Raw genomic sequence first — 72,089 nt, 5'->3', positions numbered from 1 at the left:
ATGGACAGGAGGAGAAGTTACGGGGGCAATTAGCTATAAAACACGATGGGGAGGAGACACCAATCAAAGGTAGAGATTGTAAGAAAAGGCCTCAAAAAGAGATAAGGGGTTATGCCATTTCTAGGATAGAAAATTTAATAGTGGTAAGGGAGGAGAGACCGGTAGGGAGAACCCATTTCATATCGACAATTGCCAAGAGGCAAGTCGATCGGTTGCAATGAAAATCTTAAGCTGGAATGTCCGTGGTTTGGGGCAACTACGGACTATTAGACATCTCAAGAACAAATTGAGACAAGTTCAACCCCAACTTTTATTTTTTGATTGAAACAAAAGTCAGTGTGAGACATATGGAGCAGATAAGAAGGAAATTTGGTTTTATACATGGTATAGATGTGGATGTTATAGGGTTGAGGGAGGTTATCTTTAAGGTGGGTGGAAGGTTTGACTATTTATTGAAGAAGTTTTCCAAGATCTCATATTAATGTGGAAGAGGAGAAGGGAGATGGAAGGGTGGTTTGGAGGTTCACGGGTTTCTATGGCTCCCCAATGGAACAAGCAAGGAAGGACTCATGGGATTTACTAAGACAATTGAAATGAGAGAGTAATCTATCGTGGTTGGTTTTTGGAGATTTTAATGAGGTTTGTTATTCTTTTAAAAAAAAGGGAGGACGCCTTCAGAAGGAGCGACAAATGATTATTTTAGGGGAAGTGTTGGAAAAATGTAAACTAAGTGACTTAAGTTTCTCTGGTTAATTGTTCACATGGGAAAGAGGATGATTGCCAGAACACAACATAAGCGAGCGATTGGATAGGGGGTAGCTGACCTAAGTTGGTGGGATGCTTTTTTATATTTTTCGATAAACCACTTTCAGTATAGTTTTTCAGATCATTACACTGTGGTTGTTGATACAGAGAGTGATAGGAGGGTTTGGCCTGTGATAAGTGGTTTATGTTTTTACTTAATTGTCGACGGGGTTTTGGAGGAGGGGTTCAAAGATCATCTAGAGAGGTGGTGGGAAAAAAATAATAACAAGTTTTCAGCAAAGCTTTGGGAGTTAGGGGCATAATTGAGCAGTTAAGGTAAAAAGATGCAAGTAAATGGGTATCATAGGAGAATGGGTTTGAGTGCTAGGCTTAATGAGCTAAATGTTGAAAATCTAGTGATGAGGTACTGGCTGAGATTACAAATGTGAAGTTAGCCTTGAACATGGAAGCTGATATAGAGTAATTATTTTGGGAGCAAAGGGCTATGGCTAATTGGATTTGGTTGGGTGACCGAAACACATCATTTTTCACAATTTTATCTCTAGCCGAAAGAAAAGGAACATGGTCAATGGATTGGAAAATGGGAGTAACAGTTGGGTAAGTGAGCATGATTAGATGGTTAATTTGGTAGCAAAAAATTTTAAAGATCTGTTTTCTTCAAAGCCAGTAAGAGATTGTGATCTATTACTTTTGGGAATTCCAGCGTGAGTTTCGAGAATTCAAAATGAGGAGTTGATGGCTAAGTTTAAGAAGGAGGAGGTGGTAGAGGTGATTAGAGCCATAGCTCCTTTGAAGGCATCAGGAAAATATGGCTTTCCTACGTTCTTTTATCAGAACTTGTCATGTGGTAGGGGATGAGGTTGAGAAATTTTATTTGGAAGTGTTGAATGGTCAACATGATGTTAAGGGTATTAATAGCACGAACATTGTACTTATCCTAAAGGTTGTATCGCCAAAGAATATGGATCAATTTAGGCCCATTAACCTATGTAATGTTATTTATTAGGTGATTTCGAAGGTGATTATTCATAGATTTCGCAAGGTCCTTAATGATTGCATAGATGAAACTCAACGGGCGTTACTGTCTAGAAGACAAATTACTGATAACATATTTCTGGCTTATGAGATTCTACACCCTTTTAAGAAGAAGAAATTGGCTTTTTTGCTCTGAATCTAGATGTAAGCAAAGCTTATGGCAAGGTTGGACAAAACTTTTTGGAAAGAGTGATGGGTGTCTCTAGGGTTCTGCAAAACATGGATCTCAATTGTTGTAACAACCCTTTTTCAGTGAAATTGAAATAGTGGTTTTGGGACCACAAATCCGAAGCCAGAAGAAAATTTATTTTAATATTATTTTATTTTCTACAATATGATAGGAAAATCGTATGAAAATTTTGTTAAGAAAATTTTACTAATTACATGTTTAATTTGATGAAAATGACCAAATTGCATAAAGTGCAAAAGTTAAAGTCTAGTAACTAAAGGTACCAAATAGCTATGGAATTCAAAATTTGAGGTCCTTATATGGCAAATAGTCCATTTAGAGGAGTTAGTAGATAAGGATGATTATTCATCATTGGAAAATTTAATAAAGTAAAGGGTTAAATTGGAAAGATGATAAAATAAAAGATGCTAAATGAATTAAATAATAAAATATCATCATTTTCATCATCTTTCCTAAAAATAAAACATGGAAACCCTAGCTATGGGAACTTGAAGTTACCAGGCTTATTTTGCTTAATTAGGTGAGTATTTGTGTCCGCTTTTCAATAATTTTTCTGTTCCCGAGATGGTAATAGCTTAATTTAGCTATCTCGGGGGTTAATTTGCAAAACTATTAAGTGTTAAGGTTTTGCCTTGGATGACTATAGTTGAATTATGAAGTTTTATGGTAGAAAATGAAAGGTTGTTGATAGATAAACAACTTTTGTAAAGAGAATTATGATTTAGAGACTAAATTGAAAATATGGAAAATTCAAACAAAAATTTTCAATTTTTTTAAATACATGGGCTGCTATTGTGACATATGAAAATCGGCTAGGCTTGCAATACAGATTAAATTGTATGAATTTCATTTTCCGAGCCTAGGGACAAAATCATAATTAATTAAAAGTATAGGGGCAAAATAGTGATTTTTTCAAAGAAGTGTATTGGACTTAATTGAATATGAATTGTATTAAATTGAGTTAAATTAATTCGTATAGATCCGGATAGACACAATACGGAGTTAGATCGAGGAAAAGAGAAAGTATCGAATCAGTAGCTTCTGTGTTTACGAACACTTGTCGAGGTAAGTTCGTTTAATTAAGTTGTATGTTTATATGTTTAAAATTGAATTTTATGTTGTGAAATATATAATTTCCACGTATAAGTATTGATCACATATCTGAAGATATCCAATAAGTATCAAATCTCGTTTGAACCTAAGAAATTCGATGGATACAAATGACATTGTCATTAAGGGTTCCTGGATTGGTTGTGGTCCTGCATGTGTTGCGGACACACCACGGCTTTAATGAGCTTCCCGATTAATGGTTTTCTAGACCTTCCCGATAATTGGCTCTAATGACCTTCCTGATAAATGGCTTTCCGGAGCTTACCAATTTTGGCTCACATAAGCTACCTAATTATGGCTCTTATGAGCTTCCCGATTAATGGCTCTCTAGAGCTTCTCGATAATTGGCTCTAATGAGCTTCCCGAGAAATGGCTCTTCGAAGCTTCTCGATAATTGGCTTGCAAGAGCTTTCCGTTATATGGCTCACTTGAGATTCCCGTTACATGGCTCGAAAAAACTTCCAGTTTACATGCTCATATGAGCATTCCTGAATATGAATTGACCAATTATAGTTTGTACACTTCATGTGTACTACCCGTGTATCCATCGACATTTTGAATGATTCAACAGGCAAAGTTCTTAGATGAGATAATATGAATTTGAGCCGAATTATTACAGGTATATACTTGAAATACATGGATATTAGTTGTACATGTTATATGAACACATGATATGGAAAGAATATGTACATGGAAATTTGATTATTGTTGAGCTCATACACGTTTATTGATATTCATATAAAATACATAACTAACATGGTTGATGAGGATACGTGTTAGCGCTTTTGGCCAATGTGATTTGAATATGCTTAGAATGCTTACCTTTAATGTGATTAAATGGTAAGTTAAATTCCATGTTATACGAACTTACTAAGCATTAAATGCTTACTTTGTTTCATTTTCCCTATTTTATAGTAACTCAGAAGCTCGTTAAGGTTGGAAGTTGGTCGAAGCCACATCACACTATCCATCATCCCATTTCGGTATATAAAGTAAATTATTTTGGTTATAATGGCACGTATAGTGTAAATTGGCCAATGTTAGCATATAAATATATTTTGTTAAGATTAGCCATTTGTTTGGCTTTTATATGATATGTTATGTTTAGGACATGATTATGGCTTGTTTTGATTGCTCTGTTGTGGCTTGTTGATGTGTTAAAGTGTTAATATAGGTAGAAGACAAATTGGGTGAGAAATGTGGCTAGAAAAATAGCCTATTTCGTCCACATGGGCAAAGATATGGGCGTGTGTATCAGCCATATGTAATACACAGCCAGGTAACACAGCCGTGTGTCCCTTGTATTTTAAAAACTTGAACAAGTCAGTATACTCAAAATTGTTCAACGACCTAGCACATGGGCATGTGGTTTGGCCGTGTGTCCCCTGCGTCTTTTAAATTTTGAAATAGAATACTCAAATTATTCACACGCTGTAGCACACAGGCATGTGGCTTGGCCATGTGAACCCTACACTTTATTAATGCAAGTCAATATGCTCGAATTATTCACACAGCCTAGCACATGGGCGTGTGGCTTGGCCGTGTGACACAAGTTAGAGAGCTCCCAAGTTTGGACACGAGCTAGGGCACGACTTTGTCTCTCTTGACCGTGTGAGACATGGGCGTGTCTCTTGACCGTGTGAGACACACGGCCTGGACACACGGGCGTGTGAGACACACGGCCTGGACACACGGGCGTGTGTCCCCTACACCTTTGAAAATTTTTGATATTTTCTGAAAATTTTTCTGAGTACTTGATTTAGTCCTGAATTATTACTAACATTTATTTTGAGCTTCAAGGGCTAACATAAGGGACATTATGATTGATTTCTGATATGAATGCTATATAAACTAAAATATCTGTTTATTTGATCTGTAAATTTTAAAAATACTTTGTAACCCTATTTTGACGACAGATATGGGTTAGGAGTGTTCATTTATTTGTATCAGAGCTACAGTTTAGTCGATTATCGGACTAACGTAGCATATACAAGTTTAGCTATACATGTCATTATATAATCTGTGATAGTGTGATATCTCCTGACCATTTTAAAATATGTTTTTATATAGCAATGTCATCCAACTGAGCTGATTCTGAGGAAGCTGAAAGTAATGCTCAAGCCTCTGTGCAAAGAGCAGCCTCGAGTAGTAGAAGGCCCGTATCTGAGGGCCAAGGAGGAGAGGCTAAAGAAGCCTTCTTCCAAATGATGAATGAATGGTTTACTAAATTTGTAAGAACAAATACGGCTATGCAACAACCTTCACCCCCTCGTGTTTCTCAACTAGTTCCCGTTATGCCTTAAAGTACAGAACCTGCTAGAGCCAGTAAGCCTCATGTTGATAGAATTCGTAAGTACGGTGCAGAAGAATTTTGAGCTATCACTGAATATGATCCTGAAAGAGCTGAGTTCTGGTTAGAAAATACTATCCGAGTTCTTGATAAACTATCTTGTACACCGGCTGAATGTCTTAAATGTGCGGTGTCTCTGTTAAAAGATTCAGCTTATCAATGGTCGAATATATTAATTTTTGTTGTGCTGAAAGAAAGGATCACTTGGGAATTTTTCCAAACTAAGTTCAGAAAGAAATACATTAGCCAGAGGTTTCTTAAACAGTAACGTAAAGAATTCTTAGAGCTTAAACAGGGTCACATGGCAGTATCTGAATATGAACGAGAATTTTTTCGACTGAGTAAATATGCCAGAGAATGTATCCCGACTGAAATCGCAATGTGTAAATGGTTTGAAGATGGTTTAAATGAAGACAAAATTATTATTCGGGATTCTTGAGTTGAAAAAATTTGTTGTACTGGTTGATCGGGCATATAAAGCTGAAGAACTTAGTAAAGAGAAAAGACAAGCTGAGATTAAAGCTAGAGTTCCAAGTAAAAGATTTACGGGAAAGTCACACCAGCTGGCATCAAAGAAATCAAAGAAATATTATGACCGTTCTACTACCTCTGCAGGATATTCAGGTAGAGACAGAGGTACTCGACGCTCTAGTCCAAGATCTCAGGCTACATTTGTAGCAAGTGCGGATAGTGTTAGAAACACCAAACCTAGGTGTAAGCACTGTAATAAGCTACATTTTGGTAAGTGTAGAATGAAGAGTGGAGCTTGTTTCAGATCTGGTTCCTTTGACCACTATCTTAGATATTGCCCGGAGAAACCTGAAAAAGATAGTATTCAACCTTTGAGGCTGAGCAACGTAGCTGCGAAAGGTAGACTGCCTCGTAATCTTGGAAATACAAGTGGTAGTCGTGGTGTGACAAAAGACTTAACTGTAAGATCTGAAGCACGAGCACCAGTTAGGACTTATGCTAGTTGTGCACGTGAAAATGCCTCTACGCCAGATGTTATTAATGGTACTTTCTCTCTTATTGATAATGGTGTAACTGCTTTAATTGATCCTGGTTCAACTCATTCATATATTTGCCTGAATCTAGTAAAAATTCACCTATCGAGTCTACTGAATTCGTGGTTAAAGTATCAAACCCCCTAGGCCAGTATGTGATGGTTGATAAATTTTGCAAGAATTGTCTGTTAATGATATGGGATTATTGTTTCCCAACTGATTTGATGCTATTACCGTTTGATGAATTTGATGTGATATTGAGTATGGATTGGTTAACCTTGCATTATGCCTTGGTGAATTGTAAACAAAACATATAGTATTGAAATGTCAGAATGGTGAAATGCTTTGTATTAAATCAAATAAATTGGACGGGTTTTCTAATGTGATATCAACTATGTCAGCACAGAAATATATAAGAAAGGTTGTAATGCTTATCTTGCTTATGTATTGGATATAAAGTGTCTGAATCAAAGATAAAATCAGTGCCAGTGGTTTGTGAGTATCCTGATGTGTTTCCAGATGAGTTACCTAGATTACCGCCAGTTAGAGGAGTTGAATTTGCTATAGATCTTGTACCGGGAACAACACCAATATTGATAGCATCGTACATGCTGAGCATTTGAGAATTGTTTAGCAAACTTTGCGAGATAAAAAATTTTATGCTAAAATTAGCAAATGTGAATTTTGGCTTCGAAAAGTTGGTTTTCTGGGACATATAGTGTCGGCTGAAGGCATTAGAGTGGATCTGAATAAAATTTCAGCAGTTGTTAACTGGAAACCACTAAAAAATATGTCTAAAGTCAGAAGTTTTCTGGGATTACCTGGTTATTATCGGAGATTTGTAAAAGGGTTTTCTATGATAGCTACTCCGATGACACGACTATTATAGAAAGATGTGAAATTTGAATGGTTTGATAAATGTCAGCAAAGTTTTGATCAGTTGAAAGCCCTGTTGACTGAAGCACCAATTCTAGTTCAGCCTGAATCGGGTATGTAACACCCCAATCCCGTATCCGTCGCCGGAATAGATAAAAGGGCATTACCAGTCTTGAAACTCATATCAGAACAGTAAATTTTTTTTTTGAACATTCCTTTAGATAAGTACTAAAGACAGTCAGTGATACAATTTAAACTTTTATAAGTACACATTCAAAAGATGCCATTTTCGCATGGCTTATATACATTAACCAAAATATCCTCTCACTACTAGTCTATTCTATACATGCCATAAGATAATCCAAAACGTAGCAGTACCAAACAGTGGATAGTGATAGTGTGACTAGTTGCTGATGATCCCCGAGCCTGTAGCTTCCAAATGAGATCTATAAAACAGAGGAAACAAAGTACACGGAGTAAGCATTATAATGCTTAGTAAGTTTTAAGCAGTGTCAACAGATAACAATCAAATTATAACATAGTTGTTCGTATTTTTATTTCACTCTTCCTTCGGGCATACCATCCCTTTACCGAATATGCACATCTCATCATATATAATAGGCAGATAAATTCTCACTTGATAGTGACCTCTTATGATCATAGGTACATTACATATTTTTTTTTTGACTTTCCACATTGACCAAATGCACAATAATCATAGAACAGTCTTATTGCTTTACTCACATGTGCATCACATAACGACCTTGTGATTTAGTCTAAATCAAACTTAAATATAATCTCAAAATACATACCTGACCAACTTAACGCGTTGAACGTATTTATTACCAATTGTTACTGTGAAGTTATATAATCTTACGCTTTACTTGAATCTTCAGCAAAACCTTTAGTTCGGGGCTTACCTGGACAAAATCTCCACACGTAGTCATCGGGTCTTTAGAGCTCGGATATAGTACGAGCACGAAGCCTACGGACATTAATCAGTGATAATATTCTCGCATAAAGCCTGCAGGGTTTTAACCCGGATATAGTACTGACACAAATGCCCTTCGGGACTTATCACATTTATACACTTTCACATCCATCACGTTGGCCACTCGGCCCTATCACATATATACACTTTCACATTCATCACATCGGCCATTAGGCCTTATCACATATATACACTTTCACATTCATCACATCGGCCATTAGGCCTTATCACATATATACACTTTCACATTCATCACATCGGCTATTAGGCCTTATCACATATATACAGTTTCACATTCATCACATCGGCCATTAGGCCTTAGCACATATATATACACTTTCACATTTATCACATTGGCCATTCGGCCTTATCACATATATACACTTTCACATTCATCACATCGGCCATTAGGTCTTATCACATATATACACTTTCACATTTATTCAAATATACTTCACATACCACATATACTATCATGTACAGACTTGGTCTTGGCCGAATCTACGTCCATCACTTTCCAATGAATAATTCAATTTTACGCCATACTATCATTTCATATTCGAATACTCATAAACTTACAATATCACGATTTAGAATTCAAGTATGGGTTTAATCAATAGCTTATGAGCAACTAAAACAAGTTTTATCCATGTTTACAACAAAATCACATATTCACTACGAGCTGTTTTCCTGAGCAATGGTCACTAAATTATTTATAACCGGAGCTACAAGACTCCAAATCACTTGCTGTTAATTTTCCCTGAATATAGACTCGTACATCTTTCATCCATAAATTTTTCAGAATTTTAGGTTTGGCCAATCAATACCAGATTTTTCTTAAAGTTTCCCCTGTTTCACTGTTTGACTAATCTGACCAGTCTTCACTACGAATCAAAATTCTCATTGCACAGAATTCAAAGTATGTTCTATTTGATTTCATTTGAAACTAGACTCATTAAGGAGTCTAAGCATATAAATTTTATCTTGTAACCATTTTTGTACAAATTATAGTGATTTTCTTAAAACAGAACAGGGGATTACGGAGTCATTCTGACACCGTCTCACACAACTTTAAATATCTCTTTATAGGAAATTCCTTTGCTTACACGGTCTCTTTTATAAGAAACTAGACTAATTAAGCTTTGATTGTATATTTTATTCAGCCTATAATTCCACACCAAACATTTATAGTGATTTTCTAAAATCACGTTACTGCGGCTGTCCTGAGCAAATTATTACAATTTGCTCTTAAATTTCCAAGTCCAAACACTTAGGAACTTACCATTTGAGTTTAAGACATATCATGGCCACATCATATCTTATTAAATCAACTCATTATATCCTATTATAGTTGAATTTACTCAACATTTAGTCACTTAAAACTTACCTCGGATGTGGTCGAACGATTTCGGCGGCTATTCGATCACTTTTTCCCTTCCCTTATCCAACTTTGGTCCTCTAAGCTCTTGAGCTAATTCAAACAAATTTAACTTATTAAAGTCTCATTATGCTAGCTTATGGCCGAATATGACAAGGAGTTTGATAGGTCATATGGCCACCTATAGCTCAAACACAAAATGGTCATACGCATTTTTAATCACATTGAGCAATTTAATACAATTAATCTAACATTTCCTCATGTGCACCTTTATGACCGAATACATGCAACACCAAGCTATCTATTCATTCATGTATGCATCTTATTTAAGCATGTATATCCACAATTGAATTCATCATATAAATATCTATGATTTCACTCAAATAATCTCATTACAACACACGGTGCTCCAACCATTATTTAAATTCAAAGCTCGGCTAGTACATAACACCATGATTTTGTCCTAATTTGGAGAGCCAATAATTTAAGTATTACAGCAGCATATTAATTAGCTAAGTACCATAAATTTGTCCTAATTTGGACAGCCAATAATTTACAGCATTACAGCAGCAAATTAATTAGTAATAAACTATCTTAAGTTCAATTTTAACTCCATCATGCAGCAACCAGACAGCATTCAAGTTAACTTCCAACATTCGGTCAAAGCATTTAAATAAAAGAATATGCATGCTAAATTTCCAGCATTTGGACAACATTTCAACTTGAAATTTTCCAGCCTTTCGCCTTCAATATTTCGAATATTCAAAAGCAAAAAAGAAGAGTACAACTAATCAATTAAAATTTTTGAACATAATTCAAGGTATATGTTCAACTAAATATTCATGTTAACTCATAATCAATAAGATATTAAGTAGAAAATAAAAACATTATTAGCATGCATGCTATCTACATACAACAACCATTCGACTTCCATCTATTATCAACCCTCAATACACAAAACATCGAAACCAACATCAAAGAAATATAAACATCCATGACCAAATGTCATCTTCATCCATTTACAAAAATTTTGCCATGAGCTGACTTCTATACTTGATGACCACTCCAAATATACAAGGATTTTCAATGAAAGAGCATTAAACATACCTTAATCTATACATTCACCATAGCCGAATGCCCTAGCTTCATTTCCATTTTCTTTTCTTTATGGTTTTCGGCAAAAATGCAAGAAAGGATGGATGTAACTTTGTTTTTATCACCATCTTCTATTATATTTCATTTTAATAAGCCAATTACTAAATTAATCTTTGTAATTTAATATCAAAACCTTTTAAATGGTGGTCCATTACCGTCCACTTACCTATGTAGTGGCCAAATATCATTTAATAATTATATTTCTTCTTTCTTTCTCAACATTTGGCAAGCACAAGGCAAGGATGTATGGCTTCCCCTTTTTTTATTTTAAAGTTTAAACCATTAACTATTATAATATAATATATAATGCATATATGGCTATTCAACCATCATCATGGCCGGCCACTTACATAAAAATGGGGAATTTGAAATGCAAATCCCCATATTTTAAGCCATGCAATATTTGACCACTACACTTCAACCTACCACAATTTTAATATTTTTCACATAAGTCCTTTTTAACTAAATTCACATAAAAATAATCAAATTAATGCATGAAACTTTCACACATGCATTTACTCACATTATAAACACGGAATATATCTTTTAATTTCTTATAGGACTCGGTTTCGTGGTCCCGAAACCACTTTCCGACTAGGGTCAGTTTAGGGCTGTCACAGGGTAAGGAATTTGTGATTTACAGTGATGCGTCATTGAATAGTTTAGGCTGTGTTTTGATGCAGGAAGGTAAAGTAATAGTCTATGGTTCTAGACAACTAAAACCACATGAAAATAATTACTTGATACATGACTTAGAATTGGCAGCTATTATTTTTACGTTGAAAATTTGGTGACACTATTTGTTCGGTGAAATGTGTCATATATTTACCGATCATAAAAGTTTAAAGTATCAGATGTCGCAGAAAGAATTGAATCTGAGATAGCGTAGATGGCTCGAACTATTGAAACACTATGACTTACTTATTGATTATCATCCGGGAAAGGAAAATGTAGTTGCAGATGCTTTGAGTAGAAACTCTCTATTTGCTTTGCGAGCAATGAATACCCGGTTGACATTGTCTGATGATAGCTCCATTTTAGCTAAGTTAAAAGCTAAATTGATGTTTTTACAACAGATCTACGAAGCTCAAAAAAGTGATAATGAGTTGCAAGTTAAATTGGTACAATGTGAGTCGACTTCTGATTCAGAATTTCAAGTAGGACCCGATGACTATCTATTATTCAAAGGTAGAGTTTTTGTACCAAAGAATTCAGAGCTTGTATAGAAAATTTTGCATGAAGCTCATAATGGTACTATGTCTGTTCATCCAGGGAGTAATAAAATGTACAATTATTTGAAACAGATGTATTGGTGGTCGGGAATGAAACGTGATATTTCTGACTTTGTATCTAGATGTTTGATATGTCAGCAAGTTAAAGCTGAACATCAGGTACCTTCAGGATTGTTCTAGCTAGTGACAATACCGAAATGGAAATGGGATAGAGTTACAATGGATTTTGTATTAAGGTTATCCCTATCTCCGAAAAAGAAAGATGTTATTTGGGTTATCGTCGATCGTTTGGTGAAGTCTACACATTTTATTCCGGTACATACGGATTTCTCTCTGGACAGATTAGCGGAATTGTATGTTTCAGAGTTTGTTAGGTTACATGGAATACCAGTCTCCATTATTTCAAATAGAGATCCACATTTCACATCCTGATTCTAGAACAAGTTATAAGAAGCTATGGGTGCACAATTACATTTTAGTACCGTATTTCATCCTCAGACGGATGGTCAATCTGAACGTGTGACTCAAATTCTTATAGATATGCTTCGGTGTTGTGTTTTAGAATTCAAAGGCAATTGGGAAAAATATCTATCGTTAGTCGAATTCGCATATAATACTAGTTATCAATCAAGCATAAATATGGCACCGTATGAGCTTTTGTATGGTCACAAATGTAGAACTCCGTTGTATTGGACTAAGCTCAGTGAGAAAAAGATACATGGAGTTGATTTGATTCGTGAAACTGAAGAAAAACAAAAAGTGATCCGAGACAGTTTAAAAGCAGCCTCAGATCGTTAGTAATCTTATGTGGATCTTAAATGAAAAGAGATAGAATTTCAAGTTGGTGACAAAGTATTTTTAAAAGTTTCACCTTGGAAGAAAGTTCTTCGGTGCGGCCATAAAGGAAAACTGAGTCCATGATTTATCGGGCCGTATGAAATTATAGAGAGAATCAAACCTGTTGCGTACCAATTAGCTTTACTGTCAAAATTAGAAAAGATTCACGATGTTTTTCATGTGTCTATGTTACAACGGTATCTGTCAAATCCTTCACATGTTATTTCCCCAACGAATGTTGAGATTCAGCCTGACATGACATACAGTGAGGAACCGATCATAATTCTGGCATGTGAAGTGAAAGAACTGAGAAATAAAAAGGTAACTTTAGTAAAAGTTCTCTAGAAATGACACGAAATAGAAGAAGCTACCTGGGAACCTAAAGAAACTATGAGAAAGCAATATCCGAACCTCTTTACTGGTAAGATTTTCAAGGACGAAAATTCTTTAGGGGGAGAGTTGTAACATCCCATTTTCAGTGAAATGAAAACAATGGTTTTGGTACCACAAATTCGAGGCCAGAAGAAAATTTATTTTAATATTATTTTATGGTCTACAGCATGATAGAAATATCGTATGAAATTTTTGTTAAGAAAATTTTATCGATTACTTGTTTAATTTGATGAAAAGGACAAAATTACATAAAGTGCAAAAGTTGAATTCTAGTACCTAAAGGTACCAAATAGCTATGGAATTCAAAATTTGAGGTCCTTATATGGCAAATAGACAATTTAGAGGAGTTAGTAGATAAGGATGATTATTCATCATTGAAAAATTTAATAGAGTAAAAGCTTAAATTGGAAATATGATAAAATAAAAGATGATAAATGAATTAAATAATAAAATATTATCATTTTATCATCTTTCCTAAAAATAAAACATGGAAACCCTAGCTATAGAAGCTTGAAGTTAGCAAGCTTATTTTGCTTAATGAGGTGAGTATTCTTGTCCCGTTTTTAATGATTTTTATGTTTCCGAGAACGTAAAGCTTAATTTAGCTATCTTGGGGATTAATTTACAAAACTATTAAAGTGTTAAGGTTTTTCCATGGATGAGTATAGTTGAATTATGAAGTTTTATGGTAGAAAATGAAAGGTTGTTGATAGATAAACAACTATTGTAAAGAGAATTTTGATGAAATTATGACTTAGGGACTAAATTGAAAAGATGGAAAATTCATAGAAAAATTTTCAATTTTATGAAATACATGGGCTTCTATTGACATATGAAAATCGGCTAGGCTTGGAATAAGGATTAAATTTTGATGAAATTATGATTTAGGGACTAAATTGAAAAGATGGAAAATTCATAGAAAAATTTTCAATTTTATGAAATACATGGGCTTCTATTGACATATGAAAATCGGCTAGGCTTGGAATAAGGATTAAATTGTATGAATTTCATTTTTCGAGCCTAGGGAGAAAAATCATAATTAATTAAAAGTATAGGAGCAAAATAGTAATTTTGCCAAAGATGTGTATTGGAAAGAATTGAATATGAATTGTATTAAATTGAGTTAAATTCATTCGTATAGATTCGGATAGACACAATATAGAGTTAGATCGAGGAAAAGAGAAAGTATCGGATAAGTAGCTTTTGAGTTTACGAACACTTGTCGAGGTAAGTTCGTGTAATTAAATTGTATGTTTATATGTTTAAAATTGAATGTTATGTTGTGAAATATATAATTGCTACATATAAGTATTGATCACATATCCGAAGATATCCAATAAGTATCAAGTCCCGTTTGAACCGAAAAAATTCAATGAATACAAATAACATTGTCATTAAGGGTTCTCGGATTGGTTATGGTTCTACATGTGTTGCGGACACACCACAACTGTGACAGCCCAAAATTGACCCTAGTCGGGAAGTGGTTTCGGGACCGCTAAACCGAATCACCGAAATGTTTGAATGTGATATTTATTGTCTAAAATATGTGAATATGAGTGTGTGAAAGTTTTAAGCTTCGATTTAGTCGATTGCATGTGAATTTAGTCAATAGGACTTATGTGAGAAAATTTTGAAATGTGATAGGTCAAAGCATAAGGGCCTATTAGTGCATGTTGAAAAAGGGGGGACTTGCATGTCAATTTCCCCCCCTATTAGTAGTGGCCGGCCATGACAAGCATGGTAGACCAAGTGTGATGGGCAAGACATGTCATAGACATGTTGGGTTGGTGCATCATGGGTGGAAAAAAATAAAATAATGAGCATGGAAATTAAATAATGAAAGGGAATATGATGAAAACAAAAAAAGTGTATGGTTGTTTCTCCCCCCCCATTTTGCCGAAACTAGAAAGAAAAACAAAAAAAAAGTGCTCATCCTTTGGTTCATCCTTGGCCAAAAATTTTAAGGAGGAAGGAAGAAGAAAGGTTGAAGAGGTTCGGCCATGCATGTAGCTAGGCTAAGGTATGTTTGATGATGTTCCATGAGATGCATGCATGTTTTAGTTGTTAGCTTGAGTTCTACCTAGCCCATGGTCTAAATCTTGCTATGTGATGGAAATGACACTCGGCCATGGATGCATCATTCTTGGTTGATGTTTGATGTTGTGGTGATGAGGCATGAAGATGAGTTAAGATTCGGCCTAGGTGGATTTAGTGTTAATGCCATTGCATGCTAAATATGAAGCTTGTTAATGATGCATGTGATGGTGGATTGATGATTCTTGAATCTCCTTTTTAGCATTTTTGAGTGAGCACATATGTGCATTGGTTGCTAGATGGGGAAGAATCGGCTAGCAAGTTGTGTGCTAAGGCCGAATATAACTTTTGTATGTTAATGAGCAATGCATGTGTTAAATTGATGGAAAGGGAGAGGATGCTTTACTAGTGTATATATGTGTGTATTAGCCAAGTTTTGAACTTGAAACAAGATGATAATTATAATCAATACAAGTAACCATACTTGTAGGAAGTATTAAGCATATAATCGGCCCCAACATAGACATGCATATTCGGCCATAGGAAGAAGATTTGGTGTTGCATGTATTCGGTTGGAGGCAAGCATATTGATGCTTTTGTCTTGGCTTAGAAAATTCGGCCAAGGGGGAAAATTAGCTAAAATGTTGAGTTTGATTCATGATTCCGTACATATGTGACTTTAATGTCTAATGTATAAATATGGGCTCAGTGCCTTGTGTTCCTCTTTTCGATGCTCAAATGATTAAATCAATTTATTTGTTTAATTAAGCTCAAGAGCAAAGGGGAACTAAATCCGATAAAGGGAAGGAAAAAGTGGTCGAATAGCCATCGGAATCGTTCGACAACATCCGAGGTAAGTTCTTGAGTAAGAGGGCTTAAATTAAGATTTGATTAGATCATGTTTTAAGCAAATCAAAATCATGCTCTTTGTGTGTGTGGCTATTGAGCCGAAATTACAAGAATGATAAGTGTCTTGTGTTTGAGTTTTGCTAACGAAAATGAAATACGAATGTGCCATGATTTATTGTTAAATGTACATGGTTATTTGAATGATGTCCGGGCTAAGTCCCGAAGGCTTTGTGCTAAGTGACCATATCCGGACTAAGATCCGAAGGCATTTGTGTGAGATACTAATTCCGGGCTAAGCCCGAAGGCATTTGTGCGAGTTACTAAATCCGGGTTAAGTCCCGAAGGCATTTGTGCGAGTTACTAAATCCGGGTTAAGTCCCGAAGGCATTTGTGCGAGTTACTATAACCGGGCTATGTCCCGAAGGCATTTGAACGAGGAGCTATATCCGGTTAAATTCCGAAGGTACGTGATTTGGGAATGAATGATCTTGCTGTAAAAATTTCAGTTAATACTCTAGAAACATCCCAACATTGAGGTATGTTTCGTATGTGCTTGAATTTAGTTGAGCCCTTACAAATAAGTATTCGCTCAGTTGATAAACGAGCTACCGACCTTTGGCTAAGTTGATCTTTTGTGTATGTACATAAGGGTTGGTAATGTGAAGCAAGTATGATATCGAAAATTTGTGCATATAAAATTATCCGTTTAGCTATATGAATGCTATACTTTTGTTGTGCTGGAATTCCTTGCTCAAAACTTACTAAGCATAAATTGCTTACTCCGTTTCATTGCTCCTCTATTTTATAGATTGGTTCTCCAGCTATCGGACTCGGGATCTTGAAGTCCAAGTCGCCCACACTATCAAAGCCCCCCTTTTGGTACAATTTTGGTTGAACTTCGAAATGGCATGTATAGGACTACCCGTTTGTTGTGGGTCGTGGACCCTTTGGACTTGTATAATTTTGGATAGCCATGCGAAAATGGCTTATATGTGTTTGAGTATAATGTTATAATCATTTGGTGTGGATATGCTTGACAAGGATTGGCCATGGGAATGGTTAATCACTATCATAAATTGTGCTATTTATGCAAAAAGGGCTAGTTGAATCATGGAAACTATGAAATAGGTAAAGTCTACCTTAAAGGCAGATGCTGACAGCAGCAGTGATGTAGATTTGGAAAATCACTAAAAATAGTAGGAATGGAATTAAATAGTGAATAAATTATGTAAACGAACCTTGATGAATCTATTTTCATGGGAAAGTAACGAAACAATCATATGGACAGTATGTTAAGAGATATTCAGGTTCTCGTGAGACAGGGCCAGAACGGTTTCTGGATTTCCTGTTCTGACTTTGGAAATTCATTACAAATTAACCAGAGACAATTAGGAGTCAAGCCATATATGTATAGATTCCACTTTGAGTCTAGTTTCTATATAAACAAACGGAATCAGTATTGAATCCCTGTACAGGGAGATAACCAAGTCGTAATGCGCAAAGGTCAGTGTAGTCGATCCCTGTAACATGGGAGACTTTGAATAATAAACTGTACTAATTGGCCCAACCAAAAATTCTAGAAAAAAATATGTAGATGGGCATATGAGTCTAGTTTCAGGGAAAATTTACGGAACTGGATTCCGAGTTTCTGAACTCAAGATATGATTTTTAAGGTGACAGTGACGCAGTTAGCCAACTGCCTGGAAATTTTTAAAATGGATTGTGCAAAGAAGTGAGATAAGTCTGCAAACCCCCTCGTGTCCGACTCCGGCGACGGACTCGGGTACGGGGTGTTACAACAACTCTAATGAGCTTCCCGATTAATGGCTCTCCAGAGCTTCTCGATAATTGGCTCTAATGTGCTTCCTGATAAATGGCTCTCCGAAGCTTCCCGATATTGGCTCCCATAAGCTTCCTAATTATAGCTCTTATGAGCTTCCCAATCAATGGCTCTCTAGAGCTTCCCAATTAATGGCTCTCTAGAGCTTCTCGATAATTGGCTCTAATGAGCTTCACAATAAATGACTCTCCAGAGCTTTTCGATAATTGGCTCTAATGAGCTTCCCGATAAATGGCTCTCCGAAGCTTCCCATTGCACGGCTCGAAAGAGCTTCCCATTTACATGCTCATACGAGCATTCCTGAATGTGAATTAACAGATTATTGTTTGTACACTTCGTGTTTACTACCCATGTATCCATCAATATTTTGAATAATTCAATGGGCAAATTTCTAACATGAGATAATATGAATTTGAGACGAATTATTACGAGTATATACTTGAAATACATGGATATGATTTGTACATGTTATATGAACATGTGATGTGGAAAGATATTATATGGAAATTTGATTATTGTTGAGCTCATACATGTTTATTGATATTCATATGAAATACATGACTAACATGGTTGATGAGGATATGTGTTAGGGCTTTTGGCCAATGTGATTTGAATATGCTTAGAATGCTTACCTTTAATGTGATTAAATGGTAAGTTAAATTCCATGTTATACGAACTTACTAAGCATTAAATGCTTACTTTGTTTCATTTTCCCTGTTTTATAGTAACTCGGAAGCTCGTTAAGGTTGGAAGTTGGTCGAAGCCACATCACACTATCCATCGTCCCATTTCGGTATATAAAGTAAATTATTTTGGTTATAATGGCATGTATAGTGTAAATTGGCCAATGTTGGCATATAAATATATTTTGTTAAGATTAGCCATTTGTTTGGATTTTATATGATAGGTTATGTTTAGGACATGATTATGGCTTGTTTTGATTGCTTTGTTGTGGCTTGTTGATGTGTTAAAGTGTTAATGTAGGTAGAAGACAAATTGGGCGAGAAATGTGGCTAGAAAAATAACCTATTTCATCCACATGGGTAGAGACACGGGCATGTGTCTCAGCCGTATGTGATACAAAGCCAAGTAAAACGGTCGTGTGTCCCTTGTATTTTAAAATTTTGAACAAGTCAGTATACTAAAAATTGTTCACACGTCCTAGCACACGGACGTCTGGTTTGGTCGTGTGTCCCTGCATCTTTTAAATTTCAAAATAGAATACTCAAATTATTCACATGGCCTAGCACATGGGCGTGTGGCTTGTTCGTGTGACCCTTGCACTTTGTTAATGCAAGTCAATATGCTTGAGTTATTGACACGACCTAGCACACTGGCGTGTGGCTTGGTCGCGTGACCCAAGTCAGAGAGCTCCCAAATTTGGACACGGGCTAGGCTACAGCCATCTGTCACTAATTCGAATGCCCACAGGGCCTGAGACACGAGTGTGTCTCTTGACCGTGTGAGACACACGGCCTGGCCACACGGGCGTATGTCCCTTACACTTTTGAAAACTTTTGATATTTTCTGAAAAATTGTCTGAGTACTTGATTTAGTCGCGAATTGTTTCTAATGTTTATTTTGAGCTTCGAGGACTCATATAAGGGTTATGATGATTGATTTTTGATATGAATGCTATATAATGCGAAATATCTGTTTATTTGATCTGTAATTCCAAAAATACTTTGTAACCTTGTTTCCATGACAGATACAGGTTAGGGGTGTTACACTTGTTATGAGGTGTGTCTCCAGTGTTTCGTAATTTGTAATTTTGAATGAGGTTCAAGGAGAGCAATTCCGACCTTCTAGAGGCTTAAGGCAAGGGGCTCCCTTTAGCCCTTATTTGTTTATAATTTGCGCCAAGGGATTTTCAAGGTTACTTCACATGGCTAGAGAGTAAAGAAGGCTTAATGGGGCGAGCATAGGACAAAGTAAGTTAGTTGTTAGTTATCTATTTTTTTCGATGATATCATCTTGTTCGGTGAAGCCCCGGTCGAAAGGGAAAATAACATGAAATCAGTGGTGTTCGAGTATGAAGGTGTATCGGGTCAGTTAGTTAATTTTGATCAATCTATTATTTTCTTTAATTGTAATGTGGATAATGTTGTGAGGGAACAAGTTGGAGGAATTTTGGGAGTGCGAATCTCAAACAATCCAAAGAGGTACCTTGGTTTACCAACTACAGTGGGTAGAAGGAAAAAACATGCTTTTGTGGACATAAAGGAGAAATTGACAAGGAAAATGAAAAGTTAGAGTGTGCGATATTTATTGATTGGGGGGAACAAGTGTTCATTAAGTCCATTTTGCAAGCCATCTCGATTTATGCTATCCAATATTTCATGTTTCCTGTTACTTTGTGCCGCAATTTAGAGAATGAGTGTAAATTTTGGTGGTGAAATTCGAAGTCTGGTAAGGGTATACATTGGTGTAGGTGGAGCGTTTTGTGCACTCTAAAAGCATAGGGTGGGTTAGGGTTTATAGATATTAATATGTTTAATATGGCCCTACTAGTGAAGCAGAGATGAAAGCTAATTACGCAACCTAATAGTTTGTTTGCTCGAGTAATGAAAGCTAAGGATTTCCCTAGGGGGACTTTATGAGTGCACGATTGGGAGCTTACTCTTCATATACCTGGCGGAGTATCTAGGGAGCCTGCAGACTAATTGAGGTAGGAACAAGAAGGAGGATTGGGAATGGGTTGGCTGTGAACATCTGGAATAATGTGTGGTTACTAGGTCTTGAAAATGGCAGACTTCAGTTTTAAAATATTGATATTAGGTACACTACTGTTTCAGATTTAATTAATGAGGACGTGTTTACCTAGAAGCATAATGATATTAGGGATTTGTTTGGTGATGATCAATTGCAAAAAATTCTTTTGATCCCACTAGTGAACCATGTACAAAGGGATGAAGTGATATAGAGAGGGATAAAACAGGGGAATATACAGCTAGAAGTGGCTACAAGTGGCTCATTATAGAGGAATGTTGTCACATCTCATATTTTTATTATTATTAGAACAAGTTTGAAAACAAGGAATGAAGTGGTCTAGTGGTTTAATACTCCTTAGCTATCCTAGTGGTCCAAGGTTCAGGTCCTATTGTTCACACCTTTTCAATTAAATTTATTTACAATTTTTCCCATGTGCTTAAGAAGTTGCCATCTACCCTATAGTCACCATATTTAGAAGGATTTCTTTCTTCCATTAAGAGTCAAACTTATCATAAGTTGAGGGTGCATGATCCCCTTTTCACTCCATGTCTCCCTCCCTTGCCAAAACTTCTCACCTTTACCATTAGTAGAGGTTCACTGAACCTAGTCCATGTTGACCAAACTGTATTCTCATTTATCACCCCTCCTTGTCGCCCCCTCCTCCCTCTTTCTCCAATTTCTTTCTTTTTCCTCTTCCTTTCTCATCTATTTTCTCTCTATTTACAAAAACCACCACCCTTTCTCTATTAACTTTTTCTCTTTTCCTCCACCGTGATTGAACCCTTTATTACCGTTCACCATGCCTCATGCCCACTGCACCTCCTCCCCTAATCTTTTTCTCCTCCCATCGCCACCGTGATCACCACCACGAGTCTTTTTTTCTCCTACATTTCTCCCTTGCCTTTTTATTTTCTTCTCCAACCTTATTGCACCAAAACTCATATAGTTCCTTTTCTTCAAGCATCGTCGGACCACCGCTCCCTCGTCACCAGACCGCCGCTGTCACCACTACCATTAGTGGTTGAATTTCTTCCTTTTTTTTCCTTCTTTATTTTGTTGTTCCATATATTGATTAAACTTATACTCATTTTGCTCTAACGGTTCTTTTAGATCGTTCAACTCACTGATCTTGTTTCTTTTTCAATTCATCGTCTATCTTTATTTAATCAAGTTTGTAAGTGTAGGTTATTTCGATCGTAGACTCCTCCTCTTGGCTAAATGGTATAGTGGCCATGGCATAATTATTTATTATTATTTATTTTTGTTGTAATACTGTTCCTTAGAATCTTTGAAGGAGCAAATGATAATCATAGGGGAGACCCCTAATTTTGCATTTGAAATCATCTTTTCGAGAGTCCAAAACCGTGGGGTAAGTGTTGGTAAGGCTATTAGTAACTGATCTATTAGTGATAAATTATTTTCAAATGGATCTAACCAATAATCATTATTCATGTGTTAGATATGTCTTTCGAGTTAGATCAAAGCGAAATCGATAATAAGGATTGTGGCTTTTAGGATCTTCGATAAAAGGTGTGGGATCGATTCTACTTATTGTATGTTATATAATTATTTTTTGTTATATTAATAACTTAAACATAATTAATTATGAGTACACTAAGTATTCAGAGAGGAGTTGAAAGATTTATTACAAAGGACCCAAGTAAGTGACTCTATTTGAAATACATTTTGTGAAACGCATGAGATATGTGATATGATGTGACTATTGTTATAAATAATGATGTATGTCTAGATCTCGTTCTCATGACATGTGTTGCTTGGCTTATGTGATATATTTGGTGATTCAAGTATGTGATATATATATGAGTATGTGAATATTGAGACTTATGATCTAATGTGACAAGCATGATTAAACATGTTAAAGTGAAGATTAGTGAAATGTGATTATGTGAGCATGTTCACATGCCTAAGTGTTAAAAGTGGCTTACATGTGTCTAAAAGTGAAATTGTCATGCCACATACATGGGGTGGGATTTTGTGAAAGGTCGAAGTAAGTGGCAATATATCTACATATCAGTGGTGGCTAGTCTACAAAGTGTTATAAGTGGTAGTACATTTGCATATCAGTGGTGGCTTGTCCTCAAAGTGTTATTAGTGGCAGTTTATCTGCAAATCAGTGGTGGCTTGTGCACAAATGGTAATTCGAATGGACAATTTTTAGGGAACTCGATAGTAGTGTGTATCGGAGATGGGTAAAAAATTTTATAAAGTGTGCATCGTTTTAAAATATGCATCGATATGCCCATGCAAAAATATCAGTGTTATAATTTATAAATATTTTGATGTTTGATATGTCGTGATTGATATATTTTGGTATGTATGTGAATATACTTATGTTGATCTCACAGTGGGCCTTTCAAAGCTCACCCATATTACTTATGTGTTTTCATATAATCCTCGTGGTTAATACTCAAATTTGGTCGTCAATGATGCTCTCGGAAATGTTTCTTTTACGATTATGAATTTTTCTTATGTTTTGAACTTTTCTTATGTTTTGAACTTTTATGGACTTTATGACCTCTTTTTTGGATTTTATTTTATGATAGACTATTGAACTGTGGCATGGGATTTTTAAACTATGAACGTTGGACAAATTGCATGAGTTTTTATTATGGATTAAATAATTTGGTATTTTTCCTAATAAAATTGTTTTCTGCAAACTCAATTTATCGAATTTGAATTTGAATTTGAAGTTGAAATAACTAATGTTTTTGTGCCAACGGTAGGGGTGCTAAAGTCACGTAAGCTTGTTGTGAATTCGCTTTGTCTAGTTTGTAAGGTGGAGGAGGAATCGGTGTCCCATTTGTTCCGTGATTGTGTTTTCTCGAAGCACGTCCTTGGGGGTTGGTGTGGTTCTCTCTACAATCAACATGCAACGTAGTTGGAAACAGTGGTTAGCAGAGGATTTTATGAAAAGCAGTTTAATGGTATGTAGAAAATTAGCCATCTCTTATTGGGGCATTTACCCGTGGGAGAACATTCTGGATCCGACCATGGCTGAGGCGCGACCATGTTTGAAGATGGTCTCTTTTGTAAAAGAGCTGGGTTTTCGATATGTGTGTGTCGAGGGGGATGCTTTAACAGTCATCCGGTAACTGAAATCTGCAAAAGAGGACAAATTTAGCATCAGTAATCTCATAAAAGATATTAAGGAAAGAGGGGCCAAGTTTAGGAGCCTCCAGTTTAGATTCGTACCTCGGGAGGCTAATGTGACGACACATGGGTTGGCGATGGAAGGCAGACAGTATGGTTACCCCATGTATTGGGTAGAGGAAGTCCCGAAGGAGGTCGAAAGGCTCGTTGACAAGGATAGGAGAGGGGTTGGGGTAATCGACCATCTGTAAAGGCTGAGTCTGGATTCGAAGATAGTGGATTGTCCAATGAACTCGAAGGCCTGATGAGAGGTTTTCTAGTTTTGTTGCAATCAGAACATGATGAGTTTTTCTGGTTACCTCGACGATTTACTGGTGCTAAGAAAAGCTTGAAAGTTGTCTGGAGAGGAAAGGTTTTAGATCCAGGGGCTTTCATTTCTTTTTCTGGTTTTTGTTTTGTTATCTTTATTTTGTTTAGCTGTTTTGGTTTTGCTACCTTTGTTTACTGTTGGCGCTTTTAATGCGGTTAGGCTGTTTCGAGGTCCCCTAGGCGCCATTTAGTTAAACAATGGTTGGGCCACACCTACGGTCATATTGTAACTGATTTTAGTGTGAGCAAAATTTTAATTCGAAAAAATTGAAAAAAATTTAAATTTTGAGTTAATTGAATTAAGTTATTCGAGTTATTCGAATTATTCAAGTCAACTCGAATAAGAAATTTCGAATTTTGAGTTGAGTTGAGTTGAATTTTTACAATTTGAATAACAGATTAGTATAAAATAGAGGTGATCATGGGTCGGGTTTGGGCTTGGCCCAGAAAAAATATTTTGGCCCGTGTACTAGGCCCAGACCCGGCCCAGCCTGAAATATGGGCCTAAAATTTTGTCCAGGCTCGACCCAGGAAAAAATTCCTAAGCCCGAGCCCGGCCCGACCCAGCTCATTTTTTAATAAACACCAAAAAATTATTTTAAAAATAAAAAAAATAAAAAAAGTATTTTAAAATATTTTAAATTAAAAAATTAAAAAATATATATTTATTATATATTTGGGCCGGGCCTGGGCCAAAAAAGTGATGCTCGAGGCCCGGCACGTTTTCTAAACGGGCCTCGTTTTTTGTCCAAACTCATATTTCGATCCTATATTTTTACATGAACCCTCCTATATTTTGGGCGGGCCGTCTGGCTGGGCCGGGCCGCCCCGCCCATGATCACCTCTTGTATAAAATGTCGTTTTGGCCCTGTCAATTTTGAAAATGAGCAAATTGATCTCTTAACAAAAATTGCAAAAATATCAAAGTAAATTTCAAAATTTGAAAATAATTTTTAAAATTCAAAATATTTATAAAAATTTTAAATTTTGTATTTTTAAAAAAAGTATAAATTTAAAAAAATCTAAAAATATATCAAAAAATTAATAAAATAATAATTATGGAATCTAAATAAGTGAGTAATGATTCAAGTTTATCATATTAAAATATCTTATTTTTTATTATTTTACTTTAAAAAAGTTTTCAAATATATATTGTTTCAAATTTATGTGTTCTAACATAGAAATAGTTATTGTACAATATTTTAATTTAATATTATTAATTTTTCTAATTTAACTCGAACGGTTTCACTTAATTTGATCGAATGCTCACCCCTAATTCGAGTTATCCGAAAATCTAAATAAGAAAAAGTAAAACTACGTCGTTTTGATAAATGTTTACCAGTTCTACAGTTAAAAGTAAAAAATATCAAGTCGCAAAACTAGATTGTTTTGATAAATATTTACCCATTAGTCTTACTTTCCTTCTCGAATTGCCTCACTCTCCTTTTTTCATTTATTCAAAACTAATCTAAAAGCTTGTACTTCATCTTCTAGTAAAACAATCATGTAAACGAAACATTGAGTATAAATAATAAGATTCGTTAATTCGACTCGACTTGACTTGAAAATTTTTGACTTGATTCGAAAAAAATTCAAATTGAATTCGATTGTTAAAATAGGATTCATCAACTTAACTAATTCAAAATTTTTTGATTTAATTTGACTCGACTTCATCGAATAGTCACCTCTAACTGATTTCTTCTCCAAGTTTAAATGGCATCTATTTGTTAAAGAAAAAAAACAAACCCTAGATAATGTAACAACTAACACGGAGAAAATATTAAATAATAATATGTACTGACATATTTCATTTCTATTTTCTCTTTTTTTTTATCATTTTTCTAGCCTTAATAATTTAGAGAAATGATTAGATTCATATTTAAGAATTTTATTAGAAAATTTACACTATTTTAAAATTCAAATCCATTCAACTTCCAAAATATTCAACCCTAATTTATTTCCAAAAACTTTATCTCTGATAATGGAAGAAATTATTATCAAAGAAAATAGAGATCCTAAAGATTCTATGTTATTTTACAAGCAGGTGCATTATGGAAACATTTAAAAGAAAAAAAAAAAAAAAGCTCTTCTCAACTTAAATGTGCTAGAAATTTATACAGTAGAATGACAATAATCTATGGAACCAAAAACAAAAAGAATAATAAATAATAATAATGGCAAGAGTCAAACATATTAATATTCAGAGTCGTTTGTCCGGCAAGAAGCTGAAAGATCTTCTCTCATGTTTATGGTTGATTGTTGAACTAATCGTACCAATGCCTGTACCACCTCAGCTATTGAAGATCTAAGATTAGGATCCAACTGAACAAAGAAAGCAGAAGGGAAAAAAAACAAAAGATTGTTAGAACTTGTTTAGGAAGATGATAAATTGAAAGGACAAAGCAACATTTTTGTCCCTAATCTTGACATTTTTTCTCAACTTAATCCCTAGACTTTTTTTTGGTCCACATTATTTTTGAAACTTGCAATTTTTCCCTATTTTGGACTATATGATAACATGGCACTTTGATATTGTGCAACGGAATAAAATGAAGCATACCATGCTAAACATTTACCCATATCAGATGCCCGAGTCCGAATACAATAGAGATATTTTGATGATTGAAATGTTGTTGCTCACCTGTATACAGAGGGCAACAATATCAGCAAATGGAGGGAGTGATTTGGGAGGATAGAGGCCCCTCAAGGCAGGATCAACCATTCCTGCCAGTGCATCATTGTCATGAAGCTGAGGTCTGGCCCATTTCACTAAGCACTGTTCTGATCTTGGTCTTTGACTGATAAAAAGAAGCAGCAATTCAACTATTAACTCAGACACTATAATTCATTTGGCTAAATGATAGGAGGACTGAGTGATTTAGGATTACTTATCCAAAGGCATCCGACCAGTCAATAGTTCTAACATTACCACCCCGAAACTGTAAACATCACTCTTTAGTGTGTATGCTGATGGTTGTGCACATTCTGGAGCATTGTAACCCATCCCGAGGTTCTGGCTTGTACGCTGAAATGAATTGTTTCGAAAAACTTTACACTTCTTTCATAGAAAATATGAAGGCAAGAAGTTGCAACTTTATTTTTCTAAGGTAATCTTCACGGTTGAAATACTAATGCAGAATGGCTTCCATACATTCCTAATATAAGAGATGATAAGCTTCTTTTATTAACATACCTTCATAATAGATTTGCATGCAGGACTAACAAAACATTTTTAAACATACTTAGAAAAGTTAAACCAGTTTTCAGGGTATATTTGAATTGATCAGAAATTCGTGCAACTCTATCAAAATTTTGAGCGGAGGACATATTTATTCTCTAACCAAATAAAAAAGGAATCTATTAGATTTCAGGATATGCTAACCAGATGAAAGCTTGCCATGCCGTAGTCAGATAGATGAGGATTGAGTTCAAGATCAAGCAAAATATTGGATGACTTGATGTTCTTATGAACTATAGATGGAGAACAAACGTCATGGAGATACCTGAACAAAGCAATTTCCACCACAGGGCTAAATTTTTAAGCAAAAGACCAGCAACATTTCTAAGATACTGTATCATCACTCAGTAGGAGGTGAAAGTTTTTGGCAAGACAATGCAATATCATGATGAGTTAAGAAAATGGCGTTATCTGAGCAAACTCATGGTCCAATTTAAACTCGAAAGTGGTGAGCGTAGCATATATGGATTAAGTATTCAAGTTAAAGTTTGAAACTGCTAGTTGAAGTACACACCAACACTATGTGTTAAATTTTGTAAACATTGTAGATTTTAAAATCTCGGAGTGATGCTATTGTTGTTTGATCTAACCAATACCGAAACAGAGGGAATAGAAGAAGACGCTGAATTATTGAAAACAAAAAAGAATGTATGGTGACTTACTCAATAGCCCTGGATACACCTAAAGCTATTCTAACTCTGGTATTCCAAGTTAGGGGTTTGCTGAAGTCATCTGATAAATGTAGGAACTCATGAAGTGAGCCATTCCTGAAATAGTCATGTATTAGCATGTTATGCCCTTGTTCTGAACAATAGCCAACAAGTTCAGCAATGTTAGGATGGTGAAGCTTAGAGATGTTTGTAACAAGTTTTGAGAATTCCTCAGGCTTCTGGCCTTGAAAATGTAAGGAATCTATCTTTTTCACTGCTAAAACCTGAGACCAAGATATATACATACAGGAGCAAATGAGATGGCACCTTAGATATATAGTTAAAAAGAAATGAAGAGAAGGGGAGAACAAAAAAAAAATGCTAACCTTTCCATCGGGATATTTTGCCCTATAAACACGACCAATGGAGCCCTCGCCCAGAAGTCGACCTGGTGCAAAATTATCAGTACTTTTCTGCAAATCTGCCAAAGAATAAGGTACAGCTTGAACAGAAGTGCTTCTTCTTCCTTTCAGACGGTTTGCAAACTCATTTTCACTGAAGGACACACGACCTGAAACCGAACGTCTAAGGCCCATTGATGGAGATTTTAGCAAAGACTTAATATCTCCATTACCTGGATCCATTGACTTAAAATCTGTCATCAACAGATAACTAATCAGTTAAATTGATCAATGGAAAACAATTATTAGTTAGTTAGCAAGCAATCAGAAGATGCCAAAAAGGCAAAAAATTATAGGAAGTAACCGGTCAAGATATATATAAAACATGTACCTATTCTGTGCAAAACTCTTAAGAGTGACAGTAACAAATATCTGCTTGAAAAGTTTGTCCAGCCTTTTTTGCAAATCCCAAAAATATGTGTATTTGTATAAATGTATATATTCACATAAAAGTATATTTTGATTGGCACCATGCATTGTAGGAAAAGAAGCATATACTGCACTTGAAACATGGATGCTTTCATGCTTATGCTAAATGAGCACAATTCAAACAGTTAGGGAGGCAACTCTACATGTGATTGCTACATGCAGAAACCACAAACAAAAGTATACCTTTGGGTTCTTTCAAAATGCCAACATATGATTCAGCGCCTAACTCTTGTGAATGAAGGGGAGTAAAACCTTTACGCCCACTCATCTTATCATCATCGAGGAAAAGCGAGGATGGGGGAGGTGACCTTCTTCTCCTTGTAAATGCAAACATAAGGAGAAGGAGAAGGAGAAGAGCAAGTCCACCTAAACATGAAAAAGCTATAATTAATCCATTCTGAAGAGATTTCTTTGGACCTTCACTTTTCTTCTCTTCTGTAGCGGGACGGCGACGGTGTTGTACACCAGGGGGTGGAGGAGGAGCTGGCCCAGTTGACCAAGAATTTCCTCCGGTTCTTCCAAAGTGATGATTACAAGTCAGGAAACAACTTTCAGGGAACTAAAAGAATTATAAAAGTGAAATATTGTACGATACTCACTTTAGATTGTCAATCCCCTTCAACTCATTAGGAATCCATCCAGTAAATTCGTTATTCTCAACATTCCTGCAAGAAACGAAAGTTACAGAGAGGTGTAAGGTCTCCCTGATTTTTCATCAGCATTAACGCCGGAAGAAAAAGGGAAAAAAAGAAAAGAACAGAAGACTATCATTTTCAACAAGTTTTATCCGCTAGTCACGTACAGATCATTGAGGGGAAGGTCAGTAAGGACATTTATTGAACCAGTGAATTGGTTGTTCTGTAGATGCCTGTATAAGTGAAAACAGAGTTAACAGTAAAGCACTTGTAAGAGTAAAGAGAAAAAATAAAATACGGAATAAGAAAATTTTGCCACTTACAAAGTGTTTAAATTTGTAAGATTTGCAAATGAATTTGGAAGCTTGTCAGATAGTTGATTGTTGGATACATCACTGTAAGTCAGTTCATAAGTTAGTGAAACTGAGCAGTAACGTTTGCAAAGAAGAAAAGGGTTTTTCTTCTTTTCACCAATAATTTGGATAAATCTCAAAAATATAGGTAAATTTTGTTTCAATATTCAATCTCATACATAAACTTTAATTTTAGACAACTATAAATGTAAAACTTTGATTTTGATTGAATTGTAAGCATAAACTTCAATCTTGATTCAATTGCATAATAATAATAATAATGATAATAATAATAATAAATCAATCCAATTATTTTTATGTTGAATAAATAAAGTTGTTCATTTATGTAATAAATAAACTTAAAATGGTATCATCTTACTGTCAATAATGATGTTAATGGTTATGAATATTAAAATTAAAATCAAAGTTAAAATTAAAATTAAAATCAAAGTTTTAAGTATACAATTGTTCAAAATTAAAGTTAATATATTAAAATCTACATTAAATTTATGTTCACATACAGTTTTAAGATTTATGCTGTACTTACAATGATTTAAGTTTTTGGACTTTGCCAAACATATCGCTCAACTGACCCTTGAGTTGATTGTGGCTTAGATTTCTGCAGCAACCAACCAAATATTTAGACATGGTAACAACTGATGAAATTGTAATGAAAATAGAAAGAAACAAATACTTCACTTACATGTCTTCAAGGTTGGTCATCTGAGATATCGAGTAAGGCACGTTACCATTAAAATTGTTTTCAGAAAGGTCTCTGCAAATTGAGCTCATAAGATATATGAGATACTATAGAGAAAGAAATAAATGCAACTTGGATATGTTGTGTAGATCAAAGTGATCAAAAAGAAACTTTCCCATCATTCGGAAGATATATCTCTAGCAGATGGTGTTTGCCTTAAAAACAAATTAACCTTACTTAGATCATTTGATTAAGTAAAGCTAGAAAGACAAAGTGTTAGTCTTGACCTTTACACATTACCGACAATGAAGATGAGGAATATTTTAACTAATCAAATTTAAGAAATAAACTAAATAATAATTTACACCATTTTTAAAAGCTGCAAGCAACATGACTTTAAAACAGGAAAACCAATGGCCACAAAATTAAGATCAGACTGGGGAACTCCATTAGTTATATTCCGAATATGACTTGCAAAGAAAAGAAGAAAAAAAAATTAAAGCTTTCATGCTGATTAACTTAGATCAGCTGACTTACATGCGTTGAGCATTGGGAGGTAGTTGATATGGAATATCACCATTGAGATTGTTTTTGCTCAAATCACTGTATCAGGACCAAAAAATGCACAGCCTTCATATTATGTTTTCCAATAGGTAATTTCTTTTAAAGAAAGAAAATATAACATTAAAGATTGCTTATTTCTGCAGGCAAGTTCTCACAAGATCTTTACTGAAGACAAGCTCGATAACTGGTACCCCAATTGTCCACTGAGTTTTTGGTCGCTTAAGTTTCTGCAAGATTTTAATCCAATTATGTCCTGTTGAATATATAAAATGCAAGACTGGTTCCCCAGACAGATAGGGAAGAATAACAGAAGTATGGGAATAACCTACATTTCAGTTACAGATGAGCCTGAACATTTGATCCCTTTCCAGCCATCACCACATGGATCACCACCACTATCCTTCCAACCACTCAATTGGTCTGGACTATTTAGGCTTTTAAACATCACATTAAGGGCAGAAACTACAAGAATACAATTACCGAGCGTCAAAATTGCGATGCAGAAGGAATTATGTTTATGTTAATGCACTAGACATCCGAGTTCTTAAGCCAAAAATGATAATTCTTGCAGGGAGATAATGTAAACAATGATCAAACATATGATAATATAAGAAGAAATTAGTGTATTTGCCTCTCTTTTTTTTCTCACAAAGCAAAGGGATCTATTTCGAATTTCAAGAATTTACATACATGTATAATTAGCATCAAATATCCCCATAACATAGGCAATTGACTGTTGCCAAATATAATATGTTTGTTGAATTCTCTAGAATCTAAATAAGAGTAAAAAAGGGAGCAACAAACATGGATTGAATTCTTAAATAACATGCATATCAAGAATTGCAGCAAAAGAAAGTTTCTTAAAGATTAAAGTTTAATAAGGCATATTATATACATACCATCTGGGGAATCTGTCTTGGAATGGACAAAAGAAACAAGGGTACCAAGAAAAAGAAGGAAACTTCTTGCAACAAAATAATGCATGTTCCAATGCCAGAAAAACCCAACGAAAAGGCAGAGTTGGAATGTAGGGTTCAATTCCTTTCATGCATAAACCCAAGTAGGAGGAAAAGGAATCAACAAACATCAATGACAACAATCTCCTAAAAACGGAGAAACTTTTTAGGTTTCCCTTGGTGTATTTTTTCTTTGTTTCTTTCCTTTTCTTTCTATATGTTTCGTATATTGTTCTTCTTTTTTTCTCTTTCGAATAAGCTAAATTTGGTTAAGAGGAGGATACCTCTAACAACGGTGAGAGGAGATGTAAAGTGGCGAAGCTGAGGAGAAATAAAATAAGAGCCTTCCAATGGTTCCGGATCTTTCTAACACTTCCTTCCCGCCACCTTTCATAATATAACAAATATTTCTATTTCTTAATATAAGGTACGGTAGAGTACTCTTTTCTTTCTCTTTTTCACTTATTTTTAGCTTTCCTAATCAAGATCATATTCAAAGTTTTAAAGATTAAATGGTTGCAAAAATAAAATTGTGTGCATAGCCAAATTATTAATAATATAGTACCTAGCTATATCGTAACCCAAACTTGCTAGCTGAAGAAATTAATTTGTGATTTGGTTAAAGCTGCCTCTCCAATATTTGCACTGCTTTTGTAAAATGATGGTATCTAGGGCTAGAAAATGATTTTGGCATTTCAAAAGTGTGTTGCAAATATAATTCAAAATTCTGTAATTAGTTAACCACATTTTTTTATTTGTCAAAAAATCCTACAGTTTTTTTTTTTTGAAACTAATTCAGTTTGGGCTTTTATTAACTTAAAAATGAAAAGCACAAAACAATCAGGCTAAAACCAGATGCAAGTTTTGGCCCGAAGAACAAAGCAAAAACCTATAGTCCAAATCTTTAAAAGAAACTAGAAAACAGCCCTAAAAAACATAAAAATCAGAATCCTCTAGAACCTAATAACCTGAATGAGAAATCAAATTTCTATTCTTTTCAGCCAAAAGCAAGTTTGTGGGAGAAGACAGTTCCAAAGAACCAGCAGAAGAGGGGAAAGAACGTTTGTGGGAGAAGAGACAGGTTAATTTGGTCAATTTCCAGCCAAAAGCACTTCAAGCTGAAGAAAAGGAGAAATTTTTAGCTTCGCATCTGGAGAGAAGTGATTTTCTAACAGTGAAATTTTTTGAAGAAAAGGAGTTTGTTCTTTCTTCCTTTTCAGGAAGAAGGACTTTTTTCCCTAAAAGTGCTTCTAAAACGGGCAGAAGAACGGGCCCTAAATGCCATCATATCTTGCCTAATCAGAAAAATCCATTTCAGTTTTTTCAAAATCATCTTTCATTTCATCAATGAGACGTTTCCAGATTTCAATGAAGCCTTGTCCACCACGCCTTTGAATTTCCACTATACAACTTTTTTCTGTAACCTTTCATTTCTTCTCCACATTTGTTCCTGCCCTTTTTTCAGTTTCTTCCAGGTTCTCAGCATACCCCGGGACTCTTCCAATCAGGTAAGACTTTCTTTTTTCTTTAATGTCTCCATCGCTAGTTTATGTGCTAGGCTGTTCGCTTCTCTGGGAATGTACTCAAAATAGCATTTTCCAGATTTTTCCAGTAGCTGATGTATATCTTGGATATATGCTCCGATCATAGATTTATCATAACTTTTTAGTTTGCACTTCTTTATAATTGATAATGCATCCCCTTCAATAATAATGTTTGGCCATTGCATGTCCCTGCCTATTTGAGTTGATGATGATGAATCTCTGTACATGATAAAAGAGTATTTCCTTCGCTATCCCTAGCCACAATTCCTGCTGCCGATTGCCGTAGGTTCCCATCATAGGCTGCATCAAAGTTGACTTTTACAAACTGATCCGGTGGGTGTTTCCACTCTCTGCCTCCTATTTTAACCTGTGGTACTTTTGCTTCAATCTAATTCAATTCACTAATATATCTCTTTATAAAAAATGCTATCTCTTTCCTAGATCTATTAGTCTTTTCATGCACTCTCTTATTCCTTTCTCCCCATATTGCCCAAAGAGCACAGTAAAAGATCCGTCGTTGATTGGGGGAGTTCTTTTCAAAAACCCAGGTGAGCCACTGTACAAAATCCATATAAGGAGCTTGTAATACTTCTGAGAATAATAACTCTTCCTATACTGTTCTTGCCATAGGACATGCACGAAATATATGATTTGTGGATTCTGCTGCTCTGCCACACCCAACGCATGTCACGTTGTTTGAAAGCCTTCTGTAGTTCAAGTTGACCCGAGTTGGAATATAGTTCCATGATATTTTCCAGACTATAATTTTTAACTTAGGAGGTAGATTTAGGAGCCATAGATTCCTATAAAAATTCCTAGATTCATTTTGTAAAGGGTTGTAAAAATTCCTAAATACATTTTGATGTAGGGACGCTTTATTGATGGAAAAGAAACTAATATTGAGGAGTTTTAATGCTGAAAAAGAATATCTAAAAGAAAATAATTAAACAAATTAGAAAATGACTCAAACAAAGAAAAACAAAGAGATCTTACGAAAAGGAGTAATTCGACTAAAGGGTTGTAAAAATCTCATTTAAAGAAGTCGATTTGGAACCCAAGAAGCAAGAACCGAATTTGGAAATTAATTTCTTGATTTGAAAAGAACATGAACAAGAAGTTAGAACTACAATAAAGCAAGTCGAAGGAAAAAGAAAAGAAAAGATGGATTGGTTTGATTTGGTTTGGTTTGGAGTTTGAGCGCTTCTTGATTTTCAAGACTGATTTTTCACCAAGAAGAGCTAGGATCATGAAGTTTAAAATTTTAATGACCAAACAAAGATTCAGTTCGCACTTGAAAAACAATTTCATTCTATCTGCCGTTAGAATAGAAGTGAACAGAAAGTTTAAATGGAAAGTAATGTAAGGAGAAAATTAAGGAGAGAATTAACACACGATATTCGTTAACACAATTTAGGCACAAGGGTCTTACATCTGTGGAGCCTCATCCAATGAATAATTTTATTCAACAATATTTCGGATTGTCTATTGGCATAAGTTCAATCTACCCTTAAACAAAGAAGTAATTGTATCCCCAATACCGATCCCAATTGTTACAAATCAATCACCCAAATAAATTACAATACAATCAATACCCCTTTCAAAAGAATAACTAAAAGAGTGTCACAAAACAACCACAAGAAAACACAGTCAAGCTATCGACAAAGGCACTTGCAAACTGCTCTATAAGTGACGCCACAAGTAGCCTATTTATAGGCTGATACAAGAGATCATCCAATATAGTTTTTATAAGCTTTAAACTCCTACTTAAAAACCGAAATCATCTCATTAATTATATTTAATATCTATCTTACAATAGCCTTCCTAAAAAAGTTCCCAACAACTTGAAATATTCTCTTAAGGGATAAGGATAAGGAAAAACATTTTTTCACTATAAATTTCTTAATATGACTAGTTAAAGAGCTAACTAGTCCTAGCTAAAAACTAATTTTTTTTTCAAACATGCTGCTCCTTAATAGGTCAAAAAAAAATTCAAACACCCATAGGGCCGAATCTGTCCACGACTTAAGTAGAAAATTCGTTCTCGTTCTAATAGAACATGGAATGAGCAAGTCAAAACCCCCAACACAAACATTAGAAAAAGATTTATAAAATTTAAATCAAGATTGAAATAAATATAGAAGATAAGAAAAATATTGAAATGAATGTGTTGAAAGGTGATGTCTTATGGAGTCCTTTGAAGAAAAGTCTTCAACAAACACCACAAATAGCTCTCATCAACCCCCTAGGCTGGTCACTTAGTAAATTGAAGGTTGAAGAACGATCATCATGATTCTTGAAGAAAACTGAGTTGAAATCTCCTTCTAAAATTTACAAGAAAGAGATCTTGCAAAGAAAATCACCTAAAAGTCTTTAATTGATGAATGAATGAATCAAGTGAATGCATTAGGGGAAACAAAGAGAAGTAATAAGCTAAAATTAAGTTTTCCTTAATGAACTAGGAGTTTTAAAAGCATATAGGCAGTAAAAAACAATATATTTTGTAACATCCCACCCAACATAGTTTTAGTGTTCGAATATTGTTTATCAAAGTATGGTGTTTAGAGAAAGTTCTGAGTGGGTAAGGTATTAGTTGTGACTAAGTATGTCAGTCTATAAGTGCGCCTTTAGGGCGAAGTATGTGTTCGGCGAGCTTGGTGGTTTGGCGAACTTCCCTATAGAGTATACGCCGCCAAACTATTAGACGAATGTGTTAAGTCCTTAATTTGATAGAACCATTTATTATTTTATTATTTTGGTTGAACAATTTAGTTAGACAAATGAGAATTGGTTAGAATAGAACTAAGTTACCATAGCCGATAAGACTCGCACTTATGATGAGAGAGAAAATTCTTAATCACAAGAATCGAGGAGGTTAGTGGGATAATAAGATTTATCCACTAAACCTAGCTTTCGTGTTTATTTATATAAAGTTGGTATTAGCTTCTTAAGCAAGCTTTTATGTCTTCTCTTGTATTCACATTTTCTTCTCAAACTTTCTCTGCACTTGTCTCTCGGTAAACCTTAAAATTGAAGCCTGCTTGAAGATTTGGATTTGCTATATATAGCCAACTCCTTTGTTGTTTTAGAACTTGGTAAATATCGGTGAACCCTGGGTTATTTCATAGTTGTTTACGCAATCTTTGAACTACACACTTTAGCGTCAGTTTTAAGACTAAGGAAAGAAACTTCCTCGATCTGGGTTTTGTGATAATGTTACTTGCAAATTTGTTTAGTTTTCTGGCATTGCCCATATCAATACACTCCTGAAGGTTCTCATGATATGGGCAAGAGTCCTACTGTTTGAACTTGCTACATTTTCCGGTGAGTTCCTTTTTACTCTATGTGTGTGTACTGCCTATGTTTATGTTTGGTTTAGGCTAAGTATGTACATTCTGTGAAGATGAAATGTTTGTTCAAGAGTGATGAATACTTGTTATCAGTTTAGTTTGGTCTATTTGTGTTAAGATTTAAGAACCTTCTTTCGTGTTTAAGCCACTACCCATTGTTTTTGAAACGAATAACATGATCTGATACATGAAAATGAATTCATGGTTTTGCCTTCAATAAAATGAGCATTGAACTAGCAGATCACGATACATGAAAATGGTCGTCTAGCCTCTAGTAGGGCAAGTGTTATTACAAACCAGATTGGCAAATCATGACAAAGGAAAATGAATGAAAGATTGATATGACTCTGTATAGGGACTAGGGTTTGAGACTAACATGAAGAAAGTAATTTGTATGGTTGCATGAGCATAGCGTACGCGCCAAAGGAATAGTGTCCAGTGTATAGCTTATTTGTGTTTGGTATTTTCCAACTGGCGAACTGTGTGACTTTGCTGAGTTAGAAAGGCTTACTTGAATTATGTAACTATTGCAATGTTTTCTTTTGTAACTCACTAAATTCTTTGAACTTACTTAGTTACCTTTCCTTCCCAGGCCTGCTAATGAAGTAAAAGAATCTCTGAAGACTACGCCAAAGGACAACCGTTGCCATGAGACTTATTGTATTTTTTTATTATGCATGACATGAGGGTGGTGGCAAATGTTCACAATCGTAGAAAAAATTTTGTATTTAAACTTTTGCTTACGAAATTGTGATTTCAATGAAGTTTCAGTAAAGTATTTATGGGTTTCAAAGTGTATCATCTTATTTACCTTCGATTGACAAATAGTTTATATTTCATACTAGTTTAAACTGTAGTAAATTGGTATACGCTAGATATGACTTCCAAAAAAATGATTTTAAGGCAATGACACACCATTCCTGGATCCTCCTTAGAATCAGGTTTGGAGTGCTACATATTTCCTTGTTGGGCTTAAGTTACTCGCCCACCAAGTACTAATATAACAAAACAAAACAAAACTAAATACAAAACTTAACTTGCTAAGACAAATTTGTCCAGCCTATAGTATGCGAGCATGGACTAAATTTTACAACTTAAAATAAAGCAAATAGACTTAAGTAAAAGTGTTCATAATGGGTCAAAAATAGATTAGGCCAAAATAATCTATTCTAAAAATAAACTAAGTCCTATAATGTTCTTCAAGGCTTTAACTCCACTACGCTCATAGATGACCATTCAAGAAAGTCTTGCTTCAAGAATACGTTCTTAAACCAAGATTTCCAAGAATTAGAATCTTGATTTCTTTTTTAAACTTAAAATCTTCAAATATTTCTGTTTTAAACCAAGATTTATTTTCTTGATTCTCTTGAAACCAAGATTCAAAATCTTAATAATCTTACTCAACTCCAAGGACGCCTGAATTTTTTCCAAAGTTAGGCCACAAGTTATGTGCTCTATTGAGCTTGTCAAATGGGCTTTATAAAAGGTTAAGGCCAATTTCTCGAGCTAAAAATTGGAGCCCCATACTTGTATCACCATTAACCCGTATCTATCATCAAATTAGGGTTACAGAGCATTACCGTACAATTAGAAACATTTAAACCTAACTTTGTTCAATATCATAAACAAATCATAAACCATTCAAGGATCATTCATGGCATAACCCTCAACCTTTAACAGTTTTACATATTAACCATCGAGCTAGCTAGATTAAGTTCAACCGACCTCAAAAACATAAAAATCATTAAAAACGGGACAAAATTACATACCATGCACTCAATGTTAGCTTGACCGAATATCCCCCTTTCTCTAATGGTGTTTTTAGGTTTTCAATTTATCAACAGATGAAGATGACAATGTTTTGTCATCTTTTGTTATTTAGTTTTCCTTTTAATTACCAAATGACTAAATTAACTTTTTAAAACCATTAAAATTTTAATAAAACCATGCCATGTACATCCACTAACTCATTAAATGGTCTAATTACCATTTAAGTCCTTTAATTTAAGATTCCATAGTTATTTGGCTCCTTTAGCTATTAGAACTCAACTTTTACCCTTTTTACAATTTAGTCCTTTTTACTTAATTAACTACTTAAACATCAAAATTCTTTAACGAAATTTTACTCCAACCTAAATATAATCCCGTAAACATTAAAAAATAATAAAATAATAATTTACTCGTCAGTTTTGTGGTCCCAAAACCACTATTCTGATATCATAGAAAACGGACTGTTACTACTCTCCCCTCTAAAGGAATTTTCGTCCCCGAAAGTCTTACCAGAAAATAGGTTTATTATTACACTTTCAAAGCTTCTTCCGGTTTCCAGTGTTAAAGTATGCCCAAATATCAATCATGAGATGGTTGTAATAACATATTTGTTTTATCATGTTTATTAATATAAGGCGTTACCATTATTATTTTAGTTTCTTTTCTGCGTGTATAAATAAATTGTTTTATAATAATGTCCTAAGAGTAATATGATTATTCTTAAAAGGTCCTTAGTCAAGTATTATTGTTGGATAGGACAACAATAATGCATTAAGACTAACATGTAGTTGATTGATGATAAAGTGTTGTCATTGATATGGAATGTCAAAATCGATGCATGAATATGTGTGTTAGAGAACAACATATTGGACTGACCCGTTATGAGTATGTTTCTTAGATTATTATGTAATTGTCACAACATTACTCATAGTGATTAATATGTATCTAATCCTCAGACTTGAGATCATCATAAACTCAATATCGTGAGTTGTATATTTTGATACAGTCAAATGTACACCGTAACTGGTTGTCCTATAAAGGCTGATGTTGGATATACCACGATCTATGTAGAGGAATATGGTTGATCGATATAGGATAAGTCCCTCCTACATAATGGGAGTAATATCTTAGGCCACTTGATTGAGTGAGACTAGAAATGCATGGCCATGCTCAAATAAGCTGATATGAGATGTCATACTTATTTGTATATCATAGTTTACTTAAGATATCAAGGAACATGGAATGGACTATGCAAGTGTGACTATTCCATGACTTGTGTCCAATCCAGAGAAAAAGACTTAAGGATTATTGCATGAAAGGTTAATCATAAAAAGGTTATGTCGAATCATGATTTCTTGTGACTTAGGTAGCAATGATGCATCGCTAGGTGCCACTCATTGTTTGTAACATTAGAATCGTTCTAGTATTATTGCTAACGTTACAAGAACCTACAGGGTCACACCCTATAGTTGAAATGTACAGAATAAAACATAGTTGGTATTGTGTTTGGTTATCGCTTGAATTAAATTAATTATAGAATTAATTTAGTTGGATAATCAAATATCGAACACATTATGTACAAGGTTGTTGTACGCATAATGAGAACATCAATTTGGTTAGTATATAAATTCAAATAAATATATAGTTTACCGAAATCATTATTATAATTAATTTAATTATAATTTTCGGTTTAAAAGATAGTTATATTTATTTAATTTCTAGAAACCCTAAAAATAGATATAAAAATCCCGTTTTTTCTTTGCTTGGGGTCTAGCATCCGTCAAAGAAAATTTTTTCCAAAAACATTTTTGGGGATTCCTTCCGTTCATTGTCAACTGGGTGGATTACGTAGAGGCCGGAGTCACGATAGATTGTGGCTTGGTTCAATAGTAGATCAGATTACTCGTTGCTGAGGCGTTGCTGTCTACTCAGAATAAAGATTTGGCAATTTTGAAACCTTTATTTCACCCCGATTCGTTCCTCACACATGGATCCGTGGTTAGGATCGCCAAATGTTTTAATTTTCTGCTGCGCCGTAGGGGTGCTGACGTTCTAACAGATGCCGGTGTTCCAACTCCCAGGTGGGTTCTTCAATCCCGTATCATTCCCAAAGAACTTTAACTAAAACTATACTTTTATTTCTCAATTCTTTAACTTCTTGAGCTAAAATTTTGATAAGTTCTTCACTATACGTCATATCTGGCTAAATCTCAACATCTACAGGTGAAATCACATGTGAAGGATTTGATCGATACCGTCGTAACATCGATACATGAAATACATTATGAATCCTCTCGATAAGCTACAACCCGATAAATCGCGGACTAAGATTTCCTTTTCGACCAAATAGGAGAACTTTCTTCCAAAGTGATGCTTTTGGAAATACCTTGTTGCCAACTTGAAATTCAATATCCTTTTTTTTCAAATCTGCATAAGATTTTTGATAATCAGAATTGGCTTTCAAACTATCACGTATCACTTTGACCTTTTCTTCAGTTTCTCGAATCAAATCAATACCGAATAACTTTTTCTCATTCAACTCTGTTTAGTATAATGGAGTTTGACGTTTTTGACCATACAGAGCTTCGTATGGTGCCATTTTAATGCTCGCTTGATAACTATTATTGTATGTGAATTCAACTAACAGATGAAATTTCTCCCAGTTACCTTTGAACTCTAAAATGCAACATCGAAGCATATCCTCGAGTATCTGAATCACTTGCTCAGATTGACATTTAGTTTATGGATGAAACGTTGTACTGAAATGCAGTCGAGTTCTTAGAGCTTCATGCAATTTATTCCAGAACCGAAAAGTAAACCGTGGATCCCTATCAGAGATGATAGATACTGTGACAGCCCAAAATTGACCCTAGTCGGGAAGTGGTTTCGGGACCGCTAAACTGAGTCGTAAAAATAATTAACCGTCATAATTGATGCTCATTATATGTACATGTGCATGTGTGAAAATTTCGTGTTTGAATTTTGTTAATTGTAAGTGAATTTCATCAAATAGGACTTATGTGAGAAAATTTTAAAATGTGATAGGTCAATGCGTAAGGACCTATTAGTGCATGTGGAAAAAGGGGGGACTTGCATGTCAAATTCCCCCCTAATGAGTAGTGGTCGGCCATGACAAGCATGGTAGACCAAGTGTGATGGGCAAGACATGTCATAGACATGTTGTGTTAGTGCATCATGAGTGGAAACATGTCACAAACATGTTATGTTAGTGAGGTATGTTAGGAAAAATAAAATAAGGAGCATGGGCATAAAATAATGAAAGGGATTATGATGGAAACAAAAAAAATGTGTGTGGTTGTCTTTCCCCCCATTGCCGTGAGTTAAAGAAAAGAAAGGAGAAAATTTTGTTCATCCTTTTTCATCTTCATTTGGCCGAAAATTCTAAGGAAGGAGGAAGGAGTTCTTGCTTCATGTTTGATTTGGAAGAGGATTAGGAGGAGGTTTGGCCATACTTATATCTAGATTAAGGTATGTTTGAGGTTGTGCCATGAGATTCATGCATGTTTTTAGTTGCTAGCTTGAGTTCTAATTAGCCCATGGTTCAAATCCTTGCTATGTCATGGGGATGATATTCGACCTAGGTGGATTTTGTGGTAATGCCATTGCATGCTAAATATGAAGCTTGTTAATGATGCATGTGATGGAGGATTGATGATTCTTGAATCTCCTTTTTAGCATTTTTGAGTGAGCACATATGTGCATTGGTTGCTAGATGGGGAAGAATCGGCTAGCAAGTTGTGTGCTAAGGCCGAATATAACTTTTGTATGTTAATGAGCAATGCATGTGTTAAATTGATGGAAAGGGAGAGGATGCTTTACTAGTGTATATATGTGTGTATTAGCCAAGTTTTGAACTTGAAACAAGATGATATTTATAATCAATACAAGTAACCATACTTGTAGGAAGTATTAAGCATATAATCGGCCCCAACATAGACATGCATATTCGGCCATAGGAAGAAGATTTGGTGTTGCATGTATTCGGTTGGAGGCAAGCATATTGATGCTTTTGTCTTGGCTTAGAAAATTCGGCCAAGGGGGAAAATTAGCTAAAATGTTGAGTTTGATTCATGATTCCGTACATATGTGACTTTAATGTCTAATGTATAAATATGGGCTAAGTGCCTTGTGTTCCTCTTTTCGATGCTCAAATGATTAAATCAATTTATTTGTTTAATTAAGCTCAAGAGCAAAGGGGAACTAAATTCGATAAAGGGAAGGAAAAAGTGGTCGAATAGCCATCGGAATCGTTCGACAACACCTGAGGTAAGTTCTTGAGTAAGAGAGCTTAAATTAAGATTTGATTAGATCATGTTTTAAGCAAATCAAAATCATGCTCTTTGTGTGTGGCTATTGAGCCGAAATTGCAAGAATGATAAGTGTCTTGTGTTTGAGTTTTGCTAACGAAAATGAAATACGAATGTGCCATGATTTATGGTTAAATGTGCATGGTTATTTGAATGATGTCCGGGCTAAGTCCCGAAGGCTTTGTGCTAAGTGACCATATCCGGACTAAGATCCGAAGGTATTTGTGTGAGATACTAATTCCGGGCTAAGCCCGAAGGCATTGGTGTGAGTTACTAAATCCGGGTTAAGTCCCGAAGGCATTTGTGCGAGTTACTAAATCCGGGTTAAGTCCCGAAGGCATTTGTACGAGTTACTATAACCGGGCTATGTCCCGAAGGCATTTGAACGAGGAGATATATCCGGTTAAATTCCGAAGGTACGTGATTTAGGAATGAATGATCTTGCTGTAAAAATTTCAGTTAATACTCTAGAAACATCCCAACATTGAGGTATGTTTCGTATGTGCTTGAATTTAGTTGAGCCCTTACAAATAAGTATTCGCTCAGTTGATAAACGAGCTACCGGCCTTTGGCTAAGTTGATCTTTTGTGTATGTACATAAGGGTTGGTAATGTGAAGCAAGTATGATATCGAAAATTTGTGCATATGAAATTATCCGTTTAGCTATATGAATGCTATACTTTTGTTGTGCTGGAATTCCTTGCTCAGAACTTACTAAGCATAAATTGCTTACTCCGTTTCATTGCTCCTCTGTTTTATAGATTTGGTTCTCCAGCTATCGGACTCGGGATCTTGAAGTCAAAGTCGCCCACACTATCAAAGCCCCCTTTTGGTACAATTTTGGTTGAACTTCGAAATGGTATGTATAGGACAACCCGTTTGTTGTGGGTCATGGACCCTTTGGACTTGTATAATTTTGGTTAGCCATGTGAAAATGGCTTATATATGTTTGAGTGTAATGTTATAATCATTTGGTATGGATATGGTTATTGAGAGGTGTGGATAGGCTTGACAAGGATTGGCCATGGGAATGGTTAATCACTATCATAAATTGTGCTATTTATGCAAAAAGGGCTAGTTGAATCATGGAAACTATGAAATAGGTAAAGTCTACCTTAAAGGCAGATGCTGACAGTAGCAGTGATGTAGATTTGGAAAATCACTAAAAATAGTAGGAATGGAATTAAATAGTGAATAAATTATGTAAACGAACCTTGATGAATCTATTTTCATAGGAAAGTAACAAAACAATCATATGGACAGTATGTTAAGAGATATTCAGGTTCTTGTGAGACAGGGCCAGAACGGTTTCTGGATTTCCTGTTCCGACTTTGGAAATTCATTATAAATTAACCAGAGACAATTAGGAGTCAAGCCATATATGTATAGATTCATCTCTGAGTCTAGTTTCTATAGAAACAAACGCCATCAGTATTGAAGCCCTGTACAGGGAGATATCCAAGTCGTAATGCGCAAAGGTCAGTGTAGTCGATCCCTGTAACATGGGAGACTTTGACTAATAAACTATACTAATTGGCAAGACAAAAATTCTAGAAAAAAATATGTAGATGAGGATATGAGTCTAGTTTCAGGGAAAAATCACGAAACTGATTTTCGAGTTGTGAAACTCAAGATATGATTTTTAAAGCGACTAGTATGCAGATTGGCAGTGTCTAGGAAATATTTTTTATAAGGGGTTTAAAGTCTGTTAACACCTCGTGTTCGACTCCGGTGTCGGTCTCGGGTTCGGGGTGTTACATTTGATTGGTATCAGAGCTACGGTTTAGTCGATTCTAGGACTACCGTAATGCGTTGGGTCTAGCTATACATGCCATTTTATGTGATTATTTGATAGTGTGGTGATTTCTGACAATTGTAAATGTGTTTATTTATAGTAATGGATCTCGTTCCTGACCGAGAGGTAGCTGATGATCTTGAGAGTGTAGCGCCTGCTCCCGCACAAGGGACAGCGCCGGCGGACTCTCAACCTATGCTAGTAACCCGAACGATGAAGCTAGAAAGCTTTCTATAGCGTGATGAATGATTGGTTCAACCAATACATTCAACTAAACGGCTGTTCCACAACCTCCATTCCCGACAAATACCACCCCCGCACCTACAAGACCTCCGGTAACTGACCAAATAAGGTCAAATAAGCCCCCAGTTGACAGAATCTGAAAACATGGGGCTACTGAATTTAAGGCTACGGATAGCGACGATGCCGAGCAAGCTGAATTTTGGTTGGACAACACTATCCGGGTACTCGATGAGCTATCTTGTACACCCGATGAATGCCTAAAGTGTACTATCTCCTTGCTACGCGATTCTGCCTACTATTGGTGGAGCACTCTGACTTCTGTTTGCCCCGAGAGCAAGTAACTTGGGAGTTTTTCCAAACTGAGTTTCGAAAAAAGTATATCAGTCAGAGATTTGTTGATCAAAAACGGAAGGAATTTCTTGAGCTTAAGCAAGGTTCTATGTCAGTTACTGATTACGAGCGAAAATTTGTTAGACTTAGTAGATACGCTCGGGAATGTGTTTCGTCCGAGGCTATTATGTGTAAACGCTTCGAGGATGGGCTGAATGAAGATATAAAATGTTCGTTGGCGTTCTTGAAATACGAGAGTTCGTAGTACTTGTCGAGCGAGCTTGTAAAGCCGAAGAGCTTAGAAAAGAAAAAAAAAAGTTGATGAGGGAACTGGAGAGTTTCGTAAAAGATCCTCGGGAAAGTCTCTTCAACAGGCATTGGAAAAATTTGAGATGATGCGGGCCAGTTTAGAGGCACTTCAGGCCTTTTTAAACGAGATCGTGATCGACCCCCTGTGGGTACACGAGGCACTTCGGTCGCCAGTGTTGGGAATGAACGTCGAGACAGAACGAAATGTCGATATTGCGGTAAATGGCATTCGGGAGTTGTAGATTCCCTGACCGCTCCTGTTACAAGTGCAGATCAGTTGACCACTTCATTAAAGATTGCCCGAGGTTGTCTGAACAGAATGTAAATCAGAGTGGGAAACCGGGTGCTACCACTGCTCGAGGTAGACCATCTGGAAATACGGGCAATGCTGGTGGTGGTCAGAGAGGATCTAGAGATGCTACGACCAGATCCGAGGCTCGTGCGCCTGCTAGAGCTTATGCTATACGTGCCCGCGAGGATGCTTCTTCGCCTGATGTTATTACCGGTACTTTTACTCTCTTTGATACTAATGTAATTGCTTTGATTGACCCCGGTTCTACTCATTCTTACATATGTGAAACCTTAGCATCCAGCAAGACTTTACCTATTGAGTCTACTGAGTTCGTAATTCGGGTGTCAAATCCCTTGGGTCGTTACGTGCTTGTCGACAAAGTGTGTAAGAAATGTCCCCTAGAAATTCGAGGTTCCTGTTTTCCGGCGGACTTGATGCTTTTGCCGTTTGATGAATTTGATGTTATTCTTGGTTTGGATTGGTTGACCGCGCATGATGCGGTTGTGAATTGCAAAACAAGACTATTGATTTGAGGTGCGCAAATAACGAAGTAATCCGAGTCGAGTCTACGGACTTGGAGGGGATGCCAGCTGTAATATCAGCAATGTTGGCCCAGAAATATGTAAGAAAAGGGTGCGAAGCATACCTTGCGTATGTACTTGATGACAAAGAATTAGAAAAGAAACCCGAATCTGTGCCGGTGGTTTGTGAATACCCGGATGTTTTTCCTGAAGAATTACCGGGTTTACCACCTGTTCGGGAGGTAGAGTTTGGTATTGAGCTTGTACCTGGGACTACGCCGATTTCGATAACTCCGTATCGTATGGCACCAACCGAGTTAAAAGAGTTGAAAGCTCAGTTGCAAGAATTGACGGATAGAGGTTTTGCTCGACCAAGTTTCTCACCTTGGGGTGCACCAGTATTGTTCGTGAAAAAGAAGGATGGAACCATGAGGTTGTGCATTGACTATCGTCAACTGAATAAAGTGACGATAAAGAACAAATATCTGTTACCGCGTATCGATGATTTGTTCGACCAACTGAAGGGAGCCTCAATGTTCTCAAAGATAGATTTGAGATCGGGCTATTATCAGTTGCGAATTCGCGAATCGGACATACCCAAAACTGCCTTCAGGACGAGATATGGTCACTACGAGTTCTTAGTGATGCCGTTTGGGCTCACTAATGCCCCTGCGGTATTTATGGATTTGATGAATCGGACCTTCAGACCATAATTGGATCGGTTCGTAGTTGTGTTCATTGATGACATCTTGGTCTATTCAAGAGATGAGACCGAACATGCTGAGCATCTGAGGCTAGTGTTGCAAATTTTGCGGGATAAGCAGTTATATGCTAAGTTCAGTAAGTGTGAGTTCTGGTTAAGAGAGGTTAGCTTCTTGGGTCATGTAGTATCCGCATCGGGTATTCGAGTTGACCCGAACAAAATTTCAGCCATACTTAACTGGAAACCTCCGAGAAATATTACTGAGGTTCGGAGCTTTTTGGGGCTCGCCGGTTATTACCGACGATTTGTCAAAGGTTTCTCGATGATAGCCACACCAATGACGAAGCTACTTCAAAAGGATGTTAAGTTCGAATGGACGGAGAAATGTCAGAAAAGTTTCGATCAACTGAAAACTTATTTGACTGAAGCTCCAATTTTAGTGCAACCCGAATCAGGCAAAGAGTTTGTCATTTATAGTGACGCATCCCTACTTGGGTTGGGTTGCGTATTGATGCAAGAAGGTCGAGTGGTGGCCTATGCATCGAGACAATTAAAGCCACATGAGAAAAACTATCCGACCCATGATCTTGAACTAGCTGCCATCGTATTTGCTTTAAAAATATGGCGACATTACTTATTTGGTGAAAAGTGCCATGTATTTTCGGATCACAAAAGTCTCAAATATTTGATGACTCAAAGAGACTTAAATCTGCGACAAAGACGTTGGCTTGAGTTGTTGAAAGATTACGAGCTTGTCATTGATTACCACCCGGGAAAGGCTAATGTGGTTGCGGACGCCTTAAGCCGGAAATCATTGTTTACTTTACGAGCGATGAATGTGCACTTGTCTGTTCTACCCGACAATGTGTTAGTAGCTGAATTAAAAGCCAAACCATTATTGATTCATCAAATTCGTGAAGCTCAGAAAGTTGATGATGAATTGGTTGCAAAACGGGCTGAGTGTGTTCCGAACAAGGAATCGGAGTTTCAAATTGATGATGATGATTGTTTGAGGTTCAGAAGTCGTTTGTGTGTTCCAAGGAATTCGAAACTCATTTCGATGATTCTGAACGAAGCCCATTGTAGCCGAATGTCAATTCACCCGGGGAGTACGAAAATGTACAACGATTTGAAACGTCAATTTTGGTGGAATGGTATGAAACGAGACATCTCCGACTTTGTTTCCAGATGTTTAATATGTCAACAAGTGAAAGCGGAACATCAAGTGCCTTCAGGATTACTTCAGCCGATCATGATACCTTAGTGGAAATGGGATTGAGTCACAATGGACTTTGTGTCCGGACTGCCATTGTGAGCAAGTAAGAAGGATGCGATTTGGGTTGTTGTTGATAGACTGACTAAGTCGGCTCACTTTATCCCCGTGCGTACGGATTTTTCATTGGATAAACTAGCTGAATTGTATGTTTCTCAAATTGTGAGATTACACGGGGTACCTATTTCTATCGTGTCGGATAGAGATCCGAGATTCACCTCACGATTTTGGAAGAAATTGCAAGAAGCTTTGGGTACCAAGCTGCATTTTAGCACTGCTTTTCACCCCCAAACCGATGGTCAATCCGAGCGGATAATTCAGATACTTGAGGATATGTTGAGATGTTGCATCCTCGAGTTCAGTAGTTCATGGGAACGGTATTTACCTTTGATTGAATTCGCTTACAACAATAGTTTTCAATCAAGTATTAAGATGGCACCTTACGAGGCTTTGTACGGTCGTAAATGCCGTACACCATTGTTTTGGACCGAGCTCAGTGAAAGTAAAATTTTCGGAGTTGATTTGATTAAAGATGCCGAACAGAAAGTAAAGGTAATCCGTGAAAGTCTGAAGGTAGCCACAGATCGTCAGAAATCGTATGCGGATTTGAAACGAAAGGACATTGAATATCAGGTGGGAGATAAAGTGTTCCTTAAAGTTTCGCCTTGGAAAAAGGTACTCAGGTTTGGCCGTAAGGGCAAGTTGAGCCCGAGATTCATTGGGCCGTACGAAATCTCCGAACGAGTTGGTCCAGTTGCGTATAGATTGATTTTGCCCCCTGAGCTTGAAAAGATTCACGACGTCTTTCATGTTTCGATGCTTCGACGCTATCGATCTGATCCATCGCACATAATTAGCCCATCAGAGGTTGAAATTCAAGCCGATATGAGTTATGAAGAAGAACCGATGCTTATCCTAGCTCGTGAAGTGAAGGAGTTGCGAAACAAAAGGGTTCCGTTAGTGAAGGTGTTATGGCTCAAACACGGGATCGAGGAAGCTACTTGGGAAACCGAGAGCTCGATGAAAGAACGATACCCAAACCTATTTACCGGTAAGCTTTTCGGGGACAAAAATTTCTTAAGTGGGGGAGAGTTGTGACAGCCCAAAATTGACCCTAGTCGGGAAGTGGTTTCGGGACCGCTAAACCGAGTCGTAAAAAAATTAACCGTCATAATTGATACTCATTATATGTATATGTGCATGTGTGAAAATTTCGTGTTTGAATTTTGTTAATTGTAAGTGAATTTCATCAAATAGGACTTATGTGAGAAAATTTTAAAATGTGATAGGTCAATGCGTAAGGACCTATTAGTACATGTGGAAAAAGGGGGACTTGCATGTCAAATTCCCCCCTAATGAGTAGTGGCCGGCCATGACAAGCATGGTAGACCAAGTGTGATGGGCAAGACATGTCATAGACATGTTGTGTTAGTGCATCATGAGTGGAAACATGTCACAAACATGTTATGTTAGTGAGGTATGTTAGGAAAAATAAAATAAGGAGCATTGGCATAAAATAATGAAAGGGATTATGATGGAAACAAAAAAAAATGTGTGTGGTTGTCTTTCCCCCCCATTGCCGTGAGTTAAAGAAAAGAAAGGAGAAAATTTTGTTCATCCTTTTTCATCTTCATTTGGCCGAAAATTCTAAGGAAGGAGGAAGGAGTTCTTGCTTCATGTTTGATTTGGAAGAGGATTAGGAGGAGGTTTGGCCATACTTATATCTAGATTAAGGTATGTTTGAGGTTGTGCCATGAGATTCATGCATGTTTTTAGTTGCTAGCTTGAGTTCTAATTAGCCCATGGTTCAAATCCTTGCTATGTCATGGGGATGATATTCGGCCTAGGTGGATTTTGTGTTAATGCCATTGCATGCTAAATGTGAAGCTTGTTAATGATGCATGTGATGGTGGATTGATGATTCTTGAATCTCCTTTTTAGCATTTTTGAGTGAGCACATATGTGCATTGGTTGCTAAATGGGGAAGAATCGGCTAGCAAGTTGTGTGCTAAGGCCGAATATAACTTTTGTATGTTAATGAGCAATGCATGTGTTAAATTGATAGAAAGGGAGATGATGCTTTACTAGTGTATATATGTGTGTATTAGCCAAGTTTTGAACTTGAAACAAGATGATATTTATAATCAATACAAGTAACCATACTTGTAGGAAGTATTAAGCATATAATCGGCCCCAACATAGACATGCATATTCGGCCATAGGAAGAAGATTTGGTGTTGCATGTATTCGGTTGGAGGCAAGCATATTGATGCTTTTGTCTTGGCTTAGAAAATTCGGCCAAGGGGGAAAATTAGCTAAAATGTTGAGTTTGATTCATGATTCCGTACGTATGTGACTTTAATGTCTAATGTATAAATATGGGCTAAGTGCCTTGTGTTCCTCTTTTCGATGCTCAAATGATTAAATCAATTTATTTGTTTAATTAAGCTCAAGAGCAAAGGGGAACTAAATTCGATAAAGGGAAGGAAAAAGTGGTCGAATAGCCATCGGAATCGTTCGACAACACCCGAGGTAAGTTCTTGAGTAAGAGAGCTTAAATTAAGATTTGATTAGATCATGTTTTAAGCAAATCAAAATCATGCTCTTTGTGTGTGGCTATTGAGCCGAAATTGCAAGAATGATAAGTGTCTTGTGTTTGAGTTTTGCTAACGAAAATGAAATACGAATGTGCCATGATTTATGGTTAAATGTGCATGGTTATTTGAATGATGTCCGGGCTAAGTCCCGAAGGCTTTGTGCTAAGTGACCATATCCGGACTAAGATCCGAAGGTATTTGTGCGAGATACTAATTCCGGGCTAAGCCCGAAGGCATTGGTGCGAGTTACTAAATCCGGGTTAAGTCCCGAAGGCATTTGTGCGAGTTACTAAATCCGGGTTAAGTCCCGAAGGCATTTGTGCGAGTTACTATAACCGGGCTATGTCCCGAAGGCATTTGAACGAGGAGCTATATCCGGTTAAATTTCGAAGGTACGTGATTTGGGAATGAATGATCTTGCTGTAAAAATTTCAGTTAATACTCTAGAAACATCCCAACATTGAGGTATGTTTCGTATGTGCTTGAATTTAGTTGAGCCCTTACAAATAAGTATTCGCTCAGTTGATAAACGAGCTACCGGCCTTTGGCTAAGTTGATCTTTTGTGTATGTACATAAGGGTTGGTAATGTGAAGCAAGTATGATATCGAAAATTTGTGCATATGAAATTATCCGTTTAGCTATATGAATGCTATACTTTTGTTGTGCTGGAATTCCTTGCTCAAAACTTACTAAGCATAAATTGCTTACTCCGTTTCATTGCTCCTCTGTTTTATAGATTTGGTTCTCCAGCTATCGGACTCGGGATCTTGAAGTCAAAGTCGCCCACACTATCAAAGCCCCCTTTTGGTACAATTTTGGTTGAACTTCGAAATGGCATGTATAGGACTACCCGTTTGTTGTGGGTCATGGACCCTTTGGACTTGTATAATTTTGGTTAGCCATGCGAAAATGGCTTATATATGTTTGAGTGTAATGTTATAATCATTTGGTATGGATATGGTTATTGAGAGGTGTGGATAGGCTTGACAAGGATTGGCCATGGGAATGGTTAATCACTATCATAAATTGTGCTATTTATGCAAAAAGGGCTAGTTGAATCATGGAAACTATGAAATAGGTAAAGTCTACCTTAAAGGCAGATGCTGATAGCAGCAGTGATGTAGATTTGGAAAATCACTAAAAATAGTAGGAATGGAATTAAATAGTGAATAAATTATGTAAACGAAACTTGATGAATCTATTTTCATAGGAAAGTAACAAAACAATCATACGGACAGTATGTTAAGAGATATTCAGGTTCTTGTGAGACAGGGCCAGAACGGTTTCTAGATTTCCTGTTCCGACTTTGGAAATTCATTATAAATTAACTAGAGACAATTAGGAGTCAAGCCATATATGTATAGATTCCTCTCTGAGTTTAGTTTCTATAGAAACAAACGGTATCAGTATTGAAGCCCTGTACAGGGAGATATCCAAGTCGTAATGCGCAAAGGTCAGTGTAGTCGATCCCTGTAACATGGGAGACTTTGACTAATAAACTGTACTAATTGGCCCGACCAAAAATTCTAGAAAAAAATATGTAGATGGGAATATGAGTCTAGTTTCAGGTAAAAATCATGAAACTGATTTTCGAGTTGTGAAACTCAAGATATGATTTTTAAAGCGACTAGTACGCAGATTGGCAGTGTCTGGGAAATATTTTTTATAAGGGGTTTAAAGTCTGTTAACACCTCGTGTTCGACTCCGGTGTCGGTGTCGGTCTCGGGTTCGGGGTGTTACAGATACCGGCACACCGTGCAATCTAACAATCTCAGAAACGTACAATTCAACTAACTTTTCAAGTGAATAGTCTGTACGTACTGGAATAAAATGTACGGATTTCGTCAAATGATCTTCAATGACCCATACATCATCTTTCTTTCTCGGAGATAAATGCAATCCCGATACAAAATCCATTGTAATTCATTCCCATTTCCATTCTGGAATCATCACAGGCTACAATAAACCAGAAGTTACCTGATGCTCGGCTTTAACTTGTTGATAAATTGAACATTTTGATACAAACTCTAAAATATCTCATTTCATACCTGACCAGTAGTACACTTGTTTCAAATCACCGTACATTTTGTTGCTACTAGGATGTATTGATAAGCTACTACTTTGAGCTTCCTGAAAATCTTCTAAATGAGATCAAAATTCTTTGGGACAGATATCCTATTCCTAAAATACAAACTATCGTCAAAACCAACATGAAAATTTGAATCAGGTGTCAACTCAATTTGTTTCCATCTAGAGATCAAATCAACATCGCATTTTTGAGCGTCAGAAATCTGTTGCAAAAAAGCCGCTCTTACTTTCAATTCGGCTAAAATTGAACCATCATCAATCAATGTCAATCGTGTGTTTAAAGGTCGTAAAGTAAATAGGGATTTTCTGCTTAAAGCATAAATAATAACATTAGCTTTTCCTGGGCGATAATCAATGATAAAATCATAGTCTTTTAGCAATTCAAGCCATCTCCATTGTTTCAAATTCAGATCTTTCAGTGACATCAAATACCTCATGCTTTTGTGATCGATGAAGGTATGACATTTTTCTCCGTACAAGTGGTGTCGCCAAATCTTTAAAGCAAAAACAATAGTTGCAAGCTCTAAATCATGAGTAGGGTAATTCTTTTCGTGCGGTTTCAACTGTTGAAAAGCATACGCTATCATTTTGCCTTCCTGCATCAAAACATAGCCTAAACCATTCAATGAAGCATCACTATAAATTACAAATTCTTTACTGGAATCCAGCTGAACTAACACCGGTGTCTCGATTAACAATGCTTTCAACTGATTAATACTTTACTAACACTTTTCAGACCATTTGAACTTAGCATCTTTCTAAAGTAGTTTTGTCAATGGTGTAGCAATAATCAAAAATCCTTTGACAAATCTTCTATAATATCTTGCTAAATCCAGAAAAATTCAAACTTTTGACACATTTCTCAAAGGTTTCTAGTCCACTATAGTTGAGATTTTACTTAGATCAACTCTAATACCATTTGCCAATACTACGTGTCCCAAAAATCCAACTTCTCGGAGCCATAACTCACATTTACTAAACTTAGCGAACAATTGTTTCTCATGTAGAGTCTGTAAAACAATTCTGAAATGCTGGGCATGCTCTATTTCTTCTCATGAATAGATCAGAATATCATCAATGAACACAACAACAAATCTGTCTAAGTATGACCTGAATATTTTATTCATTAAATCCATAAACACAGCATGTGCATTGGTCAAACCAAACGACATAACAAGAAATTCATAATGCTCGTACCTAGTTCTAAAAGTAGTCTTCGGCACATCCAAGTCTTTAACTCGTAGCTGATAATATCTAGAAAGAAAGTCAATCTTTGAAAACATTGTCGCACCTTTCAACTAATCAAATATATCATCAATGTGTGGCAAGGGATATTTATTCTTGATCGTGACTTTATTGAACTGTCAGTAGTCGATACACATTCGCATAGATCTGTCCTTATTCTTTATAAACAAAACAGGAGCACCCAAAGGGAAAAATTGGGCTGAGCAAAGTACCTATCTGTCAATTCTTGTAACTATGCTTTCAACTCTTTCAACTCTGTTGGTGCCATTATATATGGAGCTATCATTATCGAAGATGTTCCCTGCACTAACTCAATAGCGAACTCAACATCTCTAATTGATGGTAACCCTGGTAATTCTTCTGGGAATACATCTATGAACTCACATACAATTGGAACCAATTCTAATTTCAATTTTGAAACCTTGATATCAAATATATAAGAAAGATATGCTTCACATCCCTTTCTAACATGTTTCTGTGTCGTCATAGCTGAGATAACATTAGATGTACCATCCAGTCTATCTGATTCAATTCGAATCTTTTCACCGTTCTGACATTTTAGCACAATATGATTTCGTCTGTAGTTCACAACAGCATCATGCAGAGTTAACCATCCATACCCAGAATCACATAAAACTCATCAAATGGTAACAACATCAAATCAACTAGAAAGTTGTAACCCCAAAACATCAAAGGACAGTTTTTGTAGACTTTATCAACTAATATATACTAACCAAGAGGGTTCGCTACTTTAATCACAAATTCAGTAGGCTCAAAAGGTATTTTCTTATCCAATACTAAATTTGTGTATACATATGAGTGGGTTGACCCCGGGTTAATGAAAGCATTAACATTAGTATCAAAGATAGAAAATGTACCCCTAATCACATCAGGTGCTGAAGCTTCCTCTCGAGCACGAATCGCATAAGCCCTAGGTAGTGCCCCGCCTCAGATCTAACAGCAAAATCTTTCGTTCCACCTTGACAATTACCTATATTTCTAGTGTTTCGGGGTGGTCTCCCTCTCGCAGTTGTATTACTCAAACGAGTATTCTATACCTTTTCTTTATTAGACCTTTCTAGGCAATCTCTGAGAAAATGATCATAGGAACTACATTTGAAACACGACCCATCTTTCAATTTGCATTCACCGAAGTGTTGTCTATTACATTATTGGCATTCAGGCTTGTTGTTCCTAACACTACTCACACTCGCTGCAGATGTAGCCTAAGGTTTTGAGCACGAATGATGCTGTCCTTTATCTCTCCTAGAATAAGCCACCAAAGCTGATGAATGACTATGAAATTATTTTAATTTATTCGATGGAGATGAGAATGTCTTTCCTATAGATCATTTTCCAGTATCACGAGCCTTTGAATATGCTTTTCCTTTTGCCTTACTAACTTCCTCAGCCTTGTGTGCTCTATCAACCAAAACTAGGAATTTTTTCAACTCAAGAATCCCGACTAGTAACTTGATGTCTTTGTTTAAACTGTCTTCAAATCGAGTGTAGATAGCAACTTCTGTTGGTACACATTCATGAGCATACTTTCTAAGTCGTACAAATTCTCTCTCATACTCGGCTACTGTCACACGACCTTGTTTCAATTCTAGAAATTCTTTACGTTTCTTATCAAGAAATCGCTGGCTAATATATTTCTTTCTAAACCCTGTCTGGAAGAATTCCCAGTTTACGCAATCTCTCGATACTACCGTAATCATTGTATTCCACAACTGATATGTCGAGTCTTTTAGTAACAATACAACACAGTTTAGACATTCAATCAGTGTGTAGGATAATTCATCAAAAACTCTCACTGTATTTTCTAAGCAAAATTCAATTTTCTCTAGATCATCTTTGGCTGTACAATAAAAATTTTCAGCCCCATATTTTTGGATTTTATCAATTGGAGGCTTGGTTGTATGTATTTGATCCAAACCCTAGGGAACTATGGGAACCAATTGGGTTACGGGAGGGGGCAGAGGTCGTTGAGCCAACAGGTTCATTTTCACGAACTCAGTAAACTATTTGGACATCATTTGGAAGAAGGCTTCTTTAGTCTCCCCTCCTCGGCCCTCAGTTATGAGCCTACTACCACTCAAAGCTGCTCGATGAATGGAGGCTTGCGCATTTCTTTCAGCCTCATTGGAATCGGCTCAGTTGGATGAAATTTTATCTATATTAAAACATAGTTGAATTTGAGTCAGGAGTTATCACACTATCATAGGTTATATAATGGCATGTATTTCTAGATTCCATACATGCTACATTCAGTCCAAGAATTGACTAAATTGTAGCTCTGATACCACTAAATGTAACATCCCTAACCCTTATCTGTCGTCAGGTTAGGGTTACGGAGCATTATTGTACAATCAGAAACATTTAAACTTAACTTCATTCAATATTATAAGCAAATCATAAACAATTCAAGAATCATTCATGGCATAACCCTCAACCTTTAACAGTTTTACATATTAACCCTCGGGCTAGCTTGACCGACCTCAAAAACATAAAAATCATTAAAAACAGGACAAAATTACATACCATGCACTCAATGTTAGCTTGACCGAATATCCCCCTTTCTCCAATGTTGTTTTTAGGTTTTCAATTTAGCAAAAGATGAAGATGACAATGTTTTCTTCATCTTTTGTTATTTAGTTTTCTTTTTAATTACCAAATGACTAAATTAACCTTTTAAAACCATTAAAATTTCAGTAAAACTATGCCATGTGCATCCATTAACTCATTAAATGGTCTAATTAGCATTTAAGTCCTTTAATTTAAGATTCCATAGCTATTTGGCTTCTTTAGCTATTAGAACTCAACTTTTACCCTTTTTATGATTTAGTCCTTTTTACTTAATTAACTACTTAAACATCAAAATTTCTTAACGAAATTTTAACACGACCTAAATATAATCTTGTAAACATTAAAGTGATAATAAAATAATAATTTACTAGTTAATTTTGTGGTCCCAAAACCACTGTTCCAATATTATAGAAAGCAGGCTGTTCACTACAAGAAAATAGGACTTTAGCGGCGTTTTTAGTGGCGTTTAGACAAAAAACGCCGCAAAGGTTATACACTAGTGGCGTTAGCAGAAAAATGCCGTAATAAATCAAGCAATAGTGGCGTTTATGAGAAAAATGCCGCAAAAGGTAAGCAATAGTGCCGTTTTTGGTCTAACCGCCGCGAATATGTATTATTTTTGCGAAACGACGCCATTTTATTAGCCCTGAAATGCCTTGGTATTTTTTCTAAAATCAGTTCCCCCCAACCCAAAATCCCAAAATCAAACTTAATCAAATAATTTTGAATGCCTCGATTTTAATTTTGAATCTTATAAAATTCAATCCAACTTAAATAAAACTTTACATCTCAAATTACAAATCTAACTTGAATTCGAGCTTTTACAATCTCAAGTGAATCATATTCAATTAAATCCTAAACCCTATAATTAATATACATTCAGGGGCATAATTAGGGGTTTGACAGGGTCTCGGCCGCCTAAAATGAAAAACTTTCCATTTAGGCCTTTTGAAATTTTATAAAATTTTAAATTATTAAAGGTAAAATTGCACTTTTTCCCTCTAAAGATGAAAAAAAATTGATTTAGTCCATTAAAAATTATAAAAATATATGCCATTAAAATGACGAGATTGAATTTTTACTTACAATTTAATTTCAGCCCCTAAAAAATTTCTGATTGTAAAAAATTTCTGATCGTGCCCCTATTTATCCCTAAACCCTAAACTTCAAAATCCAATCCCTAAACCCTAAAAAATAAATTTCATATGGATATTGATGTGTATATATATAGATATTAATGTAAAAGCTTATGTTTATAATAAATTGTGGAAGCACTTAATATTGATTAAAAAGTCAAAAAGCAAAACACAAACAATAAAATAGGAAAAAAAAGTGAAATGGCAAAATGATGTATTTGGCAAATGGAAGACTAATATATCAAAATATTAATTTTCCTTTTCAATTCAACATATATTTCATGTTTATTTTTAGGTTTATGAAAATTATTTTTTCGAAATTCATAATTATCTCTCTTAAGTTATGGTTAGCATTCTAATTTAGTTCTTTTAAAACGTTTTATTTGAGTCATCAAATAATCAATGTCTTATCAATCAGATTCTTTTGTCATTTTACTTGTTAGCTTGGGCATTAAAATTTGGCTCATATCTAGATTAGGGTATAATGTGAATCAAATTTTAATTAAGTTGAGCAATAGTGGCATTTTTTGTCCAAACACCGCAAAAAGTTGAGCAATAGTGGCGTTTTTGGTCCAAACGCCGTGAATATGTATTAAAAGTTTGCAAAACGTCGTCGTTTTTAGCTGTATTTTTAGTGGCATTTTGTCTAAAACGCCGCAAAGGTTATACATTAGCAGCATTTTCACCAAAAATGCCGTGAATATGTATTAAAAGTTTACAAAACGATGCTATTTTTAGCTACGTTTTTAGTGGCATTTTGACTAAAACGCCACAAAAGGTTATACATTAGTGGTGTTTTTTATAAACGCCAAAAATTTTAATTAAAGTCAACTTAAACGACGTCATTTTATTAGCCTCAAATTTCCTTTAGTTTTGCCCCAAGTCAGATTTCCCTGAAATCCCTAAGTTATTCTTCCCTAATTTCTTTTCCCTAATTTCCCAACTTCCCAAGTCCCTTCTCTTCTCCTCTTCGCCTCTTTTCTTCTCTGGAAATTCTTCACCTCTTCTCTCCGCCGCCACTGGAAATTCGGGTCCTAGAGGTATGCTTCAACTAACATTCCAATGAATAAATTAAACTTTTGTGCATAAATGAAAAAGCTGATTACTAAAATATAAAAAATTGGGTAAAAGAGAAATAGGTAAAATTGAAGAAAAAGAGTGATTGTCGTTGCCTAAAGTGATTAGTAACGGGTAAAATAAGCTAAAGGGTTATCTCAAAATTAATGAAAAGACTAGATGTGGTTTGAAGATTGCAGAGGCTTTTCTTTAAAGATGAACTGTCTAGTTTTGAAGAATATAGGTTGTTGTTATTTAGTTTTCTTAGGTTAAAGAATTAGCTTTCCCATAAGAGGTGACGTGATCAAATTACCTGCGTAGTTTGTTCATGTGTCATTTAGTTTGCACATCAATTGTGAATGTTTTCTAACTGCTATTACCCTAAAATTATTCATGTGTTTATAACTATATAAATGTTTATAATCTAAGAAACTTCACCATCAGTTAGCATGTAATGTGGATTTACTCCAAATACCAACAAAAGACCAAGACCAGAAATTACTAACCATAAAAGACAATTTGCATTTCCTTCTTTTTTTTTTGTACAACTTGTAAATTAAAAAAAAGAAAAACAAAAATAAAACAGAGAAACATGTTTCTTTATTGTCACGGGGTGGGATTCCACCTAAAAACAATACCCAAATTGAAATAAGTAGAAAAAGTTAAACCCTTTAGTATTATACTAATTTATATGGTTCTAGGGTATACATTGTTGTGGTTAATTGATGCAACATAAGAACTCTGCAATAGGGACCCAGTAAGCAATATGTCAAGAAATTGGGAACATAAAGAATAGGATCAATGACGGAGAGGGAACAATTGAACAAGAAATAAGAAAAAAAAAGAAGAATGATAGAACTTTCAGAGAAAACAAAAAAAAATGTAAATCAAAACTCAACAAAAGAAAATGGGAAAGATGGAAAGAAAGTGGATGAGTGAGGGATAGTTGTGAGGGAGGAATTTTAGGAGAAAATCCCTCATCACTATTTTTAAAACTACCCCACTAACTCTCATCATTATCCACATCAGATTTTTTATCCTAATTTAAGACAAAAAAATCCCCACTTTACGCATACAGGGTTTCAAACATAAGATCTCCGAATAGGTTGACATCTTACCACTAAACCAACAAGCTCATTTTTTCGTAACTAGCGCAGAAATATTATTTAAGCTACAAGTTCAAAGATAGGGGTTTAAGCAAAAATAGAAACAAAATTCAAGAAAATGAATTTGATCACAGGACCTCTAACACACAAATACAATACCTAACCACTTAACTAGATCAATTCACTTGATAAACTTTTTACAATCTTAACTAAAAAATCAAGGTGTGACTGCTCTTGGTTTCGCAAACCCAATTTCTTCTGACCTAATTTTTAGGATGTGACATTTGAGGAGAATTATGGAAAGATGTACATGCTCTTCACATATTGAAAAGGAAAAATAAAAAAAATGAATAAAGAGCAAAGAAAAGTTTGCTCAAAATAAAGAAGATTGCTCAAATGAAGAAAAATAAGAGCAAATAAAAGAGTCCTCAAAGTCTCAAAAATAAACAGCAAAATTTGCTCAAAGTTTTTTTAAAAGAAAATAAATAAATAAAAAGCTGAAGATGAGTTCAAAACAAGTTTGGGGGTGTTCGAAAGATCTAATAGTATGAAGGTTGTGACACAAAGGATCCAAGACAAGGTTAGGGTAAGATTTTTTGAACCTTAAAATCACTTCTCTTTATCCCTACCTTTAGCCTAGCCTTATTACAACTTAATAAAAGATGTATTGATTAAATGATTATACCAACTACATTAGTGGAGAGGAATTACTAAGTTCAACATATGAAGACACTAATTAAACCTTGGGATTGTTATGTTTAGTTGATAAATAAAGCATGTTGATTGGTGAATGTTATGTATGACTTTGAAAATGCATGCAAACTATGATTCATGTTGACATTATGATGTACTTAGTATAAAGTTAGAAATAATATTTGCATTCGAGCAACTTCTCAATAAAGAGTATTTTTTACCATGATTTTATTGATGCATGATTATGTGTGAAGATTGATGCTATTTTATCATTTTGCAAAATTGCCTTGGCAATAGTTGTGTTGTTCATGAACATTACTCAGGACGAGAAATGGTTTAAGTTTGGGGATGTGTAAACTTGAAATTATATAGGGTTTTTCTATATGTTTTACCATTTTTTTCCTTAATTATTATGTTTATCTCGAGTAATTATTATTGAAATAAGTGAATTTTACTTAATTATTAATTTTAGACATGAAATTAGAAAGTATGTGAAATTATGCTTAATTACATGATTTTTAGGCATATTTTATATTAATTCATGTTAAATTATTAATGTGTATTTGTCACTATATAGGTAGGCTATGGAGACATGATGTAACTAAATAAAACGTAGCCATGTACAATTTACCCATGTGGATTGCAAGACCATGCAATTTGGGCATGGGGATTGACTACTTGACCCAGTAAAGAAAGTGATAAAAAGATGAACATATTTGCTAAGTTTTAGACTGAAGAATTGTCCAACAATGGGAATTAAAAGTCCAGTTTCGACACTTGATATTGGCTGCCCAAAAAGTGTTTTTGGGATATTTAAGTAAAGGTCCTTCAAGTTGGAAAATAATCAAAATTCAGCCCAATACTTACTTGTTGAAACTGTTCACTACATAACTATCTTAAACTTGAAATTCAAATTCAAAATGGAAGACTTGATTATCCATTTTCCTTGATACATGGCCAACCACATGAGAGAGGGAAGGAAGGTAATCTTAAACTTTTTTTAGTAATCTCAAACCCTACTCCTCACCTATAAATACCTTGCTATCCCTTACTTCTAACTTATCCCTCATTCCTCATTTTCACTACATTTCTCTCTCACTTTTGTTCTCTCAAATCCTTCTCCTTTTTTCCCTTGCATAGTCGCCCATCCCCTCTCCATCTTAAGCCTTAAAAGCTTTTTAAAAAGCACTCCCAAGCTGGCTACCTTCTAAACCCTTAGCAAAAGAAGCTTTAATAAGAACGGAGGAGTGCATTAGTCAGAACAAATTCGAAAAGGTACTGAACTGAGTAGAGTAGAGCACATCAGTTAGAATAGATTCGAAAGGCTGTGGAATTGAGTTTTCTCTTTTCTCTTGTTATTCATTTTAATAAGTTTTCTTTGAATTTAATGTTTTTTACATCAACTATGTTCTTCTAAATCCTAATTGTTGGGATAATTATATTTAATTGATGAGATTTATTTAACTCATGTTAACATGTTTTATGCCTCAGTCGATCATAGTTTCAATTAATGTCATGCTACATTTCATTCATAGATGATTAGGTGCACTCAAATTAGCTCAGTGATCCTAACAAGACAACTACTAGTAGATGCATAATTGAAAAGTGCAATTCTTAATTTAGGTCATTAAACCCGACTAAGTTAAGGCTCATAATATCTTTAGTTAGCTCTATTATCTTGCATGATTTTTAGATTTATGTAATTGAACTGTTGCGAATGTAAATGTCCCCGTGACCTTGCAGAAATGCTAAGAAACCATTAGTCTAATATGATTAGTAAAATGCATATTTAACTAAGTAAAATGGAAATCATTCTGAACATGTTAGCATGATGAAAGTAAATTGAATTAATGAATATAATTATCCTAGATCATTTAAAGTTGATTATTTTTTATTGCTAAAGCCTTCATTAATACATTTAGGTAAAATTTTTCTTAGATTAGAAATTACATAGGGATCACTCCTTGCATTTAATTTAATTAAATCATGACCATCCAAATTTATTGAGTTTTTTATATCCAATTGTTAATTATAATTTTGCAATTGAATTGATTAAGTTTATATAGTCCTTGTGGAGATGATAACTCATATTACTTACTTATTAATTGAACGACTATGTACACTTGCGTAAAACACGTTACAATTCATTAGAATAGCCACAGAGGCATCCACTTGACTTAGATAGCCACAAAGGTGTCTATAAATTAATAGATAGGCACAAACGCGTCCATACATCATACAATAGACTTCGCCACGAGGAAGCATTTAACAGAATCAACCACAGAGGCTCTCATATAACAAATATTACTGTAAAGGCCCACGTATAATAGAGAACAAGCACAGAGGCATCCATATTTAACAAGTTCCACCACTAGGACTCACATGTAACATATTTCACCACTAAGGTTCACATATAACAGAGAACAACCACAAAGGCTTCAATTTATCGAAGAATAGCCATAAAGGCTTCCACATTTTGGTAAATGGCATTTTCGATGATAAAGATTTTCCTAAACTCAATGTCTTTAGGTTTGTCCCTTATTGTCTAACACTTGCCCAACCATCCTTTATCTTTTTTCCTCGAATGATGATGTACTCATAGACTAGGTCTTACACTATGTGGTTTTCTTGTCCCCATATGATGCCATAGCAACTGGCTAGACCTTACACTATATGGTCTTCGCTTGCCCATATGATGCCATAGCAACTGGCTAGACCTTACACTATATGGTCTTCGCTTGGCCCATGTGATGCCATAGCAACCAACTATGCCTTACACACTATGGTATCAGCTTGCCATGGCCATAGTCTTTCCTTGTCAAAATTCGTGTTTATAATCCCGACGGACTAACACACAAGCAGACTCAACATGCAGACTTATGTAACTCATGCAACTTATGCACAAACTCCTCATACAATGACCCCATCAAGCTTTCAAGTGTGTTTATGCATGTACATACTTGCTTATAGTGGAAAAAAACATATCATCAAGCTTGCACCTTCTATACACATTCATCATTCACACATTCAATTTTTTTTCTTAATAGAAGTGCAATGTCGTTTAGGCATCAAATTACACATGCAAGCTTATCAGATACACCTTTTAATAGAATCAACATATCAGACATGCATAGATCATCAAGCATTCATCATCACAGAATTGGCATAATAAACTTGTATGCCTTTCTTTCTTATTTCACAAACATTCATAAACACAGAGAAATCAACATATAAACATACAAACATACACATATACAAAGAGATCAATCAGAGGTTCGTGAGGTACGCACAGGACCTTCACAATATCCTCACATAATCCTTACCTTTTTTCAACTTTAAATATCATATCTGGGTTTCCTTTGAATAGATCAGCAACCCCTAAACATTAAACCATAAAACTCATTAAGATCTTTCCATCTAGTTCATTTCCTTTCTCACATGAAACTAGAATTGTACAACAAAGCTTAACCATTTTTGTTACTAAGCTTAAGCAGATCTGCTCTCAAGGTAGCTTAGTATGCAAGGTCAGGAAACTTGCCTTACAAGGGGCATCTCAGAGCTGATCCTCTTATTCCCAGCTTATCCTAAAGGATGAGAGGATTTTCCACCTCAACTAATCCTTATATAGACGGAGGATACTTCTTGAGGAAGTAATGACTAGTTCCTAACACTTACCCAGTCATTAGATATTTCCTTTGTTCTAGTAGATGCTCGACATGTGCATTAATCTATATGATCACCAGTTAGATTCATGAAAACTGTAAGACAACACATGCTTGGGTCCTAGACCATCTTTCGTTAGGGCGTAGCTGATAGCTCGACTGATCACGCGTTGGTGCATCATGCCTTCTTGGCAACAACTCTATTACTTGAGTCCACTATGTTCTTTATTGGGCATCCTTTCCTAACAACATCTCGCATCAGATGTCATCATAGACTACACACCCAAATATATGTTGAAAGTCTTAGTGGGGTGGATAACGTTTTACTTTCTTATAGACTACAACGTTCACCATTTGTCAGGCCTCATACTCAACTTAAGAAAGCTTTCCTATCTTCCCTTGGTCCCGCTCTCCCGATAAGAGAGATAAGAACCTTTCTTGTCTTAGATGCTTTGACTTGCCCCTTGACTTTAATGAGACTAAAAAAATGTAACATCAATCATTTGGTAGTCTTATCCAAATCTTTCCAATTCCAAGAATACTAATCAAGTGTTTTCCTTTGCTTCTTAACTATTTTAGTTCACATTCGGTTAATCCCTAACCGTCTTTTCTTTATAACTTAACCGACTTAAGGTAGTTGTTACTAAATGCCCTTATTGCTGACATAAACTTCTCAGCACAACATTTATTTCTTCATTACTTATAATGAATTCTACCTATCTTATGCACGTCAATAGAGGCTTTTAGGGGAGAACCTTTCTTTAACGGCTTACTTATTATTCACTTCGTGCTAACCGAGTGTTCATCAAATCCAAAGGCGTCACATGCGCGCCAAAATGGTTATTATCTATACACTAGCTTTAATACCATTCACTCCTAACGCATCTTATCTAACCCATTCCTAAACAATATTCAGATTCTAAGATTTCATCGGGTGAGATGTTACCGGAGAATCCTGGTTGAATAAGGCTTACATAAATAATATTTTTTTAATTGAAAACACATTCTTACTCCAAATAAAGTAGGGTGGCGGCACACCTTAGTAAAAAATACTAGGGTTGTTTTCCCTCTCATCTTGTCTTAAGGGATTCAGGTCTCTCTTATATTGGGTCTAATTATATGTGCTTCTTAAACTTTTAATCCATCACTTTATAATTTAATCCAACTCAATACTTGTTGTTTATTTCCCAAAATACATATTATTTTCTATTAATTTAATTAACTAAATTAATTTCCAATGAAATAACTTTCTCAACCCGATTCTAATTTTGTTAAAGCCATAACAACTTTCTCGTAAAAGAATCTATGAAGAAATATATTTAATTTCATTATTCAAAAAAATTCAAAATGACTAATTTAATTAATTCCATTTTCAAAATTCAATTATTTAATTATAATTAATTAAATAATAATTTGAACATCTTAAATTAATTCTCATGTCAATTCTATACTTAGTGAGAAAACACATTCATTTGTGAATATGACCGATTTCTCTAATTTCATCATTTTCATTCATTTGGTTTTACATGCAATTCATTTCTGGTTTCAATGAGCTAGTAGTGGGACCAATTAGACATATATAATTAGGGCTCAAATAATTTGTAATTAAGTTTCAACTTTTCGCCTATTAATTGTAAACTCATTTAGTCACGAAGTCATTCCACTATAGTATCTTGATTGATCTCTCACTAATTACATACTATTACAAAAGCTACTTAACAAGTTATTGTCAAATTACCTTGTCATAAGTGTGTTACCTAATAGGATATCCTAAATTTCTTTGGGATAAATTCGTTCTCCCAATATAATCCTATTTTATTTTATAGTAACCTTTACATCTTTCTTCATGAAAAGTCAATTACTATCAAATAGTAATCAAGTCATTTATCACAAAGACAAACGATCGGTGACCACATATACTTTTCATCTATCACAAAGTCATTTACCTATTAGTTGGGCTATGAATTCCACTATTTTGAATGATGCTACATATTGCTGAAGTCGTATACACAATGCACTAGTTTTGGTTCCTTTTCTATTTGAACTCAAGTGTTTACTCACATTAAAGTGTAGGAGTCACACGTACATAGTCCATCATCCACTCAAGATTAAGGTATGTCATACTATGAATGTCACAAGTGAATAAATCCATAAACGAATTAAGAGTATAATCTACTTGGGTACTATATGATGTACTATCAATCTAGTCAGTCACATGTGTCTCTATCTTCTAGGTTTCGTCCACTCTAATGCTCAAGACAAGCTTCTCTCAAATTGGACTTGATAGATGGCATATTAGTTTTTGAATCGGTTTGCTCATTTTTTATTAAATTAAACACATTTTAGGTTTATCTATTAATACAAGCTATCTTTCCATATGATGATTGTACCATGTAATACCGCTTAGTATTAGTTAAACATTTAGATAACTAATGAACCATTATTTGTTTCCATTATACTTTGCGTGAAAAAAAAATTTAAGGACAACATAAAAAGGGTATTAATGTAATTAATGAATATTTTCTTAAACCAATTTATTCAAAAAATACAAGTATACAAAAATGAATATACTACACTTAGGACACTAGATCCAACAATCTCCCCCTTTCCCTAGTGAAGTAGATGAGTCATATTTCACATTCCCATATTTTCTACATGTTTCTTAAAGCACCTAACTACTAGTGTAATGCCCTAGTTCTAGCGGGTACAAGTTTGGTGAATAGCCTAAGGTATTATGATTGGCGGGATTGGTATTCGCCCAGGTACATTTTGGACGTATAGAGTGGGCGGATACAGTTATGTGTTTTAGTTAATGAAAATGCAATGTTAGTTGGCTATGACAATTGGAATAAGGTAGTGACCAAGTAGAATGGTGTTGAGAGTATGAGTTCACGTCATAAGGATAGTGTGCCTTTAATCATGATACTGTGCAAGTTATGTTACAAGGTAAGCTGGTTAAGAACCAACTAAATGTGAATCAGAATAGTTAAAAGATAAATGGGTACTCAAGTAGGTTTCTTAGAAGTTGTGGACTTTTAGATAAGGCACTAAAGTAAAATGTGACACTTTTCAAGTTCCAATAGGGACTTAGACTATATTAATGGATATTCAAGAATAGGATATGAGAGTTCTCTTCTTTCTTCTTCTAGAATATTGTTATCTGATGCGTAAGAAGAAAAAGGTGATTTTTTTGAGTTGAAGATGAAGTCCTGGTTTATAGGGATCATTTTCCATGTCAAGGTAAGTTTAATGGTTTTGTGTGTTATGAAAGACTAGGCCTTTAAGAAGGCATGAACCGTAAGGTAAAGAAGTAAGGCTTTTTATGTGGGTTAACTGGGTTACAAAAGATGACAAGGCTATTTTAAATGAGTTTTAATGGTAATTTTCTATTTTATAAGTCAATGGTTGTTACAATCCCTAATTGGATGCTAAATCTAAGGTTCAAGATGCTATACGTGGTTGTCAAGTGAGTATTTAAGCCGACTCCTGCTTGTATATTTTTCATGTGAGTTCTTCTATGAATAGTGATTGCAATATGTAATCAAATTGGAAAAGTATGGTATGGTGATGATGTTATTGTATGTGTGTTTGATGGATTTTGCATGTGTAGTATGTAGGAAATCTAAGGAGTTAGTAAGTGGTTTGATTCTTGAAAGTTAAGGATGGTTATATGGGTATGCCTGGGAAAATGTGATAAGATGTGAAACCGTTTGGGTGTTAAGAATAAATCCTACTAATGTATGAAGAGTCTGTCAAGTGAGTGTATGTCTATTCACCATAGTGAAGTCTAAAGAGGTTTTTCGGGACTAAAAACATAATCTCTGATATGAATCTTTGAAAGGAAAAGTTCATGGCCATGACACCATATTGTATAAGACCATAGATGGGCTATGGCATCATATGGAAAAGAACTAAAGAAAGGTGACAAAAAGGAAACCCTTGTTGCATTTGGGTGTTTTTATGAATCGAGTGTTGAGTAATGAATGATTCCAATGTGTGGAGAGCCTTTAAAGTGAGTCTATATTTGTTCACCATGGTGGAGTCTAAATGGGTCCGTCGGGACTACAAACACGATCTCTAATATAAATCTCTGAAAGGAAAAGTCATTGGCTATGGCACCATTTTGTGTAAGACAATAGCTAGGCTATGGTTTAATATGGAAAAGAACTAAAGGAATGTGATTACCCAAAGGGGGTTCTTTGAGTGACCCAGGGCAATGAGGGGCAAACCTCACAAAATTTAAGTCTAGGTGAATGCCTATCATAAACAGGCTAGAAAAAGGAAACCTTTATTGCGATCTAAAAAAAGGAAGCTTTGTGGTTATCTATGAAAAGAAAGCCTTCATGGAAATCTATGAAGGAAATGCCCTCGTGGTGCACTCTAAAGAATGACCCTTGTGGCAACCATTGGAAGGAAACACCCCTGCAGTGAACCCTAAGAGAAAGAAATGGTATTCACTGGGAACTCTAAAGGAATTGTGGTTGTAATGAACTCAGAAGGAAAAGCCCTTGTGGTGTATCATGCTACACTTTCGATGAGATATTCTAATGAGTTTCCCTTATGGCGAGCTTCGTATGAAAATTTATGGCGTATCATACATGACCTTAAGACAAGAACAGAGAAATTGAAATTTGCCAGAGCATGTAACAAATTCAAAGTATGGGTTAATTAGACTTGAAGAATAAATCTGAGTAAGGGCTATGTCTGGTTTTAAGAAGGTTATCTTTCTATAATGATTAAAAGAAAATGGGGTCTTCTCCAGAAGGTATTAAATCATATAACTAAAGGATGTATCTTCTATCTATGTATGAAATCATTCATGGATTTTGAAGAAATGATGGCTTATAGTATGTATGTAAGAATAACAGTATTTTGTCTGTATGGGCCTTTAGAATGGGCATGGTTAAGGAATTGTTGAACTAGTTTTATTTTATAAATTATTTTGATATAACAAACAAAAAAAATATCTTTAAATAAAAATTGTTTTTCAACAAAAAATTCAAAGCATAAATAATATTTCAAAAATTCTAAACTCATATTTTTTACAAAGTTCCAATAATGAATTTAAATTCTTGAACTTAATTAAAACTATTTCAAATCAACTGTAAAATTTCTCCCTACAAGAAGTATCAACATTTTACAAAAATGTATCAATACTTGTACAGTTTTTTTTGATACCTAATTTTTTATCGATACCAAAACTGATCTCTTTTTTGAAATAAAAAGTTAAACACAAACAATAACTATCGATACCTTTAAAATTTTATCGATACCTATTGAATGTTATTGAAACCAAAACTTTATATCAATACTAATTTTGCGTTTTGTTTTTCATGATCTTTCAAAAATGACAAAAAGTATCGATACCCATCAAAATATATCGATACCTTTTACTAGGTATCGATAAATCATTTTTGGTATCGTTGGAAACTAACTTTAACGGTCACTAAATCATGCATTAAATTCTACTGATACAGATACTCGTACAAAAAGGATTGATACTTTTTGTTGCAAGTGAAATTAATGATATGATATTTTCATCCCAACGACTCTATTTATTTTCTCAACAACCATAACAGTTGGAAATGAATTACATAGTATAAATACTAGCATCTAAAGGTCCTACAACACCAAAAAGAATACTCTTTTTGTGCCAACTATTTCATACTTTTCCTTAATACACTTGTGAGTTTTATTTCCATTCTTTTGCTAAAGTGTTTTTCATTGTAATTGAGCTTAATTTTGCAAACACTCAAATCTTAAGGGAGGTGTAAGGTAAAACCTTGTCCTCAAAGGTTGATCATATAACACCCTAAAATAGGGCCTAGAAGTTTTAAGGGTATTTTAGGAATTTTGTCCTATATGAGCTCGAAATTTCGTAAGGTTGGCACTCGATAGTGTTTTTTACTATGGCATCTTATCTGTCAAATCAATTTTTGAAAAAGTGTTCTAGGAACCCTTAATTTTGAAAAAAACTTATTTGTAACAAAGTCAAAATAGAAGGCATTTATGTGGAAATTAAACCAGTTTTTAAAAGTTGTAGTTACCGCCCCTTGTTCTTTCCGTCACTATTCCATTGATTTTTTATTCGCACACCACAATATTTATCATTCCAAAGTCATTTTTTACCATAAACCTTCAAGAAAAACACCCAAAACTCCATAGATTTCATCATCTTCTTCAAACATGGGTTTTTCAAATTTTTGTCAAAACTTGTTCATTCTTTTGCCAAAGGTAATTAGTCATAAATCCGTAAGTTTCTAATGTTGTTTAGACTCCAAACCTGAATTATTAGCCCTCGAACTATATGTTTTAAATAAAAGCCAAAAATTGAACCATTAATGGTGGATTTCGGGATTTTTTATAAAAACTTGGTTTCCAAGTGTTTTTCAACTCGTTTTAGCATAATTAGAAGGTTTTTGAAATTATCTAGAAGTTTTGTTAATGATTTCCCATGTTTTAATGAATTTTAAGAAAATTGCCTCAAAGATGTTGAAAAATATCTATCCCATAAATTGAGTAGATTTGTCTAGTTTGAAGGTTGTGAATTAGGTGTAGATAATCAAGTAGATGAATGAAATTTATTTTAAGCAAAAAAGGTTGAATATAGATCGTGTAACAGCCCAATTTTGGGTCTAGTTAGAATAGTGGTTTCGGCACAAATTCGACTAGGAATATTTTATTTTTATTATATTTTTATGGTCTAAAATTTTATAGAATTATTTCGTGAAAATTTCATATGAAAATTTTGACGTTTGGGCACTCAATTTAGTCAAAAGAACTAAATTGTAATAAGTGCAGAACTTGAGTTCTAGAAGCTAGAGGTATTAAATAGCTATAGAATTTTTAGTGGAAGTCCTTATGTGATAATTATCCCATTAATAAGTTAGTGGAAGATATTTGTTTGGTATTTTTGAAATTAGTTTGAAAAGAAAAGAGCAAATTGGTACTTAAGTTAATAAATGTATAATAAGACAAAATTTAAAAGCTATCATCTTTTTTCTTTCTTCTGCAACTGTTTATGAAGAAAATGGGTAGCCATGGATGAGCAAACATTCGGCCAAGCTTCTATGGCCCATCTAGATACGATTTTTGTCTTGTTTTTAATGATATCTACTTTTTTAGAATCGTGGTAACTCGATTTAGCTATTCCGTACCTTCGTTTTCAAAACAGTTAAAGTTTGAAAATTTTTCCATTGATGAATATATGTGTATTTTGATAATTGATGATAATAAATGCATCC

At 35.1% G+C, this 72,089-nt stretch overlaps 2 protein-coding genes and 2 long non-coding RNA genes across 5 annotated transcripts; 2 read left to right on the top strand and 2 right to left on the bottom strand.

Moving 5' to 3' along the window:
- The first annotated feature begins 5,857 nt into the window (after positions 1-5,857).
- Positions 5,858-7,077, top strand: LOC107900079 (uncharacterized). Its single transcript, XM_016825792.1, has 2 exons — positions 5,858-6,512; positions 6,974-7,077. Exons 1-2 carry the CDS (start codon positions 5,858-5,860, stop codon positions 7,075-7,077), a joined length of 759 nt encoding a protein of 252 aa, XP_016681281.1.
- A 15,945-nt stretch (positions 7,078-23,022) lies between these two features.
- On the bottom strand, positions 23,023-24,535 carry LOC107901680 (uncharacterized). The gene is made up of 3 exons (XR_001685363.2): positions 23,965-24,535; positions 23,736-23,871; positions 23,023-23,628 (listed from the first exon to the last, which is right to left on the bottom strand). It is a non-coding gene; the product is annotated as an uncharacterized lncRNA (long non-coding RNA).
- Positions 24,536-26,171: 1,636 nt separating this feature from the next.
- LOC107900078 (protein STRUBBELIG-RECEPTOR FAMILY 5) lies at positions 26,172-32,643 on the bottom strand. 2 transcript variants are annotated; one of them, XM_041095898.1, is made up of 16 exons: positions 32,502-32,643; positions 31,591-31,723; positions 31,417-31,488; positions 31,235-31,300; positions 30,701-30,772; positions 30,545-30,616; positions 29,968-30,039; positions 29,812-29,877; positions 29,609-29,674; positions 29,193-29,524; positions 28,506-28,774; positions 28,132-28,403; positions 27,614-27,734; positions 27,120-27,256; positions 26,873-27,029; positions 26,172-26,553 (listed from the first exon to the last, which is right to left on the bottom strand). In XM_041095898.1, the coding sequence occupies exons 2-16, from the start codon at positions 31,704-31,706 to the stop codon at positions 26,425-26,427; spliced, it is 2,019 nt and encodes a 672-aa protein (XP_040951832.1). In that variant the 5' UTR covers positions 31,707-31,723; positions 32,502-32,643; the 3' UTR covers positions 26,172-26,424. The 2 variants fall into 2 exon arrangements, with proteins under 2 accessions (XP_040951832.1, XP_016681280.2); XM_016825791.2 differs by having other exon boundaries at positions 32,161-32,546.
- Positions 32,644-33,036: 393 nt separating this feature from the next.
- LOC107901679 (uncharacterized) lies at positions 33,037-34,684 on the top strand. Its single transcript, XR_001685361.2, has 3 exons — positions 33,037-34,094; positions 34,203-34,309; positions 34,392-34,684. It is a non-coding gene; the product is annotated as an uncharacterized lncRNA (long non-coding RNA).
- Positions 34,685-72,089: the final 37,405 nt, after the last annotated feature.

This window comes from Gossypium hirsutum, chromosome D06, assembly GCF_007990345.1.
Source record: "Gossypium hirsutum isolate 1008001.06 chromosome D06, Gossypium_hirsutum_v2.1, whole genome shotgun sequence".
Lineage (NCBI taxonomy): Eukaryota > Viridiplantae > Streptophyta > Magnoliopsida > Malvales > Malvaceae > Gossypium > Gossypium hirsutum.
Note: the sequence above shows the minus strand (reverse complement) of the source record. Positions and strands in the feature narration are given on the sequence as shown.

Excerpts from the sequence above, each read along its gene's own strand:
- LOC107900079 (XM_016825792.1), top strand. The coding sequence starts at position 5,858 with ATGAAGACAAAATTATTATTCGGGATTCTTGAGTTGAAAAAATTTGTT. Across the intron at positions 6,513-6,973 it reads AACTGCTTTAATTGATCCTG|ATGAGTTACCTAGATTACCG; the intron begins GTTCAACTCATT and ends ATGTGTTTCCAG.
- LOC107900078 (XM_016825791.2), bottom strand. The coding sequence starts at position 32,245 with ATGCATTATTTTGTTGCAAGAAGTTTCCTTCTTTTTCTTGGTACCCTT. Across the intron at positions 29,525-29,608 it reads AAGGGGATTGACAATCTAAA|AACCGGAGGAAATTCTTGGT; the intron begins GTGAGTATCGTA and ends TCACTTTGGAAG. Across the intron at positions 27,735-28,131 it reads GGTGTATCCAGGGCTATTGA|GTATCTCCATGACGTTTGTT; the intron begins GTAAGTCACCAT and ends TGCTTTGTTCAG.